General features: G+C 50.9%; 2 protein-coding genes and 1 long non-coding RNA gene across 14 annotated transcripts in view; 1 reads left to right on the plus strand and 2 right to left on the minus strand.

Moving 5' to 3' along the window:
* Window positions 1–13,049: 13,049 nt before the first annotated feature.
* Window positions 13,050–25,340, minus strand: LOC103092917 (uncharacterized). 4 transcript variants are annotated; one of them, XR_008911458.1, is made up of 3 exons: window positions 25,023–25,340; window positions 22,840–23,290; window positions 13,050–16,718 (listed from the first exon to the last, which is right to left on the minus strand). It is a non-coding gene; the product is annotated as an uncharacterized LOC103092917 (long non-coding RNA). The 4 variants fall into 4 exon arrangements; XR_008911460.1 differs by lacking the exon at window positions 25,023–25,340 and having other exon boundaries at window positions 13,050–14,258; window positions 14,478–16,718; window positions 22,840–25,008; XR_008911457.1 differs by lacking the exon at window positions 25,023–25,340 and having other exon boundaries at window positions 22,840–25,008.
* Window positions 25,341–25,644: 304 nt separating this feature from the next.
* On the plus strand, window positions 25,645–44,200 carry MKI67 (marker of proliferation Ki-67). Of its 2 annotated transcripts, XM_016427583.2 has the most exons (16): window positions 25,645–25,774; window positions 26,217–26,328; window positions 26,823–26,907; window positions 27,008–27,123; window positions 27,905–27,974; window positions 28,466–28,514; window positions 29,448–30,476; window positions 31,277–31,458; window positions 32,447–32,720; window positions 33,377–33,498; window positions 33,608–33,779; window positions 34,382–34,537; window positions 35,326–38,321; window positions 39,252–39,306; window positions 39,718–42,572; window positions 43,779–44,200. In XM_016427583.2, the coding sequence occupies exons 2-16, from the start codon at window positions 26,237–26,239 to the stop codon at window positions 43,818–43,820; spliced, it is 8,295 nt and encodes a 2,764-aa protein (XP_016283069.2). In that variant the 5' UTR covers window positions 25,645–25,774; window positions 26,217–26,236; the 3' UTR covers window positions 43,821–44,200. The 2 variants fall into 2 exon arrangements, with proteins under 2 accessions (XP_016283069.2, XP_056651059.1); XM_056795081.1 differs by lacking the exons at window positions 25,645–25,774; window positions 26,217–26,328; window positions 26,823–26,907; ... (2 more) ...; window positions 28,466–28,514; window positions 29,448–30,476 and adding an exon at window positions 30,570–30,797.
* An 11,821-nt stretch (window positions 44,201–56,021) lies between these two features.
* Window positions 56,022–67,500, minus strand: part of PTPRE (protein tyrosine phosphatase receptor type E) — a 112,927-nt gene continuing 101,448 nt past the window's right edge. For 6 of the 8 annotated variants that reach the window (XM_056795104.1, XM_056795085.1, XM_056795086.1 and 3 more), the window contains 5 exons: window positions 66,823–66,957; window positions 66,179–66,304; window positions 64,791–64,942; window positions 60,359–60,494; window positions 56,022–58,945 (listed from right to left, as the gene is read on the minus strand). In XM_056795104.1, coding sequence (XP_056651082.1) covers window positions 58,871–58,945; window positions 60,359–60,494; window positions 64,791–64,942; window positions 66,179–66,304; window positions 66,823–66,957 — 624 coding nt within the window. In that variant the 3' untranslated portion in view covers window positions 56,022–58,870. The remainder of the gene's footprint in view (window positions 58,946–60,358; window positions 60,495–64,790; window positions 64,943–66,178; window positions 66,305–66,822; window positions 66,958–67,500) is intronic. The other 2 variants (XM_056795099.1, XM_056795084.1) reach the window with 1 other exon arrangement.

Raw genomic sequence — 67,500 nt, forward strand, 5'->3', positions numbered from 1 at the left:
CCAGAGCTAGTGCCCCTCCTTTCTACAATACCACCTAGGGCTGTGTCTCCCTTACACACATGTCTCTCTCTCTGATTTCCTGGCTGACACCTGGTAGGGGTGGACAAACGGGATCGAAGAAAACCCAGGCTTTCCTGCACGGTGGCCCTTCGGTTCTTGCGGGCTTCCTCCACTGAGTGGGATCTTTCCCAGAACACGCGCTCGAGCTAATCTGCTCCCTCGCCCACGTGCCACGCTGCGCCCCCCGACGTCCGTCGGTAAGAGAGCGGCCGCCCGGCTCCGGGAGGGGAGCCTCCAGATTCCCAGCAAATCCTCACCCTGCGTCACTGCTTTGAGGGGAGACCAGCTCCTGGGAGTCCTGCAGCAGCAGCCCCTCCGGCTGAGCTCTGCCCATCCGGTCTCCGTCCTCTGCTTCGGGGCTCAGGCACCCCCTCCTCAGCCTGGGGAATCGGAGGGCCAGCGTGGAAGAGGGGGAGACGCGGCGGGAGCCCAGGAAGCAAGGACGAGCCAGCCAGAAGCCCCACCCTGGTCATCAGAACCCCCCAAGCGGAGGAGGGGCCCCCCTCCCTTAGAGCTCTTGGGAGCTGCTCCCCAGGAAACAGAGGTCAAGGCGAGACATGGGCGACCTCAGAGCCCCCCTGCCCCTCCCCCCCCCCCAGCAACACTCCGCCATGCTGGCTCCTGCCTCCCCAGGCCTTTACTGGATCCCCATCGAGTCCTTGTGGCCAGGCTCTGCCCTGGGCCCTCTCCGCCTCTACTCAGGGATCTCAACAGCTGCCACAGTCCTGTAAATGCCATGATTGTTAGCAGGAGGAGGAGGACGGCGATCCTCCCTGCCCCCCCCCCCCCAGTAGCCTGCCCAGCCCAGAGTCGCTCTTTGAAGCGCTGCTCTGTGGACTGATGGTGCATTTCTCTTTGTCCACCTCTGGTCCAACAAGCCACATGGAAGGTTGGCCTCCACAGCTGGAGGGGCCCCTCAGGCCCACCCTCTGGTTCTACAGGTGAGAGCACTGAAGCCCAAGGAACAGTGACTTGCTCAAGGTCACACAGCTCCAGCATCAAACACTGCGGAACTGGGAGCTCCTGGGGGTACCCTCCCAAGGTTAGGGCTGAATATTTGTCCAGAGAAGACCCGAAACCCTGGGCAGCAGGGGTGCCATCAGGGCTGAGAAAACCCCCGCCAGCCACTCCTCCTCCTTAAGTGCCTCCTGGATGCCCCGGCAGGGCCAGGGGCACTCCAGATGCCCGAGAGGCCCAGCCTTCCAGGTACCACATCCGCCCCATTTGTAATAGTCCAGGAGACAAATTGAGGAAGAGGAGAGAGAGCTCCTTCGCCGGTCCAGGCTCCAAGGTTCGCCTCTAATCTTGGCTCATATTTATTGTGCAGATACTCCTGCTTGTCACGGAAGTTTTGGAAGAAGAATGGGGGGTTCATGTGACGCCTCCTATTTTGCGACACTTCCTGTGGACCGTCATTATCTCATTGGACCTTTATGGTCACCCTGCCAGAGACGGTCCATTATCACCCCAATTTAAGTCACTCTTCTAGAAAGTGTCTCGTTGGAACTCGGGTCCTGCAGCCTTGAGGACCCGCATTCTGTCCGCTACACCCCCTTTTAACTGGATTCGGCCCTGGATGGTCTGAAGACCCAGACATTCTGGGCCACAATGTTCCTTCTATGGAAGGGGGGGCCGAAATCACTTCCAGTTAGAGACATGCACATTGGAACGACTCTGAGGTAGCACCTCACAGCTCTCAGCCAGGCTGATATGACAGGAAAGGGAAGCGATCCACGTTAGAGGGGATGTGGGAGAACTGGACACTCATACGCTGTTGGTGGAGCAGCGAACTGAAATGGCCTTTCTGGAGAGCCATGGGGAACCATGCCCAGAGGGCCATCGAAGGGCATTTCTTTGACTCGGCCACACCCCTGCTAGGTCTGCGACCCAGAGAGACGGAAGCTGGGAGGAAGGGACGTCCATCCCCAGGGGAATGGCTGCACCGGTGGCAGTCTACGAGTGCAGTGGAATGCCATTGGGCCATCAGGACTAGCACACAAGATCACCAAAACCCTCTGGGAAGTGAGCAGGACCCGGAATGCTCCACAGAGTAGCCGCAAAACTGCACGAGGGACACCTGCCAAGGCCGGGACTCTTCCCAGCCAGGCAAGGCTTGGGCAGGCAAAGACTCCGCCGCCACGGAAGGGCCGATGGAGTGTGAAACGGCCCGTTCTTCGGCGGATCTCCTTCAGGAGCTTCTTTCTTGTCTGCGCCGCGTCTGTCTTCTTTCCCAACGGGATGAACCGGAATCTTGTCTTTCCTGATACCCCGCAGCGCCCCTGGCTTGGGAGGAGAGCAGGGGAGAGCCTGGAGGGCAAAACGCCAGGAAATGAGCATTCTGACAGCATCTGCCTGGAATCTGGGGGAGACCGAGATGAAAACAAATCCGTTATGATCCACAAAACAAGGGAAAGGTGGGAGGAAGGACAGAGGGTCCTCAGTTTCCCCAATCTCCCCTTGGGGTGCTCACTTTCATTCACCTCAGCAGAGTCATTTTAGGTGGGCTTCCAGCAGAGGCTTCTGGGTATCTCAGACATGAAGCTCTGTGTTGCATGGAGCGCACGGGCAACCCAGATCATACACCCTGCAGGATGTGGGTCGGGAAATGTCGGAAAATAATGACTAAAAACTGCATTGACGCGTCCTAGGGAAACAGTTAAGCTATAAAAACAGGTTTTAAAACCCAAGTCCTGCGAGAGCCAGAAGGGCCTTTGCCTTCGTGTCTGCAGGGCCACGATCGGGGCCTGGCCTGGGAGTCCCAAACGTCAGCTTTCAACCTGGGCCTCAGACCAGCCGGGCGCTCGCTGGGAAAGCCCTTGACCGCTCTCCGCCTCCGCTCTTAGCGTCCCCGACGGGCCTCCCTAGCCAAGGGTATGCCTCTCCGGTCCACCGAAGCTGCACGCGCCCTCCACCAACCAGCGGATAAACCCTCGCTGCAGACCTGCGGTGGCCCAGGTGCGACCCAAGAGTGGAGAGCCAGAGAGGCACAAAACGGTCTACATCAAGGATCAGTGGGAGAGGATGAACAGAGGGAGACGCTACAGAGAAGAGGGGCGGGGGAAGGCTTCCTGGAGGAGGCGGGATTTTAGTTGGGACTTAAAGAATGTCAGGGAAGGCTCGGGGCCAGCCAGAGAAAATATCCAGAGCCCAGAGAAGGAGACTCCCTTTGGGGAGGCCGATGTGCCTGGGACAGGTGTAGGAAGGCGGGAGAGGGAGGAGGCGGCCAGATTGTGGATGGTTCTGCAGGTGAGCCTGGGAAGGATCCTGAGTGGGACGGTCACATGATCCCATCTGTGCTTTCGGAAAATCATTTTGGTGGCTGCTGGAGCGAGAAGAGCCCTGGGGCAGGTGGGCCCACCCTGGACACGGTCATGGCCTTGGCCGAGGTGGCGACGCCCTGCACCCAGGGGTGGCCTGCGGCAGAGGAGAGGGGGATGGGGCACATCTCGGACAGAAGGGTGGGAGGCGGCGAGGAATCGGGATGGCGCGTAGATTCCTCTTCCGAGGCACGATGGGAAGGAGGAGGGTTTGGGGAGATGACGAGCTGTTGGGGAGGTGCTGAGTTGGCCTTTGTGGGGTGCCCAGCGCCCGCCCTGGCATGGAGGGTCCTTGAGCGACTGAGGCCTGGATCAGGGGGAGGCCCATAAAAAGCTGCGCCCACCCCATGGACCCTCCTTCCCTCCCTCGTCTGTATGCGGCCACACGTGGTCTCTGGGCCTCCGGCGGCCTGCGGACCGCAGGGTCAGGATTGCGAAGGGGACCCCTGAGCGAGGCCTTGAGCCGGCCACAAAAAGATGAAGAAAGAACGTTGGGCCGATGGGCCAGCCGGCAGCGAAGGCCCACGGAGGGAGGGCGGAGGCAGCCTGGGATGGAGAGCAGAGGCGAGAGCCAGGGAGACCCGCCACCCCCAGCGGGGAGGGCGGGGGGGCCCAAGGCTTCTGGGGGGCGCTTTGGAGGGGGGATGATTGCAGGGCCAGAGATAGGCCGGACCCTGGGTGGGGGAGAGGGGCGCCTGGAGCCCTGGCCAGGGGCGAGGGAGGCCCCAGGGATGGGAGTTCTGGGCATGGAGCAGGAGCGAGAAGAGGACCAGTGAAGGGGACCCACACAGAGAGAACACACATGCACACATGTATGTGCACACAGAGAGCACATGCATGGGCACAGAACACGCGTGGACACGTGCACACCCCGAACACGCGTGGGCACGTGCACTCACAGCACAGAACACCCGTGCACACCCAGCCCCTGAGGTATGCCCGCTTAAACCGAGTGAGCACTGGAGCTCCCGAGCCTGCTGGAACGCGGGGCCAGACCCAGCCTCTGCGGTTCCCCGTGTGGCCAGCAGAGGGCAGCCTCAACAATGGTTTCTCTCAGAACTTTGAAAATACGCAGTAACGGTTTTTCCGAGGGGGCCGAGCCCGAGCTGGAACCAGACCAGGCGGGAGGAGGCGGCCCGGCCGGGCCGGCGGAGTGGCCTCGCGGGGCCCAGCTCCCTCCAACCAAAGTCGGCTCTCCTTCGGCCGCACTTCCTGCTGAATGAAGCAGAGAAGCAGAGAAGGCGGCTGCTGCGCTGCCGACAATGGGAGCAGCCCTGAACGTGGCCCTGCGGGGCCAGCAGTCCGGAGCCGAGTCCCGCACACGCCCGGAATGCCGCCCGGCTCTGCTCTCCGGCTCTGCTCTCCGGCTCTCTCTCACTCTGTCTGTCTGTCCGTCTGTCTGTCTGTCCCTCCCTCTCTCTGTCTGTCTGTCCCTCCCTCTCTCTGTCTGTCTGTCCCTCCCTCTGTCTGTCCCTCCCTCTCTCTGTCTGTCTGTCCCTCCCTCTCTCTATCTGTCCCTCCCTCTCTCTGCCTGTCTGTCCCTCTCTCTGCCTGTCTGTCCCTCCCTCTGTCTGTCTGTCCCTCCCTCTCTCTCTGTCTGTCTGTCCCTCCCTCTGTCTATCTGTCCCTCCCTCTCTCTGTCTGTCCCTCCCTCTCTCTGTCTGTCTGTCCCTCCCTCTCTCTGTCTGTCAGTCCCTCCCTCTGTCTGTCTGTCCCTCCCTCTCTCTATCTGTCCCTCCCTCTCTCTGTCTGTCTGTCCCTCCCTCCCTCTGTCTGTCTGTCCCTCCCTCTCTCTGTCTGTCTGTCCCTCCCTCTCTCTGTCTGTCAGTCCCTCCCTCTGTCTGTCTGTCCCTCCCTCTGTCTATCTGTCCCTCCCTCTCTCTGTCTGTCTGTCCCTCCCTCTCTCTATCTGTCCCTCCCTCTCTCTGTCTGTCTGTCCCTCCCTCTCTCTGTCTGTCCGTCCCTCCCTCTGTCTGTCTGTCCCTCCCTCTCTCTATCTGTCCCTCCCTCTCTCTGTCTGTCTGTCCCTCCCTCTCTCTATCTGTCCCTCCCTCTCTCTGTCTGTCTGTCCCTCCCTCTCTCTATCTGTCCCTCCCTCTCTCTGTCTGTCTGTCCCTCCCTCTCTCTATCTGTCCCTCCCTCTATCTGTCTGTCCCTCCCTCTCTCTATCTGTCCCTCCCTCTCTCTGTCTGTCTGTCCCTCCCTCTCTCTATCTGTCCCTCCCTCTCTCTGTCTGTCTGTCCCTCCCTCTCTCTATCTGTCCCTCCCTCTCTCTCTGTCTGTCTGTCCCTCCCTCTCTCTATCTGTCCCTCCCTCTCTCTGTCTGTCTGTCCCTCCCTCTCTCTATCTGTCCCTCCCTCTCTCTATCTGTCTGTCCCTCCCTCTCTCTATCCGTCCCTCCCTCTCTCTGTCTGTCTGTCCCTCCCTCTCTCTATCTGTCCCTCCCTCTCTCTGTCTGTCTGTCCCTCCCTCTCTCTGCCTGTCCTTCCCTCTGTCTGTCTGTCCCTCCCTCTCTCTGTCTGTCCCTCCCTCTGTCTGTCTGTCCCTCCCTCTCTCTGCCTGTCCCTCCCTCTCTCTGCCTGTCCTTCCCTCTGTCTGTCTGTCCCTCCCTCTCTCTGCCTGTCCCTCCCTCTGTCTATCTGTCTGTCCCTCCCTCTGTCTGTCTGTCCCTCCTTCTGTCTGTCTGTCCTTCTCTCTGTCTGTCTGTCCGTCCCTCTGTCTGTCTGTCCCTCCTTCTGTCTGTCTGTCCTTCTCTCTGTCTGTCTGTCCCTCCCTCTGTCTGTCTGTCCCTCCCTCTGTCTGTCTGTCCCTCCCTCTGTCTGTCTGTCCCTCCTTCTGTCTGTCTGTCCTTCTCTCTGTCTGTCTGTCCCTCCCTCTGTCTGTCTGTCCCTCCCTCTGTCTGTCTGTCCCTCCCTCTGTCTGTCTGTCCCTCCTTCTGTCTGTCTGTCCTTCTCTCTGTCTGTCTGTCCCTCCCTCTGTCTGTCTGTCCCTCCCTCTGTCTATCTGTCCCTCCCTCTGTCTGTCTGTCCTTCTCTCTGTCTGTCTGTCCCTCCCTCTGTCTGTCTGTCCCTCCCTCTGTCTGTCTGTCCCTCCCTCTCTCTGCCTGTCTCCCTCCTCCTCTCTCGCTCTCGCTCTCCCAGTTGTCCGGCTGGCGCAGACTCTCAGCATCTCGTCCCTGCTGACGGGCCTTCCTGAATAGGCTCTTCCCGCGTCAGGCCGTCCTGCACTGCCAAAGCCGCTGGTTGTGCCAAAGCGGAGCTCCGGCCGAGCTGTCCCCCAACTCGCCCAACTCCTGCTGTGCTTCCTGGTGCCTCGGTGGCAGGAACCTGCCTCTTGCACCCCGGGGTGGTCTTCATTCTCCCTGGCAGACACCCTGTGCCCAGCCCCAACGGCTGGACGTGCCGCCCTTCAGGGGACGATCTCTGACCCGTTTCCCCTGCCTGGAGCCCTCTGGCCTTCCCGAAGGTCTTCCCGGGCTCCCAGCTGCGGGGCCTCCTCCCCAGGCTAGGTTAGAGCTCGGTGCACAGCCGGCTGTGCCCACTGCTCGCCTGGTGCCGGGCTCCCGCGGAGGATTAAGCAAGCCCTTACACGCTGGGTGGCCCACTGGGGACGTCCATGGAGTGGGTCTAAAACACAGAACACACTAACAGACATGACCGCGGGGGCCTCCAGGGTGCTCCCCCCCCCCCCATCCAGCCACGCTCCCTTGGCACAGCCCGGACACAAGGGGGCTCGGCTCGCTTATTTGGAGTCGTGTGCTCGGTCACAAAGGACGGGCACTTGTGCGCGCTTACACCGCCTCCGCTTTGTGATTGAGGGCGAGAGTAGGCGGGGCAAGGTTCCAGGCTCGCTCCACCCCCCTGGCCCTGGCGGCTCACCCTGGAAATCTACCCTCACCCGATGGGTGTCAACAAGGAAAGGGCAGCCCCGGAGGAGTGCCCAGGGCGGCGCCTGTCGAGCCCCCTCTCTGCTCCCGTCACTAGTTCTAAGGAAGGCCGACCACGCAGAGCTGAGACCCGCACAGAGGCTGGAGACGACAGCTGCCAGGGGCATCCTGGGAGGAGGCAGCCTCCCAAGGAAGACCAAGTCGCCCCATGGGAGTGGCTTACAGGTGGACCAGAAGCTTCCCTCCGCCTTGTCAGTGTTTATCCTAGAAGGGGCTGGTCAGAGGAGTAGCCGAGTCCGCCGGAAGAGCTTTGAGGGTTTGGGGAGGCCCCGTGGGGTCTCCTGGAGGACGGGCTTGGGGGTGGAGCTGCCCCAGTCAAAGGAAGCCCATGAAGCCTTTCGCCTTTCCACAGAGCTAGCTAAGACAGACGGGCTCCTCCAGGGAAGGAATCCCCCCACTGAAGCTATGCAGGGGTCCAAGTGCTCCCACCGAGAAAGCCTGCGGCCAGGCACTAAGGGAGCAGCAGTCAAGGCAGGTCCAGCCCAGACTGAGCCGTGGGGGGACAGTGACGGAGGCGGCTAGAGTTGTTCAGAGGGTTTGGACTTGGAGTCAGGGAGCCCCGACTCCAGGTGTCGCCAGTGCAAGGGAGATGCCCTGGGCGCCCGAGCCCGTCATTTCATTTCTCTGCGCCTCCATTTTCTCATGTCTAAAATGAGGAGGTTAGACTCAGCCGCCTTTCAGGTCCCTCCAGATCTCAGCGGATAAGTTTCTGGATCCTCGAGGGTGACTCGGAGAGCCCAGCGATGAGAATGTCTGAAGAAGAGTCAAGCGAGTTTCACCTCGGAAACTGCCTTTCTAGTAACTCCGCTTTCGATAAAAGCAGGAGAAATTCCCGAGAGCCCACAGGCAACAGGGGACCCCCAGAGGTAGCCTTTCACCGAGAAAAGGCGCCTTTCCCAGGCAGGCCTCACCTTGGGCATCGCTGCTCTTAGCAATCCCAAATTCGGAAATCCCAGAATCCAGCTTCAACCGAGATAAAGGGAGTTTCTGGGCAGAACTCAAACCTGGGCTTCCAAGCTGGAGGAGGACCCATGGGAAGGAGGGTTGCCTGTCTAGCAGTCCAAGTCTATTTCTCTTCTGGAAAAGTCCAATGAGGCTCCAGGTCGGTCTGAATGATAGGATCCAACCTACCCAACAAACTCCAACTGGTTTTCCTACTTTGGGAAGACCAAACCACAGGGTGGCACTATGAGTCTTTATTGAGAGAGCCAGAGACAGAGAGAGACAGAGACAGAGAGAGAGACAGAGAGACAGAGAGGGAGACAGAGACAGACAGAAAGAGGACAGGAGAGGAGAAGGGAAGGGAAAGGAAGAAAGGAAGGAAGGAATGATGGAGGGAAGGAAGGAAGGAAAGAAGGAATGAGGGAGGAAAGGAAAGAAGGAAGGAAGGGAGGGAGGGAGGAAAGAGGAAAGGAAGGACAGAAAGAAGGGAAGAAGGGAGGGAGGAAAGAAGGAAGGAAGGGAGGGAGGGAAGAAAGAGGGAAGGAAGGACAGAAAGAAGGGAAGAAGGGAGGGAGGAAAAAAGAAAGGATGGATGGAAGGAAGGAATAAGGGAGGGAAGGAAGGAAGGGAGAGAGGAAGGAAGGAAGGGAAGGAGGAAAAAAGGAAGGAGGGAAGGAAGGAGGGAAGGAAGGAAGGAAGGAGGGAAGGAAGGAAGGAAGGAAGGAAGGAAGGAAGGAAGGAAAGAAGGAAGGAAGGAAGGAAGGAAGGAAGGAAGGAAGGAAGGAAGGAAGGAAGGAAGGAAGGAAGGAAGGAAGGAAGGAAGGAAGGAAGGAATGGAGGGAGGGAGGGAGGGAGGGAGGGAGGGAGGAAGGAAGGAAGGAAGGAAGGAAGGAAGGAAGGAAGGAAGGAAGGAAGGAAGGAAGGAAGGAAGGAAGGAAGGAAGGAAGGAAGGAAGGAAGGAAGGAAGGAAGGAAGGAAGGAAGGAAAGGAAGGAAGGAAAGGAAGGAAGGAAAGGAAGGGAGAAAGGAAAAAAGGGAGGGAAGGGAGGAAAAGAAGACAAAAAAAATGAAAACAAAAATGAGACTCACCAGAATGTTAAGTTGTTGCTGTTCCAGCAATACTCAGTTGACTTTTTTCTCCCTACGAGACGTCAGACTGCAGGGTAGTGCTGTGAATCTGTGAATAAATAGTCTTAGAGAAAATGGGACATGTCAGAGGGGGCAGAGAACTGTGGAAATGATTTCTGGAGTCTTGTGAGTCCTTTTTTATGTTGCTGTTTCTGCCGTTTCTAGAGTAGAATAAAGGCTGTTCTGTATTAATATAGACTATCATGTGCACTTGCATGTGGTCTTAGACCCCTTTAACTGAAGGAGACCTAGATGTGAGGCACACTCACGCCAAACAGCTGTATTCTAAATGTGCCCCAAATCCCTCTAGGTGGGGCTCTAATCAGTTAACAGGATGTGATCCTTTGGGGAAGCCTCAAGACTGAGCTCATGTCATCCCGAGCTTGGGATACTGGGCTAGGGATTGCATTGAAAAGGCACATTTGTACTAAACTCATTCATATTAAGAAAGCAACCTGGCCTTGGTTTCCCCTCTGGTTTTTGCTGTCAGTCTTTTCAGTCTGTAGTCTGTAGACTGATCGCTTCCTGAAGAGAAGGGCCCCATCCCTCCTTGGATCCCCCAGAACCACTATTCCTATGCTTTACACACTGTCGGGGCTAAATAAACGCATTTCCCCCACCGCGTCCAGTCCCTTGGGTGCCCCCCATCCCCTCAGAGAAGCTGCATGGAAAATGCAAACGAGCCTGGGGGCAGCCTGGCCCCTTCAGATCCCTCCCCAAACAAACAGTGCACATATCAGAGGATGCTGTGGAGCACAACAAATCATTCATTAATTCTTTTTTTTTTCAATTTGCAGCAGGTGAGCCCTGCTGTGCCTTTCTAATTCCAACTCAAACACTGACTTCCTGTGAGCTCCCAGCTGCAGTAAATGGGAGAAGAGCTCCCACTGGCTCCCTGGCATGTTAGGGGAGAGCATGGGGGCTCCTTCTTCAGAAGAGAAAGTGCCAAAGAGAAGGATGATCATAATTACTGCCAGGTTCACCAAACAAGTTCTCCCCCAGTCACCTCATTCTAATTGGAACTTCCCAAGCAGTCTATCTGGAGAGAGCCAAGGCTGCTGTCCAGACCTCTTATTGGTTTTTTAAATTACTGTGGAGCTATTTATGGAGTCATTATGATCGGTCGAATTCAACCGATATTTATGAAGCATCGAGGATGTGGGAGGCACTCGGGGCTGAGGGCTGAGAGCACTTATTGACTTTGCAGATCCAATGGTTTCAGGGGGGCACAGCGGTGGGCACTTTCTCATTAACCCATTACAGGGGACATGCACTGGCGTTCTTCCCTTGTCCTCTTTGCTCCTTTGGGGGCTGACGTAGCACCCCACCGTTTGGCCGTGCCCTTCATTCTGCCAACAGCCCAGCCCTTTCTGGGGACCACACATGGCCTCAATCACATCTTTTATCCCAATCATTGCACCCAGCCAGGTGATGGCAGTATGTCCGCCATATGTCTTCTCCATTGCCATTGGGCCATTTGTCATCAAAGTTATTCTGGGTGCTTGGACACATGATACTGGCTTTGGTGAAGGTTAGGAAAGGCAAAAGTCTGAGTTTCCTTCTAGAAGAAACTCTCATTGGCATCAGGGTGGCCGATTGTCCATTATGGGCCGGACCATGAAGCTGTTACGGTCACACTCAGAAGAACAGAAATATGAAGAGCATCAATAGGCTTGTTGAAGCCTCCCAGTGAGGGCGTGAGAAACAGGCAGCCTTCCCAAACCTGCCAGCACCGTGCCAGGCTAGCGCCACTGTCTCTCACCTGTGACATAACATTAAAATATCAAACACATGCCGTGGTCAGGGTCCAGCCCCACCCGCCACTCCAGGGTTCCCGACAGGTGGTGAACAATCAGTCAAAACAAATAAAATAAAACAAATAACAAACGGAAGACAGCGTAATCATAATAGCCATGGGATTGCTTTGCATCTGATAGCTGCTCCGCTTTCCCTATGTCTGATCTTTATTTTTATACCCATTCTCTTGGCATGCAGATGCACAAAATCAAAGTGATATAATTGGAAAAGAGATACATCAACTTTTAACAAATCACCTGACTAACATTCTAACTTCTTGTATTGTGATTACAGACAGAACATAAGAGAAATGATTTCATCACACGTGGCTTACTAGGGAGTTTGAGTTACTGATTTGTGTAATTGAGTCACTGAGGCATATTGAAGCTTAGTGTACCTGTACGTACTGTACGGGCCTCTATGATTGATTTGTGTGCTGGCTTCATGAGAAAGTTCTGGGCTTGGCCTCTAGCTGCCATTTTGCTTGGAATTATGTGCCTAAGTAAAAGTTAACCCATGACAGTCTTTTTGGGATTGGGTTTGAGGATCTGATCTTTTGGGGATGTTTTGGGGAGTTGGGGTACAGGTGTTTTGCTCTTGCATTATTTCTTTTGAGACTAGGGGGAATAATAATCATGTCAATTCATAGGTAAGGGGCATTGATGAAAGAGGCTATGCAAGGGGGATAGAGTGGGCAGTCACATCTCGCCAAGGACCACTCTGTGGTCTCCCCAGCTACCACGCATGACTCTGTCAAGGTGTCATGGTCTGATGGCCCCCAGAAAACATGCAGAGAGGCAATTTAGGACCTACATCTTAAAGAAAGCTGGCTGGCTCGTTGGATAGAGTCAGATCTGGAGATGGGAAATCCTTAGACACTTCCCAGCTGTATGACCTTGGGCAAGTCACTTAACCTCCATTGGCTAGCCCTTACCACTCTCCTGCCTCAGAACCAATACTCAGTATCAATTCTAAGACAGAAGGTGAGGGTTGAGACAAAGACAGAGACAGAGACAGAGATGGAGATAGAGAGACAGAGGGAGAGGGAAAGTGAGAGAGGGGGAGAGAAAGAGGGAGAGAGAGACTTTAGAAGTCATACAACTGAATCCCATCATGTGTTTATTAAGGTCTAACTAACCTGGGGCTTGGACCCAAGCCCTGGGACACAAATCCAGTGCTGTGTGTGTGTGTGAGTGTGAATGTGAATGTGAGATACTTGACCAACGGAGGCTTACTTAGACATGGGGGGAGGGGATGTATCCTCCTGGCCAGTGAGGTCACAGCTGGCCAGTTTCTTGACCCTGATGCTGTGCTGGGCGAGGAGCCGCCGGGTGATTCCTTCTCCAAGGTCTTTTGTACTCAGGCTACCAGGAAGTGAGGTCAGTGACCCAAATGTTTAGTCCTGGCACCAGTTGAGTTTCCAGAATGACCTTGAAAATGGTATGGAAAAAGCCGGCGAGCCTGGGTTGGGGTCCAAGCTTGGGCACCCCGCCCCCTGGTGGCAAGAAGCTGAAGGTCTTCTCAAGGACTTGGGTTGCCACTGGGCAAAGGGGACCTTGGGAGGTGCTTCTTGCCTGGCCCAGGCAGCTGGGTGGGGAAGAGAAAAAGAGGAAATGAAAGCAGAAAGCTAGCCAAGGGGGCAGCTGGGATAGCTCAGTAAATGGAGAGCCAGGCCTAGAGACGGGAGGTCCTGGGTTCCAATCTGGCTGCAGACACTTCCCAGGTGTGTGACCCTGGGCAAGTCACTTGACCCCCATTGCCTAGCCCTCACCACTCTTCTGCCTTGGAGCCAATACACAGTATTGACTCCAAGATGGAAAGTGAGGGTTTAAAAAAAAAAAAGCTAGCCAACCCAGAAGCTAAAGAAAGGCGCCAAGCCATGTAAGAAGACCTGGAGGGAGGAAGGAAGAGGGAAGAAAACCAAGGCCAGAATCCTGACTCCTCCTCCTCCCTTTAGAAAGACCGAGACCAGGACCTGGTCGATGCCAAGGTGATGCCCAGTCTTCCCAGGTCACGGAGGATCTCCTGATGTGAAGGGATGGCGGCAGGAAAGGAGACACCAGCAGCCCAAGAGCCCACTTATGTGGTCTTTGGTTCTCCTCCCGGGTCGGGGTCATCTGTAGGAAGGGAGAAGAGGCCATTGACCTTCTTCTTAGCCCAGCCCATGCCAGTGTCAAGGTGGATTCCAAGGCTCCAATTGTGCTGCCACCTCCCCCTCCCACTCAAGGTTCGTTTCCCTTCCGGGGGGGCTCATGGTCACTGGAAGGGGGGGTCCAGGATGGGAATAGCAAATCTCTCCAATCTTACTTATGCTGAGGGACTGTCGAGGCTGGACAGAGGGGAATCCCCTCCCCTCTCTGTGGCCACAAACAAGCCGTTTCCCAAAATGCCAATCTGGATGCAATAGATCCTTCCTGTGAAGAAGCTGTCCAGGGACCCCCATGGACTGTAATGGCAACAAGAGAGGGGGGCAGAACACACCTTGGACACTTCCTCCAGTCCGCTTCCCATCCCCTCTGCTGGGGCTCCCCATTCCCGAGGCCGGGACCTCTGCCCTGCTGCCAGGAGAGCTGGGTGCCACCCTTTGGAATGCCGAGGCCACCTCCTCCTACTGGCCCCGAGATCAATCCATCGGTGTCTGAAGGTTCAGCCAAGGCCAGCGAAGACCAGCATCTGGAACAAGCTCTCCAAAGGAAACGCTCCAATGGGAGAGAAGAAATCGCCCGTTTTTGTCTAATGGATCCCTTCAGCCAGCGCCCGTCCCCACCAGTTAGCCTTTGGCCCAGCACACAGTAGGTGCTCAATAAATGCTTCTTGGCCTGACTGACAGAGCTAGAGTATGCAGCAATGAAAGTCCTGGATGGAGAGCTTTCCAGGGGCTCCCTCCAAACGCCCGCGGCTGGATTTTATTCCAAACAAGGCCCACCTACAGCGAGACTCTGAATTTCCTCTCCCAGAGGGAAGCTGTCCTCGTCTGCCCCTCTGGGTTCAGTTCTAATGCCAGGCTCTCCAGCCCCCATTCCAGGGGTTCTCCCGAACATTAGCCACCCATTAACATCAAAGATGAGTCTGGAACAGAAGTTACAAAGCGTTTCCCCACCTGCCCTGGGTCATACGCCCCCACCCACACCATCTGGGTCCCCGGGGAGAGCAGTCTCGGACTTAAGCCCCCGGAGATTAGAGACACGGATGCGAGCTCCCCCACTTCCCCCCAGTAAGGGCCGAGACTCCTGCTCGATCCTGTGATTCAGCCACTGTCTTGGGAGATTCAATCCTTTCCCTTCTCACCTACTGGGTGAATCTCTTCTGCATCCCGTTATTTTTCCATCCTGTCTTTCCCAGGAGATCGCGAGCTCCCTGAGGGCAAGACAAAGGGTTCCCTTTCCTTGCATTACGGCATCTTGCCCAGAACCAGTCCTTGTTGGGGCTCTCCGCCCTCCTCTGCTGTCTGGTCAGCCATGAACAGGCCACTTGCATGACGAGGAGCGTTAAGATTTCTCTCCCTGCTCAGAGCCTCCCTCTTCTTGGACGGATTATTTCCGCTCAGCATCCCCGCAAGTCCGGATGGCTTCCTCCAAGCCGTTGCCTTTGCTCTTCGGGAACCTTCTTCCATCACTGACCGCTCCCTTCCACCTGTTGTCTTGCCTTGGATTCCTCATTCCTCCCTGCTGAGTCCCCAGGCAGGAGCACCCTCGGGGGTCCTGGCTGGCTCCCCTACCGAGCTGTCACCTCATTCTAGCTCGGCCTGCATCACAATGCTTTCATTTCATTCTCCCCTATTGACTCTTCCCACAGCTGGCATCCCAGGCCTCTCCACATTCGCAGAAGGAAGGCCTGGCTTCCTGCTTCCCTGAAGGAACAGAAGCCCTCTAGGAGGAGCTCCCCCTCCTCCTCCCCAGTCTGCACTCCTTCGTTCCAGTCCTGAGGAAGAGGTGGCATTTCTCCTTACCAAGGGCAATGCCCCATTCAGGCCCCTCCATGCTTCTCCAGCAGCTCCCCCCGACCATCTCTCCTCATTCTCCCATTTTTACTCTTCTCCTGTTATCTCCTGCTAACCTGCCTAGGTCTCCCCTACCTCTTTCAAAAGCCTGTCCTTGTCATTGCCTCAGTTTCCCCAAATGTAAACTGGGAAGAAGAGTAGCTACCACTTCAGCATTCAGCTGGAACTGCTCTTTGCAGGGCTACCAACGTACTCTTCACCGGCAGGTCAGGTTCCATCTTCCGTACGTCTCTGTGATTCTGATGCTGTCAGACACCCTCCTGTCAGACACCCTCCTGTGTATTCTCTTCATTGGCCTCTGTCATGTTAATCTCCCTCCTCTGTCCTCCTTCTACCTGTGTGGTGGTTGTTTCAGAGCTGGCAGACTCTTCTCATGGCAGAGCTTGCCATTTCCCTCTCCAGCTCACTTTACCGATGAGGAACCCGAGACAAACAGGGTGAAGTGACTTGTCCAGGGTCACATAGCTAGGCAGTGTCCAAGACAAAACTTGAACTCAGGTCTTTCTGACTCCAGCATGCTACACCTTGCTATCCTTCCTCACTTTCTTAGTTTCTTTCTTTGGCCTAATGTTTAAAGCTTCCCCACCCTCCCTGCCCTTTAACCCATTCACTGTCCAAGCCAAACTGACCCACTAGTCATTCCCCGGACTTGACGTTCTCTTTCCATCCTCTGAGGCTTTGCATGGACTGTCCTGTGTCTTTCCATCACATTCAGCTCACGTGCTGCCTCCTCTGAAGCACAGACCAGTCTCCCAATCTGAAGGTCCTGGCAGACCCTCGTACTTCCAGTTCTGTGGCTTCTTTGCCTCTTCTTCTGCCACAGACACTGGCCACGAAAGCTCTTGGAGGCCAGCACTTAGCCCCAAGAAGGGCTCATCAATATTTCGGTGGGGCTCTGTCCTCCTCTGGTCCTGGTCTCCTTCCCTTGGAATCCTGCTCCTTAGTCTGTCCGGATCTGCCCTCCTCAATCTGAGCTCAGGCGTAAAAAAGAAAACACATTCAGAGCCTTCCAGATGGTCTCCACGAGGCCGGGTCCTTCCCAAGCTCAAATCTTTCTTCTTGGCTTCCTCCAGCCCGCAGCGCTGCAGGGGTTCCAGGACTCGGTGCCTGGCCCGGCCCACACCCTCATTAGAGGATGCTTGTGGACGGCCTGTGGCCCTTGTGAGAGCCGTGGGTAGCCACAGGGCCATCTTCCGTGGTTTGCATCTTCCTGGGATGGATCCCTCCCCTGCAAGGGAGCAGGAGAGCAATGGCTTGGCAAGCACAGATGGGGGTCACGGACAGAGGGTGTTTCCTCTCTGGCACCCCAGCAAGGAGGTCTCGTAGATCCAGGCCCTCCTGAGAGCTGCCTCAGCTTACCAGAAATCCTTTAGAGGACTGGAGACACAGTCCCAGAATTCCAGAGCTTCAAGGATCATCCTCCCCTCCTTGACTCTCCATCGCTGTCCTCACAGCGCTTCTGGGCGCCTCCACGTGCCCGTGCGAAGACCCTTGATTCTGGGATGATCCTGTCCCCTTCTGCAGTCAGTCTGCAGATGAAGCAAAGGAGAGCCAGCAGTGTTAAGGCCAGGAGATACATGAAGGTGGCTGTTGTCACCCACTTTGGTCGCCAGAGGGCGCGCACAGCTAGACGTGGGTCTCTCTCCTTTGCACATTCCCAAGTGTGGTCTGGGCCATTTCTCAGTCACCCAGGGCTCCTTCCTTTGGCTCCTCTTGGCTTCCTTCCGGGAGCCCAGAAGAGCTCTGGCACCCTGTCTTTGCAGTCCCAAAGGCCTGGAGGCCCGCGGTGGGGTGGACAAAGAGAACTGACTTCAGCCCACCTTCGGATGGCACCCTTGTCTTATGGGTTTCTTCTGCCCTGTCACCTCTCCCCTTGGAACATATCTGTGTCCTCCCCAGTCTTTGGCCTGTGGTAGAGATGGGCCCAGGGTCTCCCAAGGGAGCAACGGAGGGAGACTTGGACAAATGAGGCCATCTTTCCTGGCCTTTGCATTGGGGATGAATAATAATACCTGCAGCATCCCCAGCCACCCCCAGGACCAGAATATGAACAAGCCAAGAGAACCTCTGCTAGATAGCAATGCTGGGGGCCAATTCTGTTTACTAAGGCAGGAAGGGGCTGCTATCTGAAACAGTAAAGGGAGTCTCACCCTAGTGAAAGCAGGCTCATCCATGACAGCAATTCCCATCAGGTGGCTCTCCAAGGAGTGAGAGTCAAGGGCAAAGCCATTTGGGGGCAATTTGGGGAACAGGGAAGAAGGGTCAGATTTCTCTCCAGGACCTCCCATCCTCAGGCCTGGCTCTCTAGCCACTGAGCCACCTGACTGCTCCTAGAAATGCTTCATCTCAACTGCCTGCCAGACCGACAGGGTGTAGAATGAGACACTTGGGGGCATTTTGGACTTGGCAAATTGTTTGATCATATATTTGTTATAAGGACTGGGGGTTTTTTTCTTTCCAATGGAGATAAGAAGATAGAAGAAAGTGATTTTTCCTTATAATTTGGGGTGAGTCACTTCCCTTCTCTGTGTCTGTTTCCTCATTTGAAAGTGAGAGGGATGGGGCAGCTGGATGGCTCATCCTGGGTTCAAATCTGACTTCAGACACTTCCTAGCTATGTGACCCTGGATTAGTCACTTAATCCTCATTGCCTAGACCTTGTCAACGTGGAATCTAGAAGTCACCAAACTTGTAGCTTAGTTTGGCACAATAGGCAACATGTCAGTCTCGAAGGCTGAAGGTCCCGAGTTCAACCCTCTGAAGGAGGGTGTGATATACTGGGAGAGGCTTCTGGGGACAAGAAGAGTCATTAGGTTTGGGCTTAGCCCGCATCTGAAGAGGATTGTGGATTCTCACAGGAACAGGCTCAAACCTGAGGCTTTCACCTCTGTGCTAAACAAAACTGGGAATCACTAAATCTTTCTAAGCTACAAGTTTGGGAGCTTCTAGATTCCATGTTGACACCCGTATCTGTCTTCTGTCTGTCTTGGAACCAATGCACAATATTGATTCTAAGATGAAAGGAGAGAGAGAGAGAGAGAGAGAGAGAGAGAGAGAGAGAGAGAGAGAGAGAGAGAGAGAGAGAGAGACAAGAGAGAGACAGAGTCTGAGACAGAGAGAAGGACAGAGACAGAGAGAAAGAGAGAGAGAGAGAGGAAGGGAGGGAGAGAGAGAGATGGAGAGAGAGAGAGAGAGAGAGAGGGAGGGAGAGAGAGAGAGGGAGAAGGAGAGAGTAGAGAGAGAGGCAGAGAGGACAAGAGAGAGACAGAGTCAGAGACAGAGAGAAAGAGAGAGAGAGAGAGAGGAAGGAGAGAGAGAGAGAGAGGGAGGGAGAAGGAGAGAGAGAGGGAGGAGGGGGAGGAGAGAGAGAGAGAGAGACAAGAGAGAGACAGAGTCAGAGAGAAAGAGAGAGAGAGAGGAAGGAAGGGAGGGAGGGAGGAGAGAGAGAGAGAGAGAGAGAGAGATGAGGAGAGAGAGAGAGAGAGAGAGAGAGAGAGAGAGAGAGAGGAAGGAGAGAGAGAGAGGCAGAGAGACAAGAGAGAGACAGAGTCAGAGACAGAGAGAAGAGAGAGAGAGAGGAAGGAGAGAGAGAGGGAGGGAGAAGGAGAGAGAGAGAGAGGAGAGGGGAGGAAGGGAGGGAGGGAGAGAGAGAGAGAGAGAGAGAGGGAGGAGAGAGACGAGAGAGAGAGACAAGAGAGAGACAGAGTCAGAGAGAAAGAGAGAGAGAGAGGAAGGAAGGGAGGGAGGGAGAGAGAGAGAGAGAGAGAGAGAGAGAGAGAGAGAGAGAGATGAGAGAGAGAGAGAGAGAGAGAGAGAGAGAGAGAGAGAGAGAGAGGAAGGAGAGAGAGAGAGGCAGAGAGACAAGAGAGAGACAGAGTCAGAGACAGAGAGAAAGAGAGAGAGAGAGGAAGGAGAGAGAGAGGGAGGGAGAGGGAGAGAGGAGAGAGAGGGAGAGGGAGGAAGGGAGGGAGGGAGAGAGAGAGAGAGAGAGAGAGAGAGAGAGAGAGAGAGAGAGGGAGGGAGGGAGGGAGGGAGGAGGGAGGGAGGAGGGAGGGAGGGAGGGAGAGAAGAAAGGAGAGAAAACAAATAAAAAGATATATAATAGAGAGAAAGGAAGAAACAAACATGGAAGGGAGGGAAACAGAAAAAGGAGTGGGGGGGGAGGGTCTGCGGGCCTTGACTTGATGACCTCTTATTTGACTGATGGTTCTCAGTACCTTACGGGAGTTCTTCATTCGCTGAGTTGGTAAATTGCTGGATTGAAATGGTTGGGATTGTCAGCATTCCGACCTTGAGTTCCAATCCTAAACGTGAAAAGTTCCCAGAGATTTCGGCTTGGCGGAGGCGAGCCATTTATCCATAAGTACGCCTGGGGATTACTGGCAAACGGTCAGTAACTGGAGCCACCAAAACGAGCCGGAAATACTTAGCTGGATGTTGCGCAAGCGTGTGGAATCCCCTTTCCCTGGGGAGTTTCCTAGGAAGAGAGGCACCCATGTGCCTCCGGGCAGGGGAGAGACAGGCGAGATGCCTGGTCCCTGGAGGGCTGCCTGCAGCTTGAGGGTTTTAAGGATTAGGCAGCCCAACCTGGCTGCCTGCGGTTGCTGCAGGGTGTCTTTACGTTGGACAGTGGGGAGTGTTTCCATCCCTAATGACTTCTCCAAGCCCGAGTTCGCTAGCTCCGGAGCGCTCTGCGCTCAGTCTCCCCGCTTTCATTTCCTTTATGACAACAAAGGGATGACTGATGCTACAATCACCTCTGAAAGACTGTAAAACGGGGGTGGTGACAGAAGTTCTCTGGAGGAGAGCTATGTCGTGCTGAGAGCGAGAGCTTGTGAGTCGCTAAGACCTCCAGATCTTCAAATACACAGTTGTTTAGCCCGGTCTCGCCAGTCCCTTATTTGTGAAATCGGTTTCTGAAACCCGAGCTTGGTTCTAGTAGACTGGGACAAGCCCTGGTTCTGGAGGCAGAGGACAAAGGTTCCTACACCCACTGCCCTGTTTCCTTGGAGAAACTTTGAACTGTCCCTCAGCCTCCTGCAGACTCTCTCCTGTAAGACTATGGAGGGAGTTGGACTCATGAGCTCTGCGATCCTTTCCAGCTGAAATGGAGAATCGTCTCTGGGAAGATGGAAAAATACTAATCTTATGATTTTTAGATCCTTACCCTCCATCTTATTGATTCTAAAGTAGAAGAGTGGTATGGGCTAGGCAACGGGGTTCCGTGACTTGCTCAGGGTCACACAGCTAGGAAGTATCCAAGACTAAGTTTCAACCCAAGACTTCCTGTTTCCAGATCTGGCTTTCTCTTCCACTGTGCCTTCTGACTGCCCCCTCCCCCAACGTATTATTAACCAGTCATATCCATACAGTCCTTTAATGATTACAACTTGCTTTTCCTCATGACCATGCTACAAGGGAGGTGCCCCAAGGATGGTTTTTCCCTTCATTAAAATGGAGCCTCAGACACATACTAGCAGGGGTTGTCCTTGGACAAGTCAGCCTCCATCTCTTCTTCAAAATGGAGATACCTCCAGAAAAAGGACTGTTGGAGTAATTTTCACATTCAGTGTATTTATGGGTTTATTTGGGGGTTTTGTTGGCTATGATTTTGCTCTTACAACAATATGGAAGTGTGTTTTGCAGGACAATAAAAATAAAATCAAAGAGAAATTTTAATGGGGATAATAATAGCACCTGCATTCTAGAGTTGTGAAGATCACACGAGAAAACAGATTTGATAAAGTGCCTCTGCAAACCTTAAAGCCCTATAGAAATGCCCCGCCGCCTGCTGCTACATAACTCAGCCCCCTTTTCTGCATGAAAAGCCAGGCAGAAGCAGGGCTCTTCCTAAATCGCCAGACCTACCCTGAGTTGGGGCCGTGAGTCAAAGCCCCACCTGCGGATTGCCTGTTCAGCTGCTGGTCAGCTCCCAAGACTCAGGTCTCTGGGCAGTGAGAGGGCTCTCACACAGGGCCCCTACCTTTGGGGGAGGATCAGCCTCAGCTAACAGCTAGCAGACCAGACAGGCATTGCCCAAGTGGAGAAGCAGGTCTTTACAACGTTCTAAGCAAAGATCTCCCCTCCTGCTCAGCTCCTCCACTTCCCAAGTTCCCTCTTGTTAAAGGGACGGCCACTTCCCCTTGTCGTCCTTTTCTTCTCCATCTCCTTTCTCTTCCTTCCTTCCTTCCACAAATGCATTAAGCGCCTGTCCTGTGCATCCCGAGCTAGATTCCAGAAGAGCTTTGGAGTTTGGACAAGACCGGTCCGGCTGCCATTGTATTTGGGCATGTGGTTCCAAAGGCTTCAGCAGGTAGATGATGCCAGGGCCCTCAGGAAGAGGAAGCATTTGAGGTGAGTCTAAAGGCCAGGGAGCAGGGAAGTCTGGGCAGGGGAAACAGTGCAGCCCAGGCACCACCTGCCAGAGCTTCCTATACCATCTCTCCCATTTGTCTTTTCTGCCTTTCTATCCCACTGCTATGTCACCAGGTCAAAGCCCCTTACTACCAGAGGAATCAGATCTCTTGTCCATACAGAGTAAGTAGATTAATGGAGGAGCTCAGATAGTCCCATAAAACAGACCAAGAAATAAATGTAAATGTATGTAATTAGGAATGTGACCATCAGGGCAGCTGGTGGCTCAGTGGATAGAGCCAGGTCTGGAGACTGGACATCATGGGTTCAATTGTGGCGCCTAGATACTCGCTAGCAGTAGAAAGAAAGAGAGGAGAGAGAGAGACAGAGACAGAGACAGAGACAAAGAGAGAAAGAGAAAGAGAGAAAGGAAGGAGAGAGAGAAAGAAGGAGAAAGGAGAGAGAGAAAGGAAGGAGAGAAAGAAAAAGAAAGAAACAGAGAGGAGAGAGGAAGGAAGGAAGGAAGGAAGGAAGGAAGGAAGGAAGGAAGGAAGAAGAAAGAAAGAAAGAAGAAGGAAAGAAAAGAAGAAAGAAAGAAAGAAAGAGAAAGAAAGAAGAAGAAAGAAAGAAAGAAAGAAAGAATGAAAGAAAGAAAGAAAGAAAGAAAGAAAGAAAGAAAGAAAGAAAGAAAGAAAGAAAGAAAGAAAGAAAGAAAGAAAGAAAGAAAGAAAGAGGGAGGGAGGGAGAGAGAGAGGGAGAGAGGGAGGAAGGGAGGAAGGGAGGGAGGGAGGGAGGAAAGAAGGAAGGAAAGGAGGGAGGAAGGGAGGGAGGGAGGGAGGAAGGAAGGAAGGAAGGAAGGAAGGAAGGAAGGGAAGGAAGGAAGGAAGGAAGGAAGGAAGGAAGGAAGAAAGAAGGAAGGAAGGAAGGAAGGAAGGAAGGGAGGAAGGAAGGGAGGGAGGGAGGGAGGGAGGGAGGGAAGGAAGGAAGGAAGGAAGGAAGGAAGGAAGGAAGGAAGGAAGGAAGGAAGGAAGGGAGGGAGGGAGGAAGGAAGAAGAGAAAGGAAGAAGAAAGGAAGAAAGAATGAAGAAAGGGAGGGAGGAAGGAAGAACATTTGTCACCCTAAATATTCGCAGATCAAAGCTGTTTCCTGGATGGTCAGGAGAACCCTGCTGATAGAGATGATTCTAACTGCCTAAAAGACTTTTTAGACCGACACGAGACCTTCAGTCATGGAGCCAACTCAGAAATGTGCACTCCACTCCAAGGTTTTTGATGCCTTTTTTGCAAAATACTTACTTCTGAACACACCAACCGTCCAGCATGGCCACTCCCGATCTTTCTGTCTGCTCATGTTCCATTCAAGGACAGACGAGCAAGCTGCAAGTGTCTCTGACATACAAGTTTTATACAGTGAGGTCACACTCGTGAAGGGCTTAGCACAGTGCCTGACACATAATAGGTGCTTTGATAAATGCTGGTTCCTTTCCCCTTTCCTTCCTTCCTTCTCTCCCTGCTAGGCTGGGTATAGAGAAGCAAATAGCCCTTGTCCTCAAGGAACTTCTGACATTCTCCTGGGGGAGGAGAGAGGACCACATATTCGCAGGAGTCATTCTGGATTCATTTGAGGAAGGAGAGAGCCCAGGAACAAGGAAGGGGGATGAGGAGGAGAGGAAGCGCCCAGAAGAATCTTGAAGAAAGCTCAGGATTGGATGAGACCAGCAGGTGAAAGGGCACCACTGCCCCAAGCCTGAAAGCCAAAGCAAGAAATAACAAGGAGAGATGAGCAGTAGATGGTTGTCTGACCAGGGTACAACTCCCTCAGACCCTGCCCCTCCTGATCCCATCCCACTCCACTCCTTGGCTGGGTCCTGGACCCTCTGTGCTCCACCACCAAGCAGGCAGTTTTTAAAAGAAGACATCTGAACTCTATAAACAGCCATATGAAAAAATGTCCAAATAAACGTCAACCAAAACTGTCACAAAACCAGTACATTGTGGGTAGAGCTGTGGTCAGGTCATTCCCGAAAATTCCAAATGTATTGCTCTGCCCAGTTCAGTCATTTCCTTTGTGTCCCACATTTAGGGTTTTCTTGGCAGACACAACAAGGTTGGTTTACTGTTCTGAGTCAAACAGTTAAGTGAGCCATCCAGGGTAGACCAGTTCCTAAGTCTGGAACCCCCCCTCCTTTCTGTCTCTCTAGAGGCAGTGTTTGTCTCAAGAAAAAGGATCAGTTTTTGTGCCCAGAAGTCCAGAGTTCAAGTCCTGCTTCTGATACATGCCAGCTGTGTGTGGGACCCTGACTAAGACCTACTGAACCTGTCAGAGTTCGCTGCAACTCTCTAAATGACCCAGAAAGAGATCAAACACCCAGGGGAAGGGACTTTCTTCCCAGGAGAGCCGAGTCTCTCTATTCCCCATTAGCCTGGAGCCTTAGAGTGGAGCTCAGGTGCTACCTTCTGCCCCCCACCCCCAGTACTGCCTGGCATACAGCAGGCGGTTAATGAGTGCTGGCTGACTGGCATCTCTCCTCCAATGAGGTCCTTCCTCCTGCAGAGCCAGCCCAGCTCCTGTAGAAGTCCTGGATCACTCTGGGATGTTGGGACCTCCCAGCCTCGCCCTCCACTGCAACCACCTCACCCAGTCCCCCCCAGGGTCCTCCTCCCCCTAGAAGACAGTCCTAGGGCACCTGGCTAGGGCCTCCGGCTGTCCCCTGTCTGGTCCCCTCCTCCCCACCCCCGGCAGCAGCTGTTGGCATCTCTGGGCCTTTCCCCTCCCGTGCCTCAGTTTCCTCCTTTGTAAGGATGGCCCCCGTTCAGGGCTTGGGAGGGGAAGGGACTCAGTTTCTCCTCTCAGAGACAAGAGCTTTAGAGAGTCCTAGAGAAGGCGGCTCTGTACAGGCTTGGTGGCCATCCAGGTGCTGGCGCTTCCCCAGAGACCCTTCCTACACCAGCTTTTCCAGTCCCACTCCCACTCCCGCCCGGGGTCCACAACCCACGACCCTGGAGGGCCTGTCGAGGCATCTTCGGCGCTCCTGTTTCTCCGCTGGATGCGGGAGGCCCAGCGTAGGCACCTGCAACTGCAGCCTTTCTGCCTCCCCGCCCTCCATTTTCCTGCAGGGATGTGGGCGTGGCTTAGCAGCTAAATCTGCGCCTCCTGCCTGGGTGACCCTGGGCAAGTCACTTATCCCACTCCTTCGCCTTGGATTGATCTTCTTATCCGCACTCCTCAAGGCTCCCGGAGACCTCCCAAGGCCAAGGGCTGGGAAAGATACCTCGAAGCCCCCAGCAGCCTGGAAAGGCCTCCAGCCCGCCCCTTACACCTGTGGGGTCCTTGTTAAACTTCAAGGTGGGGTGATGCCCCTTGAAAAGGCCATGGTCCCTCAGCTTCCCCTCAGGAGCAAGGGGCCGGCAGGCTCAGGGCGATCACCTGCCCGTTCCCCCAAGCCGTGCCTCAGTTTCCCTGCGGAGTTATATCCCACCTATGGGCCTCAGGGTTCTGGAGCTAGAGCGCTGCCCCCACTGTCACGTCAACAGTGACAGGCCCGCGGGTGTCTGTGACGTGTCTGGCCGCTGTACCAATAAAAACCGCTGCCCCGAGGCTCCGGCCGCTTTCGTTCACGGGAAGGTGAGTGATATGGAGGGACTGGGGGGAGGAGAAAGGAAGCCAGGAGGCTGGGTAGGGGCGCGGCAGAGAGTGGGGCCCGGGGCCGGGCCTTCCTGCCTCTCTGCTAACGGTCACGAGGCCTCGTCTCTGCCGCTGCCCATTGGAAGAGGGCGTCCCGCCCCCTGACCAATCACAGTCGTTGGCGCCAGAATTCGAATTGATGTTTAGACTTGAATTCTGGCATCTGGGCCTGGACTACTTTTCGTCAGGCTCAGAGCTTACAGCCTGAGGAGGTGGAGGTGGAGGTGGGGGCGAGGAAGGCCGGGCTAAATTCTGACCCTCCAGCCCTGACCCCATTCCTCAGGTGCAGAGGAGGCCCAGAATGCAGGACCCCGCTGGAGTACTGGGAACGGGGGGTGGTCCCAGGTGGGAGCGCGGAGGGATCCTGTTTTGCGCGGGACACAGGGGGCGGAGAGACACCCTGGGCTCAGCGCGCCCTGAGTGATTCGGTTGGGGAAGGCTGCTGGGCTAGTGGGGTGGGTTCACTGACAGATTAGCTTAAGAGCTGGGGTCCGAGGGGCCGCGGTGACCGCCCCTCCCCGAACCAGGACCAGAAGAGGAGAGAGGGTAAGTGAAGGGCGGCGTGGCCGGCTGGCTGGACCCCGCCTCTGGCACTGCGTACCCAGGGGACCGTGTGGCCCCCTCGGGCGGCTGGTCTTCCTCCGTGCCCCCCCCCTACCCCCAGCTGTCTGCATTTCCCCTGGCCGTCCCCCGAGGTCCGTGTGTCCCCCCGGGCCCTCTCCCGGGCTTTGCGCCCTGGCCCCGTGGGTCGGATCGGCGTGCTTCCCCCCGGGCCTCCCCGCGTGTCCATCCTCCCTCCGTCCCTGTGTTCCTCCTGCCTGTCCAAGGCGCTTCCCGCATTGTGACGGCGTGGTGGCTCCTGTGTGACGTCCGGAACTCCTCCCTGAGTGGGGTCCCCGGCCGTCAGTCCCTTGAGCCGAGACTGGGCGCTGTGCCTGGGGCGAGGGCTGAGCTCGGCCGGGTCCAAGCCGTGCGGCGCGTATTGCAGGCTTTTACCTCAGCGCGGATATGACGCCCCTGGGGTTCGTTGTGATTATTAAGAGGACCGGCATCGAAGGCTTTCGCTACCCCCTGCAGCAGGCTACCTGCTTGTTGGGAAGGTGAGGACCCCCGCCGGGAAGGCTAGCCCTAGTGCGGCGCCGGGAATGAACGCGGGGGGAGGGGGGGGGGATGGAGCGCCCGGCTTCTGTCTAGGGGCTGTGGGGAGGCCCCCCCCCCCCCCGCTAGCGTTGTGTGTCAGGCGGCGCCGTTCAATGAGCCTCTGTTGGGGGGGCGCTCCGTGATCACACCTGCTCAGTCTGAAGTCTTAGAGAGCAGGGGAGACGGCGGTGTTGGGGGGGGCAGGACAGCGACTTTCGGTCTAGGGCTGTAGCTGGCGGTCTGGGGGAGACCCCGGAGAGGGAGGTTCCCCACTGTTGTTCGGTCCGTGGCAGGTGATTGATGGGGCTCGGCTTATGCTGCCCCGAAGGTTCCCTTGGAGGGCAGCGCAGCGCCTGGCAGGACAGGAGAGCTAGCTTAGAAGGTTTGAGTGTGGCCAGGGCAGGGAAGCGAGCGTCTGGAGTAACCCCTTGTTCTCGAAATCCTCTTGGATTAGGGGGGCCGAATGCGATATCCGGATCCAGCTTCCGGTAGTGTCCAAGCAGCAGTGTAAGATTGAGTTTGATCAGCAGCTGAAGGAGGCAAGTATGACACGGGACAAGTCAGTTTCCTCGCTGTGTTGCTTGTAAGTTTCATGCTGGTGGGCGGAGCCCTCAGCTCACGCCAACCCTCTCGTTTCAGGCTGTGCTCATTAATTTAAACTCCGTCAACCCAACCCGCCTAAATGGAGTTACTTTTGCTCGTCCCACGAAGCTAGTTCATGGAGACGTCATTACTATCGTTGACCGCTCTTTCAGGTAGGTGCCGTTGGCCAGACCTCGGGCACACACTGCCTGTTTGTGGGAGGGTGCGGGATGGGACGGGCGGCAGCGCAGTAGGGGAAACAGTGACCCCTGCTAGAGCGGAGCTGCCCTTGCACAGGACCATCAGGAGGCTTTGGCTCTCAGAGCCCTGAGACGGGTCGACAGCCGGCCCAGGATGAGAGTTCTGTCGTCTTGCTTGGCTTTCAGTGTTGATTTGGTAGATCCAGGCCCCGTGAGACAAGCCACAGCTATTGGCGCAGGCCCGTCTCATCCCCTTCTGACCCCCTCAGGACTGAATCTCTCCCTTTTTGAGCTAGAAGGATCTAGACCCCGAATTCGGAGATCTCAAAGCAGTAGTTAGCGTTGCTGTTCCTGCCCTTGACCTTCCAAAGCCCTAAACCCCACTGTGCGGGGGAGAAAGCTTTCCTGTCCCCTTTGGAAGTGAGCACCCCCTGACCCACCGTAGCTGCCCGGCCAGCCTGCCCTGGGCTTCCTTGCGGCTCCGTTTTCTAAGCATCTTTCGGGCCGGCCAACCCCCACCAGGGCCAGGGCTGCTCCTGGGCTCAGCTAACTGCCACCTCTGGCTTGGAGAAACCCTCCAAGCTTTGATGACATGCATCAGGCTCAGGAGTTCCACATGGGGAATTCTAGAAGAGAGAAGGAAGCCCGTGGAATAATGAGCTAGCTTTAGAGGAGGCGGATTTTATATTGTTACTGCAGAAGCCAGCCCCTGGCGTAGATGAGTCAAGTCTCTTAAACCCTCTTCCCTCCTCAGGTTTGAATATGGAAGTGGCTCTGCCAGTGAAAACACTCCGATAAAACCTTCAGAACCAAAAAGCAAAGAGGTAGAGTGAAACGATGTCGTGTTCCCTGTTTACCAGTCCTTCTGCCGGTGTGACGGTTAACTTTGGGAACGGAATTCATTCATGAGTGTGACCTCTCTTTGTAAGAGAAATTCCGGCTTTGACTGATCCCGTTTTCTGGTTCACTTTAAAGGCCACACCTAGTTATCGTAGAATTGATGCATGCTTTAAGCCCTGGGACCAGAATGCATGTTACCAAGTTCAGGTTCAAAATACGGTTTCATTTTCATGTGCTTTAGAGTTTTTGTAGTGTTTCCTAACTGTCACAGTACAAGGAAAGAACAGCTAACTTTATACAAAGAGGCCAGAGTAGATTTGGTTTCTACTGAACAAAGTTTACCAAAATATTATTGGTTGTTAATTTTATCACGGAAATAACCATTGATACTAGGGGCCTTGGGATATCTTTAAATGGAGTTTTTACTTTGGTCACAACTCTGTCAATTATTCATTCGTGCCTGTAATATTTATAGGTGACGCCAACACAATCTCGAAGCAGTAGTATCTCCACTCTGATTTCTGGTCAGTAACTCTTGTGTGTTAAGGGAAGGGGGTGGGAGGGTGTCTGGCCAAATCTGGCTATGGGGGGGAGATACACACACATGTGCACACATGCACACACACGTCAGAACCTTGCTTTTAACAAGATTAGAACTGAAACTATGAATAAAAGGAAAAAATAGATCAAATTATTTTGTAGTACCTTAAACAGGTCTATGACATGTTGACCCAGCTATAAAGATAATGGGGGAAAGGAGCAAAATCAATCTACTTTATAAAAGCACATTAGTGTATATACCATCTCCTATAGCAGTGATGGTGAACCTTTTAGAGACTGCTTGCAAGGCAGAGAAGGGGAGTGGGTAATAGTGGGAAATGGTCTCAGGCACAGCTCCATCAAGCCCCCCTCTGCCTTTCTAGTAATGGACAGGGGTTGGGGAGGGAGCATGCCTGTAGAGAGTGCTCGTGTGCCATTGACAGTCAGTCCTATAGGGAAAGACTTGGTTTGGGAGAAAGGCACTATAATTAGGGTTTAACATGGTTTTTGTTTTTTAGACTAGTGGTGAATTAGGGTCCCCTCAACAGTTAAGATTTTATTTTTTTCCCCTTAAAAAGCTAGATAATAAAATTTACTAGAGAAATCTTATTTACATTAAGAATATACATCATTATGAATTTGATGTATATATAGATATATAAATGCGTGCATTGTGTGAGATGAGCAATACAAAGAGAGATCTCAGTATAACAATAATTTCTTTGGCTGTGTCTATGCATGTTAGACATGAGCCAACTGGTTTGGGAAAACAAGACTACATCAGTAGTTAGGAGGAGAAAGAAGTGGAGTGGGGGGATATTTTTTTTAAATAGACAAGCTTGTTACTTACTAAGTTAATGAATATTCCAAGAAATTGTTTTCAAACCTTCTCTTGGTTGTATGTTTTTTAAATATAGACCAGTACCAAAGGAGAACTGTCCAAGTATTCAAAAATATTCATGCAAAATACACTGAAGAAAACATTTCCAGGCAATTCTCACTGCTACAATCTCTAGAAGCAAAAATAATTGCAAATAAATCTAAAAACCAGGATGCTTCAAATAATATGGGAGACCATCGTCCTGGGAAAACTCCAACTTTAGAAAGCAAAGAGCTGAAAGAAAGTGCCACAGGTAGCAGTGAAGGTGATGTGAGCCAAGTTTCAACACCTGAACATCCAGGGAAGAGCAAAAAGAACACCAATTCTCCTTTTAAGCAACTTTTTGGCCTGATGAGAGAAGAATTAAACTCTAAGTGCCAGCAAATAGGTGACCACCTTAATCGAAAATCAGAACCCATCCAGGTCAGTATGAGTGGCAGAGAGTGGGAAACGGAGCTCCTCCATTTACCCCGGTCCAAACCTATCCGGAGGAGTGAGGTTGTCCGAATCAGCCAGAATTGGCAGGAGCCCCAGCAGAAAGGGCAAGAGGCGGTGGCGGCCCTCTCCAAAGAAGAAGGGGCCTCTAAGGGCTCTTCTTCGGCCAAGGGAGCTGAGTCAGCCCAAACACAAGAGCACAAGAGCCCAAGAGCCAAAAGGCGGAAGAGTCAATCACTGTTGACACCTGTTAAGACATCAGGGAAGAGAAAAAGTAAAACAGGAAGTGGGAAGGACAAGCAGAAGTCCGTGAGTGGTACCTGTGAGGGGTCCCCCTTGCAAGAGGCCCAGAGCCCCCAGACTCTGTACACGCTCCGTTCCCAAACCAAGAAACCCGAGGCCAGCCCCTTGGGAAATGATAAGGAGGCTGCAATGGCTACCAAGACCACACCTGCTGAGAAGCTTGTTCTCAAACAGAGTGACCCTAACGGTGGAAGCGAAACCACGAATCTGGCCCAAAAGAAAGGAAGCCCAAAGGGAAATAAGAGTGCTGATACCCAACTTAATCCAAAGAGAGCTTCTAATTCAGACCAAATATTAAAGAAAATTCAAGATGAACTCTATTTTGAAGGTGTGTCAGAAACAAGAGCATCCAGGGTCTCTCTTCCCCTTGTACCTCTTACCTACTACTCCACCTATTTCAAAAAGAGAAATGATATTGAGAAAGTGTCAGAACTACAGAATTATCTCAATGTTTTTGTTCATATGTATAAAAAAAAGCCATCCTTTTTTCTTCCTAAGTTAGTAGTCCCTAAGGAAGCTAAAAATGATAATATTTTTTTGTCTACTTATAACAAATCAGGTGGTGGTGAAGCAGCTCAGATAGCTTCTGTGTCACCTGATATTAGTCAGTTTGATATCAGTGATTTTGAAGACTCTTCTTCAGAAATGAGTAAGTTTAGATTCAAGCTAGAGAAATCTAGTTTCTTAAGGATTTTGAAATAAGATATATTTATTTAGTTTAAGTGCAGTTGGTGCCTGACACTTCCTTCCCTCCCAAAAACGGGGTCAAGACCCAAGCTGTCTTCCATAGCTCATCCAGGCTGGGTCCTGCAGACTCTTAAAGCTCTCCTAGTCCCCCTCAGCATCTTTTAACTGCTTTCAGCAAGGGGGGGGTGGGGGGGTTCAAAGTCAGACTATACAGGTACTCAAAACATTTCTCTTCAGGAGAGAAAGAAGGGAGAGTTCTGTCTTTGAGTAGATGATCCTTGAGCTCCATCCCTCCCTCCCCAATTTTGTTATAGAAAGCTCTAAGTGTGTGTCACACTGAGTCCCTTTCTTGCACTCAGTGTATTAAAAGTTAAGTATTAAATAGAAAAATGCATATGAATACTTGTATATATAAAAGCATATATGTTTTTGTCTTTTAAGATAATGTCAGTGAAAGTGAAGAATCCTCTGCTAAAAGGAGGAGAGTTTCTTTTGGAGTCCATCTAAGGCCTGAGTTGTTTGATGAAAACTTGCCTCCCAATACACCTCTTAAAAGAGGAGAAACCCCAGGACTAAGAAGAACATCCCTTGGGAGGACTGTCCTGAGAAAATCAATAATTAAGGTAATGCTATTTTAGACACGATCCGAATCATTTAAATTTGCATTTTCCTATTCCGTACCCAACAAAGTTGAAGCTTAGTTATTTATCATTAAAGCATCATGGGGGATTAAAATGAATAACATGGAAATAGGTGTGACTCAACTGGTAATCTTGAGGAAAAAATACTTTAAAATAAATAGATTTAAAAAACAGGTGATTTTTCATACAGTAGTGGTTCAGAGAATATCCCAGCTGGATTATGTGTGAGTCTGTTAGGAAATTTGGGGGGGACTGGGGAAGCTGACACACATAATTTTACTTACTGTTACGGGATGTGCATTGTAGGCTATCTGCTTACCTTAAAAGTGTGAGGGCTGATTTGGAAGTGATCAGAGGCATAGAATTCGACTTGGGGCACTTGTTATTATTCTATAGTAAAGTGATATACACTCCTTACTTACCAGAGCTGCGGGTGCTGTTATAGAAACAAACACGTGTACCTTTTTACTAGCAACACTCATTTTGTTCTTCCCCTTTTTTTGTAAGACCTACCCTGTGGGCTGCTGCCACTGGGTGATGGTATTCACTTTGCTGGCCATTTTGATTATTCTGAGTAATGACAGAAAATTGTTGATGCCACAGTGCTCATCCTCCAGCATGACTTCCGGGGGGCCCTTGGGGCACCTGAGCCCCAGAATCTCTTTAGCACAGCATGCCACTTGCTTTCTGAGGCTCAGCTTTCTGGCACCTTTGGCTAGTGCTCATGACTAGGCAGGCAAGGAAGCGTTTTCTTTTTTCACTTCCAACCTAAAGAGAAAGCACAGAACTTGAAGGCTGAAAGAGAGCCATCTCAAGGGTGGCTGACCTCGTGTCTCACTGCTCCCAAGAGAGGGTCTGGACGGCATTCAAAGCACAGTCCACCTGGAGGGTTGGGCATATTTGGTGAGTATGCTTGGGAAGCCCAGCCTACCTTGTAATGCGGGTGTGTACAAACTGTCATGTCCATCAGCTCACATCAGAAAAAGAAGCTTCCTCCTCTGCTGGCCATCTGGAGCCAAAAGCCTCACTGGACCAGTTGTCTCCTAAGCCAACGACCACGGCCCCAAAGGAGGCCAGATCTCCATCCTGCTTGCCAACTACGAAGGCAAAGTCCACACCCGTTGTTGGAAGCCAGCCCCGGAAGACAAGCAGGAGAAGCTCCTCAGGAAGAAGAAGTCAGCATGAGGCTCTGCAGACGATTTTTGCCAAGAGGAGAAGTGGTGCGTCAGAAGCCAATCTCATGGGTTAGTATTGGAGCAGGAATTTTAAATCATTACAAAAGGGGGGAGGGGGGACAGCTAGGTAGGTGGCTCAGTGGATTGAGCAGAGCCAGGCGGCTTCAGCCTGGGCTGCCTTGAACAATATTGATTCTAAGATGGAAAAGGTTTTTATATGAATAGGGGCTGTATCAAACATTGTGGAATAGGCAGGCCCTGGCTTCAAAGAGCTTGCAATATATATATATACACCAAGAACAAGGACCAGAAATCGGAGATTGTGAAGGCCCAGTGTATGTGGCTAGATTCAGTGTGTGCAGGGCCGTGGGGCAAGGGGAGATGGGTAAGTAAATATGGCTCCAAAGATGCTAATCCCATAGAAAACTGCCTATATGTACTTATTAAATAAGAGGAGATGGAGAAAGAGGGTATAAGATCCTCAAAAGTATTAAGAAGATTTAGAAAAGCATTGGATTTGTGGGGGAAATGAGGTGATTTGGAACACGTTTTGTTCCCTGCCTTCCAATAGAATCTAAAGCTGCTTGTGAGAAGTTTCTTTTTTAAACTTTTGTTTTTGTTGATTGGATTTTGTCTTTCTATGTGAAATACTTAAATACAAAAGTAGGTAAAATAACTTACTCGGTGATGTGGTTCTTTTAATTTTTTGTTACTTTTCTTAACAGTTGTACAATCGTGGGCTGATGTGGTGAAATTGGGTACTAAAAAATCACAAGGAGAAGTTGTTGTAAAACATGGTCTTGAGAGAAGAAGAATAAAAAAACAGAAGAGATGTTTAACCCCAAAGGTACATTAGAGAAATTGAGAGAGCCTTTTTACATGTGCATGTCGTCTATAATATACCCTACACTATTCCTAGATATCATTTTGGATCATTTTTATTTTTATTTTCGCAGAAGCCAGCAAACCAAGCTCAGAATCACTTTAGCACAGGCCATGCCAACTCTCCCTGCACCATAGTGATTGGGAAAGCTCACACTGAAAAAGTGATGGCACCTGCACAGCCCTATAGGGTGTTTAACAACTTGGTTTTAAATTCTAAGGTGGATATGAATGAGGATTTAACAGGTAAAAACACACACGAGAATATTTTGACCATTTGACATGTATATATAGTACATTTTTTTAAGAGGAATTATGAGTTTGTTCCCAGGCTCCTAGGAGCAGAAGGAGAACATGCCTTCTTTCTGGGTTCATGACCACAATTGGTATCTTAGTTCTGCCACAGACAAGGATTGGATCTAGATGCCCTGAAGAAGGGGCCTTCTCTGGTGGAATGGCTCATTGGAGCCATCAGTGGAGCATAATGGGTAGTGCAAAGAGGAAAGGGGTGGGGGGAGGGGGGAGGTGGTTGGTGGGGAGAGAAAAAAGAGTAGATTTATAATCTTGTGTGTGCTCAAAGGAAGAAAATTTTGTGATTCGGTGGGACAAAAAGCAGCAGGCAGACTGGCCAGAATCAGAAGAGAAGAACTGAAAATAGTGGAAGGGAGCCAGAAATAAGACCAAGTGAACTTGAGAAGAGATCTCCTTATTAGGGGGAGGGATATGTCTGTTGCCTTGTCTTCTCTTTTCTTGGAAGAGGGTGACATGACTTCGCACACACATATTCCACACCTGTTTATCAATACATATTATATTAATACTATCATCACTTATTTCCTGTGTTGTAGGACTTGATGAAATGTTTAGAACTCCTATGAGTGAGAAACAAAAAACCGCAAATGTATGTCCTGAGAGTCCAACTCCACAACTTTTATCTGGAGAAAAGGCTAAATTAGCACACACTTCTTCAGATGAAGCTCTGGTATCCACTTCTGACAAACTGGGTTGGTTTTCCTTTTTTTTCTTCTGGGAATCTTTGGATGACAAGTCACTGATTTCAGTTTTACTTTGTAGTTGCCAGACCAGTAGCTGCTGCTGGGATTTTACTGATACAGGCCCATTGTCTTCCCACGTTGAACACAGCCCCTTCCATGCCACAGAAGGGCAATTGTGGACTTTTGATTAAAATGAATCAAAATTACATTACACATTCACATGGGAGAATTCTTACTCTATAAACATACATTTTAACCATCATAAGCCATTTTTTTATAGCTATATTCAACAACTACAGAAAAAAATCTTCGACTTTTCACTCTTACCCCAGACCAATAATCAGTTGCCAAGTCTTGCCTATTCAGATCTCCAAGGATTATCCATCCCTTTTTTTACCCATCTTGTGTTCCACACTACTTTTAGGCCCTAATTGCACCTCTAAGCCTTGACTGTTTAAGATAGATCACTCCTCTCCACAGTCTTCAAGTTTGCAAATCTAACCCATAGCTATGCCCAAGAATCTCTGGGTCCTCTAGGATAAAACACAAACTCCTGATTGTCCATTTCCCAATTTCTCATTGTTCTCTTTTATGTGCTTTCTGTATTTAATGTATTTACATATAATGCAACATATCCACACAGATTTGCATCTTAGATGTATATTAATATTCAGGAAAACATGAATACAAAAAAAGTTGGGGGAATGGTAGTTCTTAAATTCTTTGTCATAAAGAATAGATTGATAAGGGGCAAAGCATATTGCTTCATAAATATAACATATTTGTATTTATTACAGCAGAGAAAGTAATATCCAATACTCAAGACAAAGCCAAGCAGACATCTGGCCAGATCATTCCATGCCGCCGTTCCCCAAGAAATCGACATTCAATGGGAGATGATGAAATAATTAAGACCCCAAAGGAGATCTCTGAAATCAGAGGTGATGAAATAATGGAGACTCTACCTCCAGAAGTGGATGTAGACCATAAAAAATTAACACCCAGTACAAAAAGGCTTAAGACTTGCACACCAAAAGAAGTGGGACCAACACCATATCTTAACAGAAATTCAGAAAGTGCTGCACAAGGGGAGGGAGCCCTTGTTGAGGATCATCCCAAAACACCAGTGGCATCAAGAGTCAGCAGATTTGAAGATAGATTTCCAGGAACACCAAACATAGAAGAAAAAGTTAAAGAAAATTCAGCCAATAACCTAAAAAATCAAAAACCAAAAATGGTACCTCAGGTAGGAATCACAGCATCATTCAAAATTAAAGAGCCATTTGTCATTGACATCCAAAAACATACAAGAACTTCATTGCAAAAACAGTATTCGAGCTCAGATGCCCAAGGAACTGTAGCAATCACTAGCCAGCAACATGAGTTAAGCAGCATGAAGAAACCAGAAAGAACCCCAAAGGAAAAAGGGCCAATAGAAGACCTAACTGGCATCAGAGAGCTCATGACTACTCCAATACTAACAGAAGATAGAATAGACGAAAAGCTTAGAATATCAAAACAAGTATGCTCTGCAATAGATGCTGACATCCAGAAGAAGCCTATGGCAATAAAGCAACAAATGGAGACAGAAGACATTGGCAGCATCAAGGAGTTTATAAAGACTCCTAAGAGAAAATGTGAACCTGTCGAGCCTCTGACAGCAGTCAAGAGGCTGATGAGAACCCCAAAGGATAAGGTAGAACCCAGAGAAGACAAAGTCAGTTATGAGAGACTGATGAAGACTCCGAAGGAGAAAGAGCCAGTAGAAAGTCAGAAAAACAACCAAAATGTAAATGTCAGGCAAATGCCAAAGACAGCCAAAGATCCAGGAGGCCTCAGGAGATGTGTGGATACTCCTAAGGAAAAGATAGCAAGAGATCTGACAGATCTTATGACTACTCCAAAACAAGTGGTAGAACCAGTTAAAGATCAAGTCAGTAAGACCACTATGATGAAACCAGAACAGAAGGTTGAATCAGTAGAGAATCTGACAGAGATCAAGGTTCTGATTAAAACTCCTAAAGAAAAGGAAGAACTAGTGGAAGATAGGAAAGAAAGTGGCAAGAAGTTGACTATGAGATCTTCTAAAGAAAAGAGAGAAGTGGTAGAAGACTCAGTGGGTATTAAGAAGATTAAAAAAACTAAAGCTTCAGAACAAGTAGAAGATGTGACAGGCCTAGGAAAACCTAGCAGGACCTCTAAAGAAAAGAAAAAGATAGGAGAAAACCTTGCTCTTAAGAAACTTATGAGGATCCGTAAGGGAAAGATAAAACTAGTTGAAGACTTAACAGGCCTCAAGAAGTTGCAGACCCCTGAAGAAAAGGGAGAGCCAGACGAAGATCTGACCGGCATCAAGAGGTTAATGCAGACCCCTAATGAAAAGGGAGAACCAGACGAAGATCTGACCGGCATCAAGAGGTTAATGCAGACCCCTAATGAAAAGGGAGAACCAGACGAAGATCTGACCGGCATCAAGAGGTTAATGCAGACCCCTAATGAAAAGGGAGAACCAGACGAAGATCTGACCGGCATCAAGAGGTTAATGCAGACCCCTAAAGAAAAGGGAGATCCAGTTGAAGATTTGACAGGCATCAAGAGGTTAATGAGGACCCCTAAACAAAAGGGAGGGTCAGTCGAAGATCTGACCTGCATCAAGAAGTTGATGAGGACCCCTAAAGAAAAGGGAGGGCCAGTTGAAGATCTGACTGGCATCAAGAGATTGATGCAGACCCCTAAAGAAAAGGGAGGGTCAGTCGAAGATCTGACCGGCATCAAGAGGTTAATGCAGACCCCTAAAGAAAAGGGAGGGTCAGTTGAAGATCTGACAGGCATCAAGAGATTGATGCAGACCCCTAAAGAAAAGGGAGGGTCAGTCGAAAATCTGACCGGCATCAAGAGGTTAATGCAGACCCCTAAAGAAAAGGGAGGGTCAGTTGAAGATCTGACAGGCATCAAGAGGTTGATGAGGACCCCTAAACAAAAGGGAGGGTCAGTTGAAGATCTGACAGGCATCAAGAGATTGATGAGGACCCCTAAACAAAAGGGAGAGCCAGTTGAAGATCTGACCGGCATCAAGAGATTGATGCAGACCCCTAAACAAAAGGGAGGATCAGTCGAAGATCTGACCGGCATCAAGAGATTGATGCAGACCCCTAAACAAAAGGGAGGATCAGTCGAAGATCTGACTGGCATCAAGAGGTTGATGCAGACCCCTAAAGAAAAGGGAGGATCAGTTGAAGATCTGACTGGCATCAAGAGGTTGATGCAGACCCCTAAAGAAAAGGGAGGGTCAGTCGAAGATCTGACCGGCATCAAGAGGTTGATGCAGACCCCTAAAGAAAAGGGAGGGTCAGTTGAAGATCTGACCGGCATCAAGAGATTGATGCAGACCCCTAAAGAAAAGGGAGAAATAGAAAAAAATTTTACAAATGTTGCAGTATTTATGGAGACTTCAAAAAATAATATATCCAGCACACACACTCTTAGGCAGAATTATCCAAAAGAAATAACTGATAGAGATTCAGTAGTCTCAGAAATATTATATGAAATAGAGACACTCAGAAGACCAGCAATAAAAGATGTCAGTGTTTCAAATCAAGAAAGTCAAACAATAGAAAAAACACCAGAGCTACTACCGGAAGTCCCAACTCGGGTAGTTAGAGGAGTTATTGCCAGTAAATCATTGAAACCACCAAGAAAGAATAAATTAGTGGGAGAAGAGGATATCTGCAGAGCAAACCCTAAATCAAAAGAATCCTCTTCTGAAGTAAACTGCGACTACAATGAAAGCAAGGTAAAAAAAAAAATTTTTAATGGGCAATTTCAGTATAATTTGCATATGCATTTTTATGTATACACATCTATATTATATATTGCAGTTTAACATTAAATGTCTTATAAGAATCAGTAGAGACTTGAAGGTAAGAGCTTGTTCAGTTCTGACCACTAAATGATAATTACTATATTAATTTTTCTATTTATGCTAACAATAGAATGAACTTGGCTTTTAAAAAATACATTGGAAGACTTAAGGTCCAATTTCAAAATATCAGGAGTGGCTTGAAGTGAATAACTAAAGACCCAAGTTATTAGTTAATTATTAAATATTGGAAGAATTTTCATTCAGAAAACTAGATTTTTATTTTGCTCCAGAAGAAAACATTAAAGACCAATAGTAATGATTATTAAAAGAGGACTAGTTTCAATTCATCAGGTGGTTGGGTTATTGAAGGCCTTTTTGTTCCCCAGTTGGAGGCCAGATGTTTAATGTGAATAGAGGGAGGAAACTATAGTGGTGGGAAATTGGTTACCCTTTCCAGTGCAGCGCCTTTGATTTTAGTTCTTGCATATGATAAGGACTCTGATAATGATTCTGGGCATCGATCTGGAGACTTTTCCAACAATGTAGAAGCCAACTTTTGTTTTGATCATAGAAGCTTCTTGAGTTAGAAATCAGGATAGTTGGGTTTTATTAGTAATAAAAGTCTGTTATGTATTTCTTTGTAAAAAACAGAATTCCTTTCTTTATATACTTGAATAGCAATGAACATTATCCAGAATAACAAAGTAATTGTGTAGCATCTTTAAAATATATCTTTAAAAATAAATCAAAATTATATTTCCCTGAATTGGCAAGAGAGTTTTATGAATTCTGAGTTTATTTGAGCTAGAGATTTGCTAGGTTTGCAAATGTATCTTAAAAGACTTTTTTAAATCCTTTTAGGATAAATCAGTGGAGCAGTGCCAAAGGCAAATTTGCTTTAATCCTTGTGAAAGTGGTAAGTAAAAGTATTTATTTTTAATAGGTTTGAGTAAAATTGGTAGAACTGATGTGGGAATATTTTCAGATAGGCTATTTTATTTCCTTAGCACCTATCTTAACTCTTCCATTGTTTGAGGGTTTTTGCTTTGTTTTGGAAGTAAGGAATGAATGGTTGGTAAAAATGAAGGTGGAACTTTAAAACTCAAATAGAAAGCCCATTTTGATCAATGCAAAATCAATATCAATATATATTGTTTTGAAAAATTAGACTAAATAAAACTTAGTCCCAGAGATTTAAGAGGATCTCATTCCAAAAAGAAATATACTTAGGTGATCATGACTAGACCTCTAAATGAAGAATGAAAGAGCCCTTTTATATCTGTGTATGTAATTACATTGTTTTTATATGACCGTTTTTTAATTTCAGACTATATCTCTGAAACTGAAAGAGATTTGTCTAATGTGACAAATGACATATTCCCTGAGAAAGAAAAGGAGAAATTTCTGCCACATATTCAAGATAAAGTTAAAGGTATCATTGAGAATCAAAGAACAATAACCTTAAGATCCAGAAGCAAAATCAAATCTGGTAAAGAACCAGAAGGATCAGTGCATTTGCTTCGTTCAACAAGGGTCCACTTAAAGAATAGTGAAAAGACTGTGAAGACCCCCTGGGAGGAAAACGTGAAGGAGAAAGTTGAGCAATCCAGTAGTTTGACCCAGAGTTCTGAGGTTAAGCCCTCAGAGGAGGAAAAGAAGGAAACACTGGAGGGTTTACGTGGAAAATCTGGGGACATGAGTGGGAATATGGAAAGAATGGCACCTTTCCAACCAAGAAGAAATCAAGCCAGTAAAGAAACACAAAGTTCTAGTTCATCAGATATGTCAGATCTGGAGAACTCTGAAAATAATTCACCAAGGAAGAATTTAAGGGTGAGATTAAAAGATGCAGCCCTGAATGAAGGGAGGGCAAGCACATTAAGATCTAAAAAAACAAATAAAGATTCACCATGTGAATCAGATGTATCATACACAGATGATGAAATGAAGCTTGGTAAGAGATTGCCAAGGAAACCTAATGTCCCTCCAAGATTTAGCAGCAGGAACAAAACCACTAAGGAATTACAAGAAACTGGTCCTCTGGGGAGTGAAATAGAGACTTTATCTAGTGAAAATGGTGAAGAAAGAGGAATTATGGGTGCTTTAAGATCTAGAAACAGAAATAAAGTAGATACAGAATGGCAAGAGCCTAGTAGTTCTCTTAGTGATATTATATCCCACACAGGGAGAGATGAAAAGAAGCCTATGAAGGTGGTATTAAAGGAGGAGAAATTGAAAGCACAAATTACGGGTAGTGGAATATCTTTGAGATCTAGAAAGAAAAATAAGGAAATGCTAAATTTTGGTGATTTGGCTCCTGATTCAGATAAAACCTACACAGATGAAGAAAAGGAGTCTGTCAAAAGTTTGCCAGAAAAGTTAAAAGGACAGAGAATACTCGTGGAATCTAGAAACAGAAATATTAGTGTTATAGAAATTAATGAATATGATAGCTTATCAAGTGAATCACCCACAAAAAATGAAAAATATGCAGGTGTAAATGAAGATAAGGTAGCTTTAAGAACCAGAAGTAGAAATAAGGATAAAGCTTCTGAGGAAAAGCAAGAATCAAAAACAACAGATATATCATGCATAGAGAATAAGGGAAAGAAAGTGAAGGGGTTACAGGCCCAATGGAATACTACATTTTTAAGAACCAAAACCAGAATTGAGGCTACTAAGGAATCACAAGAACCTGATTCATTGCCTACTGAAGCAGGTAAACCTCATACAGAAGATTATGAAAAACCTGGTGAAGGGAAGGCCTTCCAGGACAAGTCAAAAAATACAGGTCCAAGTAAAGGAATAACAAAAAAAAAAAGTAAAATGGATAAGGAATCAGAAGGATCTATAGATTCATCTAGAGACACAGAGATAAATAAGCCTGTAAAGAGCTTCCAGGAGAACTTGATTAATGAAACAATGATGTCATTAAGATCACAGAGTAAAAAAAAAGATACAGAACTAAGCTATTTGACAAAGATTTTGAGTGTAGAAAACAATGAAAAGATGCCTAGGAAAAATTTTCCAGAGAAAAATATTTTGAAAGAGAGCCCAGTAAATGAAGACAAGGTGCCTTTACGCCCTAGAACTGTTAAAAGTGTTGCCCCTGAAAAACTTGACCCAAAGGATGAAAAGAACCCTGGGAAAGGCCAGAAGAATTTAAATGATACAACAGGAAGTGGGGGGATGTCTTTAAGGTCTAGAAATAAAAGTAAGATGGAGACTGTAGGACTAAATGAAAATCCTGTATCAACATCAGAAAAAGATGCCGAGAAATCCATAAATACTTCCTCTAGAATGCTTAAAAATTCATTGATACCTCAAGAAACTCTAGGTAGAAGCAGAAACAAAATTGGGCCACAAGAATCTTGTCGTTTACCTAGTGCCACAGAGGTTGTATTAGTTGAAGAAGATGACAAAAAGACGCTTTCACAGAAAAACCTGGGAAAGAAACTAAATCTCCGAGTGGGAGGACTTGATCCTCATAAAACTAGAAACAGGAATAAAGCTGATCAAGAACTGTATAATAATAGCTTGCATAATGTAACTGAGATGACTGACACTGAGGCGAATCAGGAAAAAATGGAGAAGATCCTGAAAGATCAAATTGTAACTAAAGATCTGGTTCCCAGAAGGCCCAGACTTACAAATAAGAACAATAAAGAAGTAAAAGAATCAGCAGGGAAAGATGAAAAAGAAAACGTTGCTCAGATTTTCCCAAATAAAGGGATAGATCGAACATCTTTAAGAACCAGGCTTAGAAATAGAAGTGACACCGATTTGCAAAAATCTGCTAATCTTAACAAAAAGGATTCATTCAATGATGCAAAGACCACAACAGGAAAAGCCCCAAACGGGAAACAGATTGATTTTGCCTTCTTAGAAAATAAAAGAGGAAATTCAAGGATAGCTAACATCAAAGAACCAACCAACAGCATTCAAGAAGGTCATTTTGTAAAAGTTGGTCAAGTGCCAGACAAGGCATTCAAAGTGATTTTAACCTCAGCAAAAAACACTCAGTCTGAGCCTACTTTGCTGAGAGAAAGAAGTATGCTGTTAAAACGTAGCACAAGCCAGACTCAGAAATGTAATGATACTAACTCGCAGGAAAGAACACTTCGTTTTAGAAGAAAGTGCACTCTCAAGCAGACTGAAGTGTTAACTACAAGCTCTAAGCAGGTAAGATAATGTTGCATTTTTGCTCAGTATCTCAAAGGAGAATAGTTGTTTAGTTCTCATGAAATTATACCAAAATCATTTCTCTAGACTCTATAGTGAGCCACATAGGGTGGGTGGGTGTGAGAGAGAGAGACACTCAAGGAGGGGAAAAGAATCCTTTTTTTCCACTCCAATGTTGACCTCATTCCATGCTGATAACATACATGTCAGCCAGAATAGATAAAATAGTTCAGTCTTGGGATAGAAGCGTGCCTAACTTTGTCTACAACTAATTTACTCCTTTAAAAAGCACTAGATTAAAAGAAAAAAACAACACTTAATTTTAACTATTATACTAACAGAGAAGCACCTCATTTCCCAGATATTCAGAGGAAACCTCTATTCAAATATCCCAAGAATTAATTTATTTTTGGTTAAGTACTAGTAGTTAGGAGTTTTTAATACTATTTCATAATTTCTCTGGGTATTTCGTATACTGATTATATTATAGCCATATCCTAATTTAATACATTTGCCTCTAAAGGGAAAAAAATTGTCACTGAGCAACTAATCTTAGTGATGGTTCTCAGGCAACAATCTCCCCCAGTCCTTCATGGAACTTTTCATTGTTCATTGGTTCCTTTGGTTCATTGGTCCAAAGGTTCATTGGAACCTTTGAATTACGTAAGAACTGCCCATGGGGTCTGTGCCATGGCGGGGACGTTCCAAGAGCCTGTGGTCTCTTGTAGAGCTCAGTGCATCGCTAGTGGCAACAGGATTCAAGCAAAGGGAAACCAAATTCTTAAATTGGTCTCAGAATTTGGGAAATTGGTCAGAACTAAAAATCAGGACGTTGAACTTTGTGATAAGTAGAACATTTTGACCCAGTGTTGTATGTCTTAACAGTGCTTTTTAATTTTAACATTGGAAACAGACTGTTTCCAAAATTCTATGAAGGTGTACCAGGGATAGCTCATTTATATTATTAATTTAATAGGTCAATCCATGATTGATTGTCTTGCAGATTTTCCCTTTTAGTCAATTGATTTGAAAAAGGACACTAAAATGAATGTTTTCTGATGCTGAGGGGGGGGCATATTGTAATAGGAAATTGGGTTGTACTGTGATAGATGACGGGACACTGCTATCATGTTTTAAAAATTATTGATCTTAATCGGGAATGGTAAGATTTATATGTGATCTTTTTGTGTTTTTTCTTCCGAATAGAGCAATATCAACCCAAAACTCATGAAGAACATTAAAGCCTAAATGGAATCAAGGAGAAATATAGGTGCTCATTTTGTAAAAAAGAAGAAAAGCAGCAATTTTAAGACAATGACACTTGGCGACCCATCAAGATAATAGAATTGCCCCAAGTGAAAAAAATAAGGGGAGAAATTTTTGAGAAAGTATTTTTTCTAGTTACGCAAAAATTTGTAAATGTTGAATATTTTTATGATTTCATGTTTTGTAAATAGGGGGAAGCCTTAAAGGCCGTGTTCTGGCCAATGATCATTTCTTATATTACATGTATGCTAATTTAGCCTTTTTGCCAGTATAATGAGTTTTCAGAAAAAATTCTTTTCAAACCAAACAATGTTTATGACAAGATCTAAAAGTTCTTTTTTTATAAGCAAATGTAAACTTTTTTTGCTCATTAAATGTTTTTCTCAGAACAAGAAAACTTTTTGTGTGTGAATTCAAAAAATTGATTTCCAAGTGGCTTTATTTGTTACATAGTACAGCAACAAAATGTATTTTCATGAAAGTCCTCATTTTTCTTTCTGCCCTTTGCTGCAATCTAAGAAGTAGCCGAACTCAGTTTTGTTGGGAGAGTGGTGGCTAGTTTTCAGAAAGCCGGCCCTGGGAAACAGTGGCCTCAACAAACAGCCCGCCATTTTATTTTATGCTCAGTCATTTGAACTTGTTTAAACTCGAGGCTTAACGTTAAGTGGTGATCAAATACAAGAGCCTGTTTGGATTCACTTGGGTGAGCTATTTGAAGGCTAAACAAATTATTCACAAATTGTGGGGAGAAGTTTCCATTTCCATAGAAACCAGCCTCTCAAAATTCTTATGGTGGGAATAAAAGGGATTATTCCAACATATAAGATTATAGAGGGTAACGGGCTTCTTGTGGATGGCAGCTGATCACTTTCCATCCAAAAAGTGGGAGAGGGGAGTGTCTTAAGTGTGTCTCCTTCCCATTTGTCGTCCCTTCTGGAGCGGGGGAGTAAAGAGAACCCAGGTTTATCTTGAGTCTTATTATTGAGTGTACATAGCTGAGGTCATCAACATAAAAGGCCCTGGGAATAGAAAAGGAGCCCAAAGTCTGCCCCTGCCCACAAGGAGCTCACCATCTACATGGTCCTTTTTTGGTTGAAGTTTAAGGGAAGCTGAGGTGGTCTGTCTAGAGGCAGAAAATTCCACCCGTGAGGAGCAGCAGCCAGAGAAGGCCTAGAGGTGAGATGGGAGGGTCTTGTTCAAGGGTCAGAAGAGTACATATTGGAACAGGGTGCAAGGAGATTGGAAGGGGTGGGGGGATCATAAAGGGGCGAGAACAAGTCTAGAAAAGCCACTTTCAGTGGCTGAATGGAGGAGGGACTAGAATGTGAGACCTGAAGCAGACAGACCGCCGGCCACTATTTGCATGGGATGAGGATGCGGTGATGCAGAGGTGGAGTGGCCAGGCCTTGGACACCAGATTGGGGGGACTGGGGAGAGGTTGGAGCCCCAGCCAGCTCTTGAGCTATGAGCCTGAAGGTCCAGAATAGTCCTGGATCTTTGCCTTGTGGATAGTAGTTAGCAAAAGGACGGAAAGGCAGGCTGGCAACCCAGCCAGATTTGGCAGTCATATAGGAGTGGCTGAATGACCGAAGTTTGGCTGGGTTGTCAGCCTGCCTTTCTGTCCTTTTGCCGCAGGCCCCAATCTTCCATTGCTGGCTCTGTGGGATTCTTCACCTGGATCTATGGATGTGTTTCTGCTAGTTTGCAGATTTGGATGGGAATACAGATGCCCATAAACCTCTACCTGAAATTGAGCGTGGAAACCATGATTCTGAGAGGGGGCCCATCAGCTTGGCCAAATGCCAAATGGCCAGAAAGGCAAATGGGTGCTGGTCTGAAGGCTGGAAGGGTTCTTCAGTTCCCATGCTCAGTCCTGTCACGGGATGTTCCTGGTAAGTGAGGAATGAAAGGATGGAGCCACAAGACTCGCCTGGGAAGGTTTTCGGGAAGTTCTGCACATCTATTTTGGATGAGATTCATCTCGTGAAAAGAAATTGCTTCAGAATTTAAAGCTGGTTTTGTCCTGAGAATTTTGTCTTTATGAGACAAGAAGCAATACTGAAAGGTAGATGTGCTGCCCTGTGCCGAGGAGGAGGAGGGGAAGGTTCCACGGACAGCTTCTCAAACAAGGGCTTGCAAGATGGCGCCGTGACTCCAGGGATGCTGTGTTCAGTGAGAGTTTAATCCTCCTTCCTCCAACCAGGTCTTTAAAGGTCTCGCCATGAATCACAGGATCCCGTCTGTCTGGCTGTCATCTGAGGTCCATTGATCTGGCTAGTCAGGAGGACAAACGGACTCTGGGCAAGATTCTCGCATCCGTCAGTCGACTGAAGATGAGGCTCTGGACCAGCAAACAGGGGCGCTGGGCCCAGAGAGGCGGGCGGTAAGGAGGTAAGTTACAATTCTGAGAAAAGAGGAAACACGCAGCCCACGAGAACATGGTCCAAGAAGTGACGTAAACTGGGAGCAGAGGCCGGCGGGGGCTCCTAGCAAGAGGAGGCCTCGAGGGGGTCGCAAATCTCAGGACTACGCAGGGGCTGCATCTCATCACAGCAGTTTCAACAGACAAAGAGTTGGGTCTGAGCAGAAAATGCACTTTTCTGGTAGAAAAAGGGGATCGGGATGACCATCCACATTAGTACTCGAGTCCAGATACATGGATTCCTTTTTAAGCCCTCACCAGCCACCTTAGATTCAGTTCTGTGTCTCTTCCGAGTGCCGAGAGCAAAGCAATGGAGGGGTTAAGTAGGGACTTGTCCAGGGCTCTCTGGCTTCCTTCAGATCTCTGCTCCTCTCCCACCTCCCTGCCAGTCCCTCGTCTGCCTCCCCTCCAAGCCTGCCCCACAGCTGCCCATTTTCCTTCCTGGAGGTTTTCAAGTTCTCCAGCATCGGATCATCCCCTACTTGAGATAAGGACTGTCTTTGGCTTCTTTGTGTCTTTGTACAGAGCCCAGCACACAGCAGATCCTTAATGGATGCCCCTGCAGGGGGCAGCTATTGACAGGAAGCCCTGGGTTCAAATCTGATCTGGCGGCCCTGGACAAGTCCCTACTTAATCCCTCCAGAGAGCGTGTCTAGGGGGCTGAGGGGAGGAGGAGGAGCTCCAGAGGGCAGGCAGCCAGAGAAAGTGCCTGCTCCAGGGATCAGAAAGTCCAGGGTACAAAGTACGGCTAGGAAGGAAGGGAGGCAGGCAGGCAGGCCGCAGTGCAGGGCTTCAGACGCAGACACGAGGACTATATTTGATCCTGGAGGTCTGGGCGAGCCACTGGGGTTGCAGCCGTGGCCTGGGTCGGGAAGGAGGGGGAGAGGCAGGGCGAAGCTCGGCTTGGGGAAGTCCAGTTCCCTTGGGTCTGATCTCCAGGGGATGGGAAGGACGGCCTAGGGCAGGCCCAGGGAAGGTCTACGGGGTTGGGCGCCGTATCTGATGGAGAACGAGGAATCCCAGACGTCAGATGCCCAAAGACGAGCCCAGGTCGCTGGGCAGACGGTGGCTCTCGTAAGTCAGACGGCTGGAGAAGAAGCTCCCTGTCGGCTGGCTGAGCTTCCGTGTCTCCGGGCCATCCGTCTGGGATATCTGGCAGGTAAGTGGAGAAAGATTCCGGCTGAAAGTCTGCCCTGAGAATGGCTGAACGTCCGGGAAGCAGGGAGGCGCCACTTGAGCAGGAAGTGCCATTGGAGCAGGAAGGCTGTGCAGCTTCCAGCAGGGGTTTATGCGCCTGCGCAGGAGGGGGAGCCTGGGCGGGGCTTCTCTGGTCCCCTCCCATGTTCTCAGCAGCCCCGGGAAGGAGGGCTTTTAGCACCAGGTCATGGATGAGGAACATGAGAGCCGGATGAGCCTCCCGGGATGGCCGGGCGGCAATGCCCAGGCAGGATCCGAACGGAGCTCCCTCCGCTAGGCCTGCCCTCTGCTGGAAGGGCTCTGGGGGCCCTGCAGGGGGCTGCTCTGCCCCCACGACCTGAGCCGTCCTTCTACCCTCCGGACACCCTCCGGGGATGGTGGGGGTCTGGAGCAGGGAAGGAGGCCGCGTCGGGGGAAGACAGCGAGCCTCCGGGAGGTGGAGGCCGGGCCCAAGGGCTGCTCTGGGAGGTCCTGGGAGGGCAGCCGCAGGCGCTTCGATCCCGATCCCCCGAGGGAGGAGAACAGACTCCGGACTTCCCAGTCGCAGACTTTGCCGGCTGATCGGTGACACCAAGGCACGTCGGGGACTTGGAAGAAGAGTGTGGAGGGTGCAGAGAGAGGAAGGCCCACACAGGCCTCCAAAGGCCTGTTCTCCGGGCAGCCAATCAGACAGGGCCACCCTAGTGTGATCTCCCGGGTGGGAGGAAAATCCAGCCGAGGGGCTCAAGCCTGCCACACTGGCGCAACCCATCTGGGGGCTTGTCTTGGCTAGGAAGCCAGAGGGACGGATCTGTGACTCAATTAAGATGAGGAAACGGGGAGGCCACGGGCCCCCCAAATGCAGCTTCTACCTGCCAGAGACCAGCCAGGCAGGAGAGGCCTTGGCGCAGGGCCCACCAGGCCAGCCCTCTGGCCACCCCGCACCTAAGACGTGAGACGGGATGAGCCACTCCTGCTTCCGGGGAACAATTGTGAGGTGCCCCCAGACCTTCGGCAAGCCCGGGCTGCCTGGGGTCCTGAAGGGAAGATAGAGACGCCAGAGTTTCTCCACAGGGACGTTCAGCAGATTCCTTCTGGCCTCGGCATCAAACACAATTCCTGGGTCCAGGCCTTGAAGCCCTTCTCGAGCAGACTCTGGCCTCCCTTCCTGGCTCGTCTCAGCCAGGCCAGCCTTCTGGCCGGTTGGCCTCATGCCGGCTCATCTCTAAAGTCCCCCCAGACTTAGGAGAGGCTGGAAGCCTCCACAGCCTCTGAAAACGTCACTGTGTTGGGTAATGATGCTCAGCTCCCTCCAGGTGCCCACATCAGCCCCTCCCTATGACCCTGGGCAAGTCACTTAAACCTTTTTGCCTCCGTTTCCAAGAAGGCCTCTTCTTCATTTCCAGCTCTTGGGATCTTCCTCTTCCCTGAAGGCTCAGTGGGGGAGCCCTGACCCTCCCCCACCTCCAGCCCTCCCTTCTCCATACCCCCCACCCCAAGAAGGGAAGCCCCCTGTGTGGCCAGGACAGGCCATTTTTCAGGGTAGACAGTTACCAAGTGTTTGCTGAATTGAATTAGCTATGAGGAAGGCTCAGTTTGGTATGTGATGATCTACAAGAAAGTGGAAAGGCAGCCTCAAAGAATGTCCGGACTACTGCTAGACGTGGGGCAGGAAGACTAGGAGTCAGATCTTGCCTGGACACTTCTTAGTGGCATGACCCTAGGTAAGTCACTTAACTACTAGCCTCAGTTTCCTTTTCTGTAAAATGGAGATGACAATCCTAGATTTTTCTAACGAGTCCATGGAATCCTGTTCCTAATGTGTTTGGCAAGCCTTAAAGCACCAGCAAAGTGTGAGCTGTTAGGAAGCCACTGAAGGGGCCATGCATGGCAGAACCACTTCTCCCCGTGTGGGATGTTTCTAGGTTCAAAGCTTCAGGGGACAGTCTTGTTACATGGGATTCTTCATTCTGATTCAGCAAGGCCCCCAAGCAAGCTCATGCCACATGAGAAGTTCAGAAGAGACAGCGTGAAGAAGGATCATGAAACAGTCAACTGTCCTCAATGCATCTTCTGGGTTCCAATGAAGACTCAGCAGATCTTCTGTGTCTTCCCCAAAGGGAGACTTGAGGGCAGGCTGATGACCACAAGTGGCCCCTTAGCCAATGAGGAACAAGAAAATCTCTTGAGACTTCCCACCTCAAGAGCCAGGAAGGGAAAGAGATTATTAAGCGTTGAACAGGTACTGAGCATTGGACTAACCAACAGGAAGGTCCAGAGGGTCCCCGACTCTCCTAGGGGAGCTCCCACTCCAAGATGGTGGAGAAGGCCCCGAGAGCTGTCCATTCCTTAAGTAGTTAAGAGAATAGTTTAGGAAGGGGCAGGGGCTGCAGGACTTGGGGGCAGCCCAAATGGTAAGGCTTGGAGGATCTTGGGAGGAAGTAGGAGCCCAGGGGCTAAGGCCCGCTGGTCCCCTATTTGGTCAGAAGAAATGCTGTGGATCTCATTCAAACTATGAGCAGTCAAGCAACAAGGGGTTGAAGACTCTTGGCGCTCATACAAGCCCTCCTTCCTGGCCATCTTGGTGGGCCCCAAGTGACGGTGGCTCTTCCCACTTCCAGGTTATCCTGGATAGGTCTGAGGATGGTCCTTGGCTGCATATAACTGGAAAATTTCTACCTTTGAACTACGTTCCCCAGAATTCCTTTTGTGTTTCCCAGCATCCTTTTCCCTTGTGTCTTTATGGTTTAGAACTCTCTGTGACTCCTCCCTCTTTCTCCTCTTTCTCCAGACCGGCCGTGAGTTAGTTAACTCTAGTCTCTGTTTAAATAAATCTGATAAATACAATACTTGAGTTATTGTATATGAATTCTCATTCTCTCAGCTGGGAGAGGGGACAGGTTATTGGCAGAAATAAGTCCGTGACGTAGCTTTGTAAAATCAGAACACTTTGGGGTTTGCTCCCAGAAAGCCTCTAAACGCACACCAGGGTGTGAGCTCAGTCTAAGGTTTACTAGGGAGAGAAGTTCCCCATGAATCTTTGCAGCCTAAGGATGCTACAGCTCTTCACAAGTAATCTCTGGGCAACCGACTGGTGTTCTGGGATCATTGAGTCAAGCATACTCTTGCAGCCCTGGGGCTCCTTCTTGGTCTCTTAACATCATTTGTTGAAATTGTTTCTATTGGGGGACCATCATCCCCTGGAGCTCCCCATGTTGCCTTGGTTGACTTCCCTGTAGAATTTGGGTTCATGGGTCACTACCAATCTGTTCTCTGAACCATCTGATGTCTGTTCTCCCCAAATCTTCCTGCCTTTCCTCTAACTTTGTAACCCCTCACCTTCCATCTTAGAATCACTACTGTGTATTGGTTCCAAGCAGAAGAGTGGTCAGGGCTAGGCAATGGGGGTCAAATGACTTATCCAGGGTCACCCAGCTGGGAACTGTCTGAGGTTAGATTTGAACCCAGGACCTCCTGTCTCTAGGCCTGACTCTCCATCCATTGAGCCCCCAGCTGCCCCCTCTACCACTTCTCCTCAAGACTCTTTCCATTTCTGCCCTTGCCACCGGTCCATCCCCACTGGTGAGAATCCAATGAGAAAATAAATCTTCTTCAATGATTTTCTCCACCATTGGAGAATTGCTTTGGAAGAACTCAACTTTCTTCCATCAGTGGGCTTAAGAGATGTCTATGACATTCACTTTGTTCTCACATGAACACCTCTTGGGATGGTGGATTTAGAGCCTCGGGGACCTTCCAGGCCATCCAGGCACACTTTCATTTTATGGATGATACAACAGAGTGGTCCAGAGAAGGTCAATTATTTGCCAAAGTAGTAAGATGAAGAGCTTAGACTGGAACCCAAATGGGACTCCAAACTCACTGTCTTTCCCTGGCATTGTCTCCCAGACCTTATCCCTAAGACCGTAGTCATTTGGGTCCCCGATTCTGAGGTCTTGGGTGTGGCCCTTCTCTTTGCCCCCTGGGAATTTCTGGAGCTATTTGCTGATCACTCTTCTGTTCTGCCTGCTCAGTGGTACCTGCCTTGATGAATATATACCTGCTGGTTAATTGAATGGAATTGATTAAAAAACAGTCCCATAGGAAAAAGAGGAAATACCTATACACAGCACGTACCAGCTAATTAAAAGGATCATACCGATTGTCCATACACATTTTGGTAAACTGAAAGGAATGAATAAAAGTAATCATGCCAAAAAGAAAAACAAGACATGCACACAAAGAAGCTGGACGGAACGAGAGTTGAATTACAATCCTCTTTTCCGTTCCTGATGTTATCCAGAAAAAAAAGCCTTCCATTTTCCAGAGAAGTCCGAGAGATTCCGTGATTTATCTGTGATTGTGAAGGAAGAAGTGTCCAAGCCGGAAGCAGATTCGAGTTCAGCTCCCTTTCTCATCCATAAGGCTGCCTTGATAACCTCTAAGTGATGACCAATAATTCAACAGATGAATGGATTCGAGTCACTTTACTTTGACATCTGCTCATAGAGACCTTTTGATTATTCTTGAAAGAGAGCCAATGTGTTAAAAGCTCAACTGACTTGCCTGCGCATTCATAAAAGATAATGCAGCGCAAGCACTGTATTTCCCAGGGGCAAAAGGCACCTTAAACGCCAATGAGACACACCAATTATGTTGGATTTACAGAATATTTTTTTAAACAAAACTGACGTTTTGGGATTCTTTTAAAAACAGCCAAGTTCTCACATGCGGAGAATGAAGCAAGGCCCAAAGAATGGCACTGGTCTGGGTGACGGTGATGCGGCTTAAACTGAATTAAAATTCATTTTCAACTAGTTATGGGTTAGTTGAAATAAATTCATTTTTAAAAGGCATTGCAAAGAGATGAGCAGCGCTCCGTACACAGACAGCTCGGTTACTTGTGCTCTGGTGATTTCCCTCTTCTCTTTGGAACCATGATCCTTCTCTGGCGCCATTTTCTTCTCTAGCTGCTTCCTTCCCCAATGTCCCTCCTCCATTTCTCGTCCCTCTTAGAGCACAGATTCCTTAAGCAGAAGACTTTAGGTCCCTCCCACCTAGCACTGTGAAGGCCTTGGGTGGTCTCGACTTCAATGAGCAGCAGTGACAAGAAGGCCGGCCACCAGTCTCTTACCAACACCTCCCCATCTTCTGCAGTGCTTCCTGGCCTTGGGCCCCAGGAATCAAGGGACGTGGGTTGGAGTCATTGGGCTTGGTAAGTCTTGGGAGCTTCTGCGTCCCAGATACAGTCCCTCGGAGGCGCAAGACCCCTCATTTTGAGGACCAGGTCAGGCAAGAACTGCCTCAGTCTCCCCTTCCCATTTCTCCTTTTTGCTGGATGGTTGCTTACCTGAGGACCCTTATGGACCCACCTGCCATTTCCTCAGAGCTTCCAGCAGCACCCTCCCTCCTCTTTGGAGAGAGCCTCCTCCTACTTCATGCTTCCCTCCAAGGGTTCGGGGTTCTCCCTTTTTCCTGCTAAGCATCATCTCTTCCACCCGCCAGCCTTAAGATTCCCTCCCCCCTTCTTCTACTCCCTCTTGTCTTGGTTTTCACGGTGAAGCTGCTCTTCCAGTCTTTACAGGAAGACTTCGCCGTGGAAACCTGGAACACGGCAGGCGTTTCTCAAGTTCCCTCTTTTAGGAGGGTGAGTGGCCACACTTCAAGCCCACGGACTGGCCTCTAGGGTTCAGCTGTTTCAGTCCCTCTCGGTGACTCCATTTGGGGTTTTCTTGGCAGGGTTCCTGGAGGGGTTTACCATCTCCTTCTCCAGCTTGTTTTATAGATGAGGAAATGGAGGCATTCGGGATAAGTGGCTTCCCCAGGATCACACAGTTAGTGAATGTACAAGGCCAGATTTGAACTTGGGTCTGCCTGACTCCAGACGTGGCACTCTGTCCACTGTGCCACCGAACTGCCCTAACGTAGTCTCGAGGCTGTGACTAAAAGATAAGCCTCATAAATGGTTCTCCATCCTCTTTTCCTAATGGGATCAAGTTCTTTATCCATCTTGGTAGCTTCTCTGGCCCTGCACTGTAGAGATGACAGTTCACTCCCTCTGCCCCAACACAGATACACGCCCATAAGCACCTAGTTGTGGCCTCTGAGACCCTTTGTTTGGTTTTACCAGTTCCCTTGGCGGATGGGGGGGTCCTTGGGCCCTTTTTCCCTTTTCTTCCTTCTACCGTGCTTTTGTTTTTTTTTCCCCCATTATTTATGTTCTGAAAGAACTGGCTTTACAGATAAGGCTCACTGTAGGGTCTGTTAAACCTGGGGCTGGCTCTTGGCGGCCCCGAAATTTGCCTTTGCCGCCCCAGCTTGCTTCATTCTGTTCTTCCATCCCAGCCCTTTCTCCCCTCCTGAAAGGCTGTGGCTGGCTGGTGTGGGCTTTGGTTCATCCTAGCCCACGCCAGCCTCCGGCTCCAGCACCGCCACAGTGACGTGGGGCCTGTTTGCAGCCGCTTGGCCGGCTTTTCTTGGCTTTCCACCTTGGCACGGTGGCCGCGGAGATGAAGGCCCCCAAAGCCGTCGGGGAAGTCTGCTGGTCTCAGGGAGCCCTCGGGTGGGGGTCGCGGTGGGGCATTTAATTATGGACCCGGAGTGCACAGGCTGAGGGACCCGAGCAAGTCACTTCGCCTCTCTGTCTGTCACTCAGGTTCCTCCACTCTAAATTGGGGGTCTTCTGAGCCACTGCCCCCTGGGGCTGTTGTGAAGATCAAAGGAGGCCAGACTGGTCACCCCAAACCGTAAACGCTGGATGCTGCCATTGTGGTTGTGGCCTAGAATCCTTCCATGGGGCAGAGCAGAGAACAGTCATCCTAGCTCGAGAATGGGCACGTTGAGGTCTTGGCGGGCGTAGGATTTGGCTGTCCAGCAGGCTCACCCGCTTACCCAGCCACAGCTACGGCCACTCCGCTGCGCTTTCTCCTGGAAGGAGCTTGAAGGATGCGGGAAGGGCTCAAAGCAGGAAACCCCTGGAGGGGTTGAGTGGCTGCCCAGGGACTCCTTGAATTAGGTGTGCGAGAAGGCAGCCGGGGAGCAGGGGCCGGCCGTGTTCTCCTCCGTGACCCCTCGGCTGCCCAATTCCCCTTCAAATGTCCGTCCCCTTCCGTTCCTCAAGCATGTGCCAGACGCTGTCCAGGGCACGTTGTCCAGAGGCTCCTGAGCCGCCAAGGGGCCCCCATGTGCTTGGCCTCAGCATTGGCTGAGGGGAGGCTTGTGGTGCGGATCCCGCCTCGGACACAGCCCTCTGGGGCCTCTTGGAGGGATTTTTTCAGGCACAAAGCGAGCCATCCCTGGCGAGGGGCGCCCCCACACTCCCGGCTCCATCGGGCTCGTGTCCCCGCCAAACCCTACTGGCAGAGGGGAAAGCAGCGGTGGGTGCTGGCTGGCGGCTGGTGCGGGTGCAGGTGCCGGCCGGAGATGCCCTCTAGGTGCCAAGAGCTCGGGACCAGCCTTCATACAACCCGTGTGAGCCGGTCCAGAGCCTTCTGGGAGGGCGCAAGGACGGGCCAGGGTGAGCTGCGGCCCCCATGAGCACAGTGAGGGGGGGCCCTCGGGGCGCACCACTCACTGCGCTTCCTCACTGGGCTCCTCGCAAGGCTCACCTTCTCCTTGCCAGGGCGCTGAGGTGGTGCCCACAGCCTCGCAGCCGGCCAGGGCAGTCCAGCAGCAAAACTGGCCCAAGCGAGCCCCGTTCCCCAGAAGGAGGCGGCTCTCTCCCAGGCTGGGGGTCCTGATGGCCCAGAACCGTAGCCAGCCCCGGGTGCCCTGGCAGGACGGGCACCTCCTGAATCATGCCTGGCAGAGGGCACGGGTCCCCCAGGGGCCCGCCTAGGCTTAGCAGCCAACATGTGCCTGAGAAAAGGCCCCCTGGAGAGGCCACCAGGAGGCGCCAGGCTGAGGACCCTCCGGAGGCTTCTCTTCCTTAAGGGGCCTCTCGGTACCCCCCTTGCGCCCCCCCCCCCCAGCTCAGGGGCTGAAATGAAGCCCGGCGGGTGCCTCGGGTGGGCGCTCCGGCTGGCCTCTATAATACAATAATGATGGTGAACTTGTCTGGTCGAGAGCCCAGGATTAACTCCCGGACGAAGGTCGGGCTTTAGAGCTCCGAGACAGAAGGGGCGGCAGAGCCGGCCGGGCCCCCAGGCCTGACCCCCCCATCTGCGGTTTACCCCCGCACGGCTGGCAGCAGGCCCAAGAGGGGACTCCGAGGAAGTGACGCCACATTGGGCGTATCTTCGGGGTTTTCATTGTGAGCGACGCAGTGGGGTGAAATGCATTCTCGTTAGGGCAGCCTGGCGCGGGGCTGCTTCCCCTCCCCTGCCGCCATTTTGGGCCAGACTGTGGGTCCGGGACGCCCAGTGGGGGCCGCCCCCCCCCCCGCCATTTTGGCCCACCAGGAGAGTCAGACCCTCCCGTCTCCCCCACTCCTGCCGGGCTCTCAGGCTGTCCTGAACGGGCGGCCAGGCCAAAGCCTCCGGAGCACCGGAAAGTCGGGCCGCCCCTGCCGGCTGGCTAGGGCGCTCCCACCCCAGAGCGTGCCGGGAGGAAACCAGGGAATGAAATGAAGACAAGAGACAAGCGCAGGCTGAGAACGGGAGGGTGGATCCTCCCCCACTTGTATTAGATCTGGCAATTTGCATATACAAAGAATTCAGCAACATTCGCAGAGCCTGATCCAATCAGAGCGGAAATAAAAGGCGGGGCGGATGCCAGACCGGAAGTGGCGTCGGTTCCACCCCAAAGTCTGCGTTGGCTCCCGCCTTCCAAGCCTTAAAGCACGCACAGGTGGCCCCGGAGAGCTCAGGCCTGTTTTCTCGGGCTGTCCCCCAGGAAGGGGACTCGTGGGCGGTCACACGGTGACCAGTAGCGCTTCGGACCAGAAGGGACCTTCTCATCCTCATTGGGCATCTTCATTCAGCCACATGCAACAGAGCCACACCGAAAAGGATGGTGCCGGCTTGATCTGCCTGAAGTCCAGGTTCCTCCGGATCATCCTCTTCTGGGGGCCCCGAAGGCCATGATAAAGGCTGAGGGACGCCCCCCCTCCCCCCCAGGCCGGAGCCCGGCTGCAGGAGGGTCTCTCAGGCTCTGAGGGTCTTTTCTGCGGTGGGACGTTTATTGATTTATTCATTGATTTATTGGGTTGATGTGGGAAAAGGAAGAAGCGGAGAAGAGAGACTCCACATCCCAGAGCTGGCCATCTGGAAGAGACCTCGGAGACCCTGGGGCTGGCACTCAGAGCTTGTTTAAGGGGGGAGCCCTGGGCCTTTTCCTTGGAATTGAACTTGGAGCCAGAGGACTGAGTTCAATTTTCTGCAAGACCTTGGCCAAGTCATTTCCCCTCCATGGACCTTAGTTTCCTTCTCTATAAAATGAGGATGTGGCACTAGCTGCTCTCTGGAGTCCCTCTATCTCTCCATTAGGGATCCTAATGACTGCCATGAATGGATTCATTTAAGATTTTTTTTTAAATCCCCAAACATGGCCCTTGCATTTGCCTGGAAGATGCTCAAAGACATTAATGTGGGTAGAAGACAGTCAACACTGAATCTGTAGGTAAAGGTACAGGATTCAAATCCAGACAATGCTACTTCCTCCCTGTGTGGCTTTGGGCAGCTCCCCAATGACTCTGACCGTCAAATACTGGTTTTGGGGAATCCTTTAGTGAAACCAAGGCCTTTGGTCCTGCAGTATTTTAGCCGGGGCTGGCTTCCTACCTCTCTGCTCTGCCTCCTGACACATCCTTCCAGCCATTGGAGACACTCGGGGGTTGCCAGTCATGCCCTGGGGCACTGGCACTGCCCGTGGGCATTAGGAGGGGGGCACAGACAGCTGGGGACCCCATCTCCTCTCCGCTGCCACCGCTGCCTCAAGGCGAGGGGAGCTCGTGGTCCCCTTTTCTGGGAACGGTCTGAAGTCCACGAGCCCATCCCCACGCGGGCAAGGCTAGCCCTGTTGTAGAGCCACTGCACGGTGGCTCTGCTCACCTCGCTTCTCAACGAGACTTTTCTATTTGTAAATAAAGGCAAAAGGAGTCATCCAGTGGGTCAGGGTTGGCGAGACATTCGTTGGGAGAGTTAAGACTTTCTTTGTGCTCATTACTGTTTCCTCCTTGTCTAAAGATCCTTTTTCCTTCGACACTTTCTGCATTGTGTCCGTCTGTCGTGCCCGGGGGGGCATCGGCCTTCCTCCTGTCCTTCAGGCTTCGGCAGTGTTCCGCTCCCCAAAGGGTGAGGATTTCCTCCTCCTCTGGCTGAACCCTAAGAGACACCCTGAAAAAGATCCTACAAAGCGAGACACAGTTTGAAAGCGTTTTAGAAGAGATCGGCAGTCCTTGGCCCGGGACAAGCGTTCTCGCTAAAGGGTTTCCCAGAGACTTGGAACGAGTCACTTCTCCTGCTCCGAATGCTTCCACTCAGGCACCGTCCGCTTTGGAGACTTTCTGGCTCTAGGGGAGAACAGGGAATGGCCCTGCAGGAGGGCAGTGAGTGTGTGTGTGGGGGGGGGGGGTTCCACAGGGGTAGCATTCAGGGACGGCAAACGTGTCTGCGGCAGAACTTGGGTGATGTCAACTGGTGTAGCCTCTGCTTTTAGGGAACTGGAGGCAAGCCTGAAGAAGCCGGGGGCTGGCCTGTCAGGGTTCTCTACAGGCTCCTGAACAGGCAAGGGGGGCCCTCCTGGGACCCACCCCCAAAAAACCTCTCTCGATAGCCACATTCACACATAACTACACACACACACACACACACACACACACGTGTGTGCACATATATGTCGAGATCTATTTAAAACTGAATTTTGAATCTCAATTTCAAGTGATGTCCCCATGCTTCTTTCAGACGTGGATCCAGGTTTTAAATGGTCTAGAACCTTGAAAAACGACCATGAAATCTGGAGGTTCCAACAGAAGACTTCCAAAGCCCTCTAGTTAGAGGATGGACGAACCCTCAAAGTCGGCTGCCCCGAGCGCTTTGAAAAGCAAAGCTGGCAAAGCATGCTTGGTGGTGCTCTGAGAACCCTGAACTGTTGGACCAAGAACCGGACGGATGTGTCGGCATCGGAAATAAGCACGTGATGAGTTAGGCGTCTTTCGAGCTCCCCTGGTGGCCGTACACAATTCGGAGATGCTCAACCTTTGAAATGAGATGCATTATTAAGCTATTGACAAGGGCAAATACCGCTGCCATGGGCAGATGTGGGCATACACGAGTGGCTGAAGATCATTTGACTTGAACTCATCATGCCAATTGAAAAAAGAAGAGTGCTGTTAGATTTAATTTCTTTCCTTTAGAGCAGGTGACACTGACAGGGTAACAAACTATGTACACAGGAATTAGGAACAATATTAATGTCAACTGTGAAATAAATTAACACGATTTACAAACATCTGTACTGACCATTAAATTAAAAAATGTTTTTAAGGCAGGAATCTTCATTTGAAGTTAGCATAATCGGAAAATATATCGATGAAATCTTGTACCACTTTGTAGCAGAATTCATACTGTTCCTGAAAACAGAAAGACACAAAGCAGCCAGTTGACTCCATGATTAGCCGTCATCCCCGACACGGAACAGCCTGCCATCTTGCCTAAAAATACTGTAGTCCATCTCTGTCTACAAGGCTCTCCCTATCAGTCTTAGTTTGCCATTTCACAAATAGAATATCAAACCGGGCCTCATATACCTGGGTGACCCTGGACAAGTCACTTAACTCCCATTGCCTAGCCCTTACCACTCTTCTGCCTTGGAACCAATATAGTGTTGATTCTAATTTGGAAGGGGAAGGAAGGGAGGGAGGAAGGATGGAGGGAAGGAAAGAGAGAGGGAAGGATGGAGGGAAGGAAAGGAAAGAGGGAGGGAAGGAAAGATGGAGGGAAAGGAGGGAGGGAAAGGATGGAGGGAAGGAAGGAAAGGATGGAGGGAAGGAAAGAGGGAGCGAAAGAAGGATGGAGGCAAGGAAGGAAGGAAGAAAATAGAGTAGGCTTTTAGTCTTTTCAAGTTGAAAATATCAGTGCCTGGTTGGGGGATTAGCACATTTGGGGAAGGGTCCAAAATGCGGTCTCTTGAGCTGACATCATAAAGTTTGGCCCTTCTCAGAATGGGGAGAATACAAAGCACAAGAGCCCCCGGAGTTGAAGGCCGGACACGGCTGCTTCGAAAGCATCCTCTGCCCAGTACGGATGGGAGCTACTTTCAAGGCTGGCCAGCGGTCCCTCGACAAGCTTCTGGTGGGCTCGGTGTCCCAAGCGCCCCAGGGAGTGAAGGCCAGTCACGAGGGGCTGTTGGAAATGTACACTGGGAGGGTCCCCAAGCTAAGGGGGAGCCCAGAAAGGGGGGGAGGGGAGAGGGGGAGGTGGGAGGGGATGGAGAAAGCAGCTTTGTTCATTGAGGAAAATCTTGGCAAAGTGGGTCAAAATAAAAAAGACTCAGAGAAACCAGCCAGTCCTAACAAACTGCTTAACCACTGTTTAGGCTGCTGCTTGAAACCAGACTGCTTGGGGGGGGGGGGGGGGGAGGTGAATCCTGACGCTTTGCACTGACCAATGGAAAAGGGGGCTCTTTAATTCCAAAAAGAACTTTTTAGTGCTCCTCTTTGGTCTAAAGAAACCAGCCTGAAGGGGTCCAGGCTGAAGCAAGGGGCTCTCTTGTTCCTCTGGCTCTCGGCTTGTCCATTCCCCGCTTGCCCAGGGACACCTCCTACAGGAAGCCTTTCTGGATTCCTCCAGTCATTCGTGATCTAGCTGAAATACCTCTGTCTTTAGTCCTGGGTTCTTGTCCAGCCCTCCCTCTCTGGCTGGTGGAAGGCCACACAACTGGCCCTTAATGCTCACTGACTGAGAGGGAGTGATCCCCCAGGGCGGTCCCTAATGCTGTTGTGGGTGCCAACCCCCGCCCCACCCGCAGGGCCCTGGTCGCCTACCAGGGTTTGCACCATATGAGGCCTCTGCAGTCGCAGACTTTTCACAGCCTGAAAGACGTCCAGGAGGCCCTCAGCTTTGACCCGCTCCAGGATGTTGCTGAGCGCTATGAAAGTACCCGTCCGCCCTGCTCCGGCGCTATGGGGGGGAAAGGAGGTGGTGAGGCCACCTGCGTCCCCAAAGCCCAGCACCCTCGAGGTGGGTGGGAGATGGCCTTCTGCCCTTGGCTCAGGCTCTGGCCCGGCAGGTGGCCGGCAGGAGGGCATCCTTCTCCGAGGCCCAGAACTTTGTGCCGTTGGGCTCCGAGTGATGACCGAAACCTCCCGTCTTCCCGAAGGAAACAAGGGCCGGGAGTCCAAGGTGTCCAACAGTTACCAGCCGGGGGACTCGGGGGAGCCAGAACAACTCAAGGACGGTCCACATGCCAGTCTCGCCACCAGGCTGGCACGCCACTGGCAGCACCTTGGACAGAGGCTGAATGAAGAGGGCAGATTCCAACAAAAACCCAGTCTTCCCTCTGCTTTGCTCCCTGTACGCCCAACTCTAAGGAAAGGCTGCTCTGGAAGAAGATCTCCGCTGCCTCCTGAGCCTCGCAGGTGTAAACCTCAAAATTCCTTAGACTTATAAATGTTGGAAATTTCACCATTGGGATATTTCATACTTGGAAAATTTCTTACTGATAGTCTATTGGAATGGGAACCCCATTGGCATGGGAGGTTCCTTCTCTTCCCTTCTTAAGATTACTTTAGGACAGAAACCTTTTGCTGAACAATGGAAAGGACTTTGACCTATGCTTAAGCATAGAACAGGAATTTCTTTGAGTCATGATTGATTTTAGAATTGATACAATGGAGATACTTGGAATCAATCTCCACCCTATTCAGTCCTAACAGGATTGAGGAAGGGCTGCAGCCTAGATCAAAATTTAATTATTCCAATCTCTACCCTACTCAGGTTAACAGGATTTAGAAAGGGCTGTAGCAAAGGAGCAAAGATTTAATCATTTGAAAATATGACCTTCAACAGACATGTGCAAAGCCTCTGGGCGGTCCTGGGTTAAGCTAGAGCCTCCATTGGCACAGGGAAATTGATGGACAGTGATTGGTAGATGGGAGAACTGAGGGGAGGCAACTTGGAGGGTTTCCTTAAAGATCAGGGGGGTCTGAAGACTCGAGGGGGGTTGAGGAGTTGATCGGAGTGGTGGCAGTGTACTCTGAGAAGCTTGCTCTGAAGGAAGCTGAAGGTGGGGGCCTCTGAGACTGTTTCTCCATTTTGGCCACGTGAGTAATAGGGACTGATCTCTTTTCTTTGCCCCAGCTATCTAAGGGCTTGGGCCTTTTGACCCAGCCTAAACAGAAGGGGTATTTAAGCCCTATTCCTTTCTCTCCCTTTTTCTCTCTCTCTATCTCTAATTCCTTTCTTCCTCCTATTGTAATTAAACTCCATAAAAGATTGACTGCAAACTTGAGTTTTCATTTAGGAATTACATAGCTGAATTCCTTGGCGACCTTAAATTAATATATATCAGTCTTTTAAAGTGATTCCCTTGTAACACAGGAGAGGGGCTGAGGCCGAGAGCCTGCCCCAGGCCACACAGCCAGGGGGAGGATGTAGGAGGTGGAGGCTATGAAATTTGGAGAGGGGGCCCAGGGTGGGCTGGGCAGATTTCTTTTTCTTTAAATTATTCGTTTATGCATTAAAGCACAGGGAGCACCCCGCCTCCTCCCCAATGGGGCATCATTTGACAAAAGATGGATTACATATAAAACTATGCCTTCCATTTCAGCGTCTAGTTCTTTCCTCTAAAAACATGCTGTAGTCGAAGAAACCAGAGCTATGTGAAGTCCTAAGAAAAGAAGCCTCAAGTGCTTAGAGAAATGCAAATGCAACAGCTCTAAACCTGACAAAGCCATTGGCCTAGACTCCCTCCCTCTCCTTTCTCAACCTGATCTCCTTTTGCTGGGTCTCTAAGCTGATCTGGGTTCAGATTCTGCCTCTGTCTATTGGCCTTTGGGCAAGTCTTCATAAGCCTCAGTTTTTTTCCTGTGTAAAATAAGGCAGGGGGTGGGGTGGTGGGGGTGGCCTGAACAAAGGTCCTTCCTTCTAGCTCAAAATCCAGGGTACTGTCCAGCCTCCAACTTCTCTCTATGCCTTCCAACAGAGGTAAGGAATCCAAGTGCCCATGCCTGGGGCCATCCTAGCCCCTCTCCTTGACTCAGGACAGGGGTATTCCCCCTCGTAACTTTCCTAGGCCAGGTGAAATCCATCAAGGGAGGATTACATCAGGGCCAACAACAGACCAATCTGCTTTTAAGGATGATGTCAGTAGTGGGATGAGTCACTGTGAGCAGAGACCTCGGGGCACTAACAGTCACTGCAGGAGGCTGAGGAGGAGGGATGGGTGAGGTGGGCAGGTGGCAGAGCTGGGGCAGGAGGGCTGAGGGATGGGCAGCCGGTGACCCCAGCGGAGGGAGGGAATGCAGTTATTTACTCATTCTTAAGACAGGGCAGCCTGACCTCGCTTGGAAGGCCTGTGTCTGCGGCCCTAAGAGGCTGTCCCCAAAGCCGCCCCGCCAGGAGGGCGAAAGAAATACGGCCCTGCGGATGCCCCATCACTGCTGTTTCGGGGTGACGTTTGGAGACCGAGGCTTGCCCAAGCAAGGAGGGAGGGCTCCCTGCCTGCCCCACAGCCTCCAACTCTTCCCCTCCTCTTCTGGAAGCCCCTGAGGTACATTTAATTACAAAAGGAACAGAAAAGGGGCCTGAGCAGTCCAAAAAACTCGAGTTTGGGGCCCCATCTACTGGCCTCCCGGGGAACAGCAGCCCGGCAGGGCCTTGTCAGAAAATGGGCCCAATTGTGGAGGAAAGGGGGCCAGGTTGAGATTCTGGAATCCAATAGCCCTGTGGGCTGGCCGCCAACTAGGGCAGAGATGCCTGTCCCAGAGGCTGCGTCCTTGACCAGGAAAGGGCCCCCAGAGGCCTCGCTCCCTCCTTCCGGGGTCCCCTAGGCCCTGCGTCCTGCCCACGTGTGTCTGATGCCTCACACTTTTCATCCAATTCCACTCTGTGAGGGAGGCAGCCCTGTGGAGGTTCCCTGGAGGCCGGGGTCAGGGAACCTAGAGGGGGATGGATCCCTGACACAAGGCTCCTGGCGGGGTGGAGGGGGCGGCGCTGAGCCCGAGTCTGAAATGGGCAGCGTCCAAAGGCCTTGGGTGGGTAAAGCCCTCCCCAAGGAGGAGAACGGCCCGCCTGAGGCGGAGGTGGCTCTGCCATGTTGGAGGAGGTCTGGGAGGATGCAGGCAGGATGGCTCACTCCTAGCAACTGCAGGGGTCACCCTTGACCTTCCTAAGCACATAGTAGGAATCAGAGACTCGTCGGAGGGACGAAAGTGAAATCCTGCCCTTTTCTGTCATTACTGCCTCGGTTTCCATTCTTGTTCCTAAATTCCTAAACCTGGAAGACACTGTGGAAACGAGCCAGTGGGGTCCCTTGTACAGAGGAGAGCTCGGCGGCTCCTGGAGAGGGCAGGACCAGGAAGAGATGGGCAGCTGGAGCCCAGGGGCCCTTCGGACACCACGGCAGGACGCTCGGTAAAGGAGAGCGCCCAGACAGGTCAGGCTGGGATCAACTGCCGTGAGACACCGACGGCAGCCTATAGCTACCACCCATGTGCCACTGGCCCTCCAGAATGAGGAATGAGCCACCTGGGCTGCCCCATCAACCAAGGAGGGAATGATGGACCGGAGAGACCTGCGTTCAATCCCACCTCTACACGCAGGGACCTTAACCCCTCTCAGGCTCGATTTCCTGCCCTGTAAAATGGGGATAACAATAACTAGAGCTTACCTAACAAGGCTGCTGTGAGGCTCAAGTTCAATAATGTTTGAAAAGGGCTTCACTGGGGACAGCTGGGTAGCTCAGTGGATTGAGAGCCAGGCCTAGAAATGGGAGGTCCTGGGTTCAAATTTGACTTAGATACTTCCTAGCTGTGTAACCCTGGGCAAGTTATTGAACCCTGTGCCTCAGTTAGAAAATAAGCTGGAGAAGGAAATGGAAAATCATTCCAGAATCTCTGCCAAGAAAACCTCAAGCAAGAGTTGGACTTGCCTAAAACAACCCAACAACAATGGGTCAGAACCTTTGATCTCATTGTTTGCACCTAATAATAATTCGCATTTCTATTGTGCTTCAAAGTTTTATAGAATGCTTTCTCCACAGCAAGCCCATGAAGGGAAGTGTAAGCACTACTCCATTTTACAGCAGTGGAGACTGAGGAGCAGAGAGGTCCATGAAGTTGGACAGTACCTAATTCTGGCACCAGTGTGGGCTGATGGCTTGTGCAGGCTTGCTGTTGGAAGGTTGAGGTCCCCACAACCACATGAGAAGAATTGACAGTCCACCCATGGATGAATCTTGGGGAGCAGGAACCTCACCTGCAATGCACTGTAATGGGGTGGTTGCCCGTCTGCTGCTGCTGCTTCTGGACGGCAGCAATGAGGTCAATCATGCCCTTTCCTTCAGCTGGAATCCCAATCTCAGGCCAGCCGTGAAAGTGAAACTGCCTGACCAGCCTGCTCTTCTTCTCCTGGGGGGAGTCAAGCCATGGTCAGTTAGGAGTTATCTGAACACTTTGCTTTCATGTTCTGATCTCCATTCATCCACCCACCCATCCATCCATCCATCCACCCATCCATCCATCCATCCACCCATCCATCCACCCATCCATCCATCCATCCACCCATCCACCCATCCATCCATCCATCCATCCATCCATCTATCCATCCATCCATCCATCCACCCACCTATCCACCCATCCACCCACCTATCCACCCATCCACCCATCCATCCATCCATCCATCCATCCATCCATCCATCCATCTATCCATCCATCCATTCACCCACCCATCCATCCACCCATCTATCCATCCATCCATCCATCCATCCATCCATCCATCCATCCATCCACCCATCCACCCATCTATCCACCCATCCACCCACCTATCCACCCATCCACCCATCCATCCATCCACCCATCTATCCAGCCATCCACCCATCCATCCATCCATCCACCCATCCATCCATCCATCCATCTATCCATCCATCCATCCATCCACCCACCTATCCACCCATCCACCCATCCATCCATCCATCCAAGAGTCCTGAGGTCCACTTTCCTGATGGCTCCCTCCCCAGCCTAGATCTAGTTCATAAAACCAAGGGGGTAGGTAGGGAGCCAAAGAAGGTTGTGGGGTCCTAGTTCTGGAGGAGGAAGGGGCTGCTTGGGGAGGGGGGGAGGGGAGGTCCTCTGGGGACATTACTCAGAGATGAACCTCTGGCAACCCCCACCTCTCACTCTGTAAGGCTAGGAATGCCTGTCAGCACCATAGCAAGGGAAAGGAAGACAGCAGCTGATTAGGTCTCAGGGAGAATGGGCAGCTCCCTCCCCCTCTCTGGACCGCCTCTGTAAAATGAGAGGTTGGGCAGATGGGCTCTGGAGACCTTAGATGAAACTCAGAGCCCCCGAGGCGTGCAGCAGGCACATGCAACATTGGGTCAATAGCCTTGCCTAGGAAAGGCCCCGTCGCGATCACCCAGGAGACCTCCATGATCCACTGGAGCTCCACCAGGACAGCTCAAGATGGTGGAGCTGATCGCCTGCTAATGGGGGCATCGCTTTCCCCTCTACTGCTGGGGCCCTCCGCGTTTCTCTCATATACACCCAGGAACGAGCAGCCGGCACACAGTCCATGCTCGCGGAGCTCTTCCGGGTCATCATTTCAATCCATCGTTTTGTCCCTCCCCTCCCGGCGGCTTCCAATACCTGATTAAAAGTCACCAAGAAATCCCGGACGCTGATGGCCTCGGAAATGGTGTCGCTCTTAAGCTCGATGTGGATCTGTCCGTGCGTCACGGAGCCCTCTGCTGGCCAATACTGAAAGCACTTTTCCTGGGAGAGCAAAGGCAACCACACAGGCTTTCAAACATCCCTAAGTCCCTGCAAATTCTGGGGAAAGCTCCAGAGGCCTCCTTCCCTCAGTGCGTGAGGGGGGCATTGACTGGCAAGCCAGCGAACGCCCTTGCGCCTAGGATCTGAGGTAACGGGCGGAACGATTCCGCCCACCGGCGGCCATCCTGGCAAACCAAAGGGGCAAAATTGGAGCGCAGAGGAAGGCTCCGCCCCCAAGACGACTTCATGGAGAGCGAGCCAATCCATCCCCCGTGGGGAGGGGCCGGGAGCGCACAGTGTGTGCATCCCCCGTGGGGAGGGGCCGGGAGCGCACAGTGTGTCTACCCAAAAGAACTACAAGGCAGCAGAATCCAGAACGCAAGCCCAGCGTCAGACAACAACCGAGGAAGGCTTCTCGAGGCGGAGCCCGGGATGGCCAGAGCCTCGAGGAAGGGTGTCTGGCTTGCGCCCAGCGACGCACCTCTGCTCACCCACCACCCTTCGGGGCTCCTGCTCACCTGTTCGCGCTCTTGGACCTCCGTCAGCATCACGATCGTGTGGCATTTCCACTCCCAGACCATCCTCCAGAAGTCTTCCACCGTGTGCGGAAGTGGCCCTTGGGTGGCGATGAAGTAGTCTTTCTGCCGGTACCCCTTGAAAGAGACGGGAGAGCCACTTCCTCACTGCTCTCGGCCTGCCTTTGGGGCTAGACAGTGGGAGGGGGCAGCCTGGGCAGCCCTCCCCCCCCACAGGGGGCTCCTTGAGACTCAGGGATTCTCCCAGCCCATTGCAGGAAGCTTGGGGAGGCTGCTGTGCACCCAGAACCAGGCCCAGGGATGGCCCTTCTGCCTGCCCAGGCCAAGGCTCTCTTCTGAGGTGAGCCCTTGTGAGGGTCAATAATAGGCAGAGCCCCAAGCCAAGGAGCCCTCCTAAAGGATTCTCCCCCTTCTCACTGCCTCTGGCCTGCAATGGGCTCCCGGGGCCTCCTACCTAGCCAAGACCACTGCACTTCCCTGCTCTGAGGCTTCCTCTTGCTCCGGCGTCCAAGCCAGGCTCCGGGAAAGGCTTGGCCAAGTTACTCCTTGGGACAAGTCTCGGGTGGCTCTGTGTTGCCCACCGAGGAACATCTAAACTCCTTGCTTGGCATTCAAGGCTCCCTGTGACTTGGCACCAATCGTTCTAGACTGATCTCCCTC

The sequence above is a fragment of the Monodelphis domestica genome, chromosome 1 (genome assembly GCF_027887165.1).
Source record: "Monodelphis domestica isolate mMonDom1 chromosome 1, mMonDom1.pri, whole genome shotgun sequence".
Classification (NCBI taxonomy): domain Eukaryota; kingdom Metazoa; phylum Chordata; class Mammalia; order Didelphimorphia; family Didelphidae; genus Monodelphis; species Monodelphis domestica.

What these genes read in the sequence shown, in the direction of transcription:
- MKI67 (XM_016427583.2), top strand. Translation starts at nt 26,237, where the DNA reads ATGACGCCCCTGGGGTTCGTTGTGATTATTAAGAGGACCGGCATCGAA. An exon ending in GCTACCTGCTTGTTGGGAAG is followed by an intron (nt 26,329 to 26,822) that starts GTGAGGACCCCC and finishes CTCTTGGATTAG; the next exon opens with GGGGGCCGAATGCGATATCC. An exon ending in GTCAGAAGCCAATCTCATGG is followed by an intron (nt 32,721 to 33,376) that starts GTTAGTATTGGA and finishes TTTTCTTAACAG; the next exon opens with TTGTACAATCGTGGGCTGAT.